The 60,948-nt window shown below is 36.0% G+C and overlaps 2 protein-coding genes and 1 pseudogene across 2 annotated transcripts; 2 read left to right on the plus strand and 1 right to left on the minus strand.

The window, feature by feature from the left end:
• The first annotated feature begins 26,711 nt into the window (after window positions 1-26,711).
• Window positions 26,712-27,650, plus strand: LOC131998644 (olfactory receptor 4K13-like). Its single transcript, XM_059371133.1, has one exon. The coding sequence runs from the start codon at window positions 26,712-26,714 to the stop codon at window positions 27,648-27,650; it is 939 nt and encodes a 312-aa protein (XP_059227116.1).
• A 13,955-nt stretch (window positions 27,651-41,605) lies between these two features.
• LOC132000359 (U4 spliceosomal RNA) lies at window positions 41,606-41,713 on the minus strand (annotated as a pseudogene).
• A 784-nt stretch (window positions 41,714-42,497) lies between these two features.
• LOC131998645 (olfactory receptor 4L1-like) lies at window positions 42,498-43,439 on the plus strand. The gene has a single exon (XM_059371134.1). The coding sequence runs from the start codon at window positions 42,501-42,503 to the stop codon at window positions 43,437-43,439; it is 939 nt and encodes a 312-aa protein (XP_059227117.1). The 5' UTR covers window positions 42,498-42,500.
• Window positions 43,440-60,948: the final 17,509 nt, after the last annotated feature.

Here is a 60,948-nt window from a genome sequence, read left to right on the forward strand (position 1 = left end):
TGCATGGTATTGAATGCATCTTTGTGCTGTAAAGATGTTCATAAATGTGATTATGATGGTGGTGGGTTCTACATTCATAGAATAATATTGATTTTTTTTGTCCTGGAAATGATAAATGCAGAAAATACAGCAAGGTTTCCAAAGACCCATATTTTGAAAGAGATTCTGGTAAGGAACTATTAATTAAACCTTAAATTATGTCTTAATTGTAAGTTTTTGTGTCCTGAGAAATGTATCTCCTCTTTCCTTCTTCATTCTTGCATGAAACCCTCAGAGCTCATGCTAGTATCAGTGATGGTTATCGCCCACTTTGTAAGAGTATAATCGTGTAATTATATATATGCCATATATTATTATATATATTAGCCAGTAACCATAACAACCATATATAATAACCATTATATATATAACCACATATATATAACCATATATATATACCACTAACTATATATTAACCTTATTATATATTAACCTTATTATATATATATATATATAAACCAATATATATATATATTAACCACATATATTAACCATATATATAACCATTATATGTATATTAACCATATAATATATGTACCAAGGATGCCCAGGTCCACAGAGAAATGGAACTGAACTTACTTCATTTTCAGTTTGTATTCACTCATTCACTTGTTGATGGCTATATAAAGGATTGCTGTTTGGACTATGCATTTTATTCCTCACAAGCTTCAAAATGACAAAATGGGGTGGCTTGAGGTAACTGTTTCATTTGGATAAGAGAAACACAGTTCTATCACTACAGTCATCTAAATTTATGCCATAATTTCCCCCATCACCCCATGCTTATAACACCAATGGTTTTACTGGTTTGTTCAAAAAAATTATTTTCATCATTAATGGTTTCTTGGTTATCTAGATTCTTATAAATCTCCTTCAGCAAACAAAATATAGTCTTCCTTTTGTGTCATTATTGCTTACCAGAGTGGAGAAAATACTTTTAGGGGAATGTGCCCCATGTGAATCTGGGGAATAGCCTTGCATCTCCTTATCCTGTACTCCCACCAATTCTCTGCAATTTATGTTCCCAATCATCAGAAATAGAAGAAGCATCATGATGCTGTGCACTCTGTTTCTCTGAGACACCCCTATGGGTACATTCATCCAACAGAGGATGTATTTTTTTCCCCATATACACATGTCCTCTAGCCAACTTCCTACTCTGAGAACCTGGGATTGATGTAAAGTGCTAAGTCTTATTTAACATATAAAGTTATTTCTTTCCGTGTCTAGGACGGTTATATCTCCTTTCAGCTTTAACCTTTTTTATTTTTTCTGTTGAACTGGTTTTATTTAAATTTTTTATATAAATTTTACAGAAACCTGATTGAAGTATGTCACTGTAAGTCCAGTAACAATTCTACAAAAATGCACATACGATGCCAGAGTTTCTTAAAAGCAACTAATACCATATTCTTGCCTTGAAAAAACATGCATTTATGTCAGCTGCCACACGTTGGCCAAAATCCATCTCCACAAGAAAAGACAGTCCATCACAGTAAGAAAACTAGTTGTGAACATAGGTTTAAAAAAAGAGGTTTTCTGGTTAATGTAAAAGAAGGGTCAGTACCTTTCTGGAGGAGCCCCTCAGCCCTGGGAGGAGTGTACTTTATGCCAGCTGGGAACACGTGGCCTCCTTGGCAGTCCTGGGAGGCCAGGTTAAATCCTAACCCTTTAAGGATTCATACTTTTGGAATTCTCATTTTCGAAACTGCATTCCAAGAGAAAAGGACAAACTTCAAATACACATGCAGTAGTTTATACACATTCTAGCATCTAGAATACTGTATGACTACTCAAACATCTATTGAAGGAGTGGATGAATGAATGGCATATATAATGAATATTCAGGATCTAGATTAAAAACAGTGTTAATGCAAAATCCATGTAAATTAGGATTTTGCATTAACACTGTTTTTAATTAGGAACTTTAGCCTATTTTTAATTGTCAAATTGAATGTAAGCAATTTTAAATAGAAACAGAATAACTGTTCTAAAAAAAATTGTTAGAAGAATTTTCCTTAATTTACTTTAGAAAAATATCAAAGTAGCTTATACTAATGGAAGAGAAAACATGCCACACATAGCAGAATGATAACTCTTAGCATTTTATTTCCTGGATAGCCTTTGAGAAAAGTAATATACACATTAGCACAGTATGTGTGTTCTGAGTGTGTGTGTGTGTGGGGGGGGTATTAGTATATATTTACATTTATATGTTTTTTATTAAGACAATAGTGTTCGATAGAATTTATTGAGAGGATAGTATTCACATGCATAGTTATTTTCCTTGGGTTTGTCAATATGTTAAAATTCTATTCCTATGAGTAGATGAAAATCTACAGCATTTTGCAACTATATAGAATTCAATTTTGTTGATAATGCACAATGTAAATGCCCATGAGTACAGTTTTCTTTAAGGAATTGAGTATTACTCATAAAACTTTGTTTTCATTCTATTACTGTCTTCTTTAAAAACCTGCAATTACATAACTCTATTATCAATCCCTAGTTCTCCAAGGCCTTCAAAATCAGCCTCTTACCACTCTAGATATCCAGCACTGTTTTCTAATAGTGCAAAAACACAATTTCTGTTTTAGTAGAAACAAATTCATGGCTTTCTGCATTCCCCTCCCATTTTTTCCTATCTCTACATGTTTTCTTCTTTTTAGTTAGATGAATTTCTCCATCCATATAACCATATTCTTAGGGACACCTTGAGACTTCTTTTCTATATAATAGAACTTTCCCTAGTACAAAACCCATAACAATTTCCACTGTACTACGGTCTATCTCATGTGCTCATTTACATAATCTCCAGGTATACTGTGTACAGTAGGTATTAATATTCTGAAATTGAAGTAACACTAGAACAAGAGCTAGGCAAATCTGTTCTTATGTGAGTTCCTCATTTCTGCTTTTGTGATTCTTCTTTCCCCAGATCATTTTTAAGCTCCTTGAAAATAGACAAATTACTCATATTCTCCACAATACATGCTATAAAGGCTATCAATAGAAATGTTGATGAAGTGAGTAAAAACAGACATATATTTAACAAGAAAAACTTAAAACTTATGTCTCATTAATCAGCCCATTTTGTTGAGATTCTCAACGAGTGACCCTTTGCTTATTTGGGTAGTCTGAACAATATATTTCCCTTTCTTTCAATGTGTTAGCCTCACACAATTTGTCCAATTTCATATGATCTAATCATGAACTCAGAGCTTCAAAAATATTGTTGCTATTATTGGATTCTGCTCAACTTCTAGAAATCTTAAATATGTAAAAGTACTTAACTTGTAGGCTCACACACACTCTCCTTTCATCACTATTTATAATTTTAAAATATTGAAACCCTCTAAATAGCTAAGTTATTCAGTCCCTATGTTAAAGACCTGCTATGCATCATTATGCAATACACTGAGGATATTTATGTGCTAATTTTAATTAAGTAAAAGGAAAGGTTAATTGATCTATGTAGAACGTTTTAAGTGATATATATTAATGAGGCTGGAAAATGTTCAGAAGTATTATTAAATGGAAATAATCCAATTTTGAAATTATTTACAAAGACTGATTAGACCTTAAAAAAAAAAAAAAAAGAAATGGTGAAAGTATGCAAAGTAAGAAAAAAGAAAAAAGAAGGAACTTTCAAGAGAACACACTGAAGTAATTAAGATTGAATTGCACTTTTTTTCTACTTCTATCTTTTAATTTTCATTAGTGTCTATTACTTTAATAATGAAAAGAGAAATGCTCACAGAATAATGGAGCTAAATACTAGTAGACCTACTACGAGACTGAACAAAATTTATTCAAAAGAAAACAGATTGATTTAAAAAAACAAAAATGACAGTGATGGGGACATGTCAAAGGAGTCAACTGAAAGAGCTCCCAAGAACCAAAAGCCGGAACTATTTGAGTGACCAAATTAATAAAGTAGTATTGGATTATAACTCAGAGTGTAAAATAAAAATTCATGAATCTACACTGGTATAAATAAATAATTCAACAAATAAATAAGTAGAGAAGATAAAATTTACCCATGCATTAAAATTTCAAATAATTTATGTAAATGTTTCATGTTCAAAGAGGTAAAGCATAGCACCCCATTCCTTAAGTGGTCAGTGTACATAACGACTTCCTTCCAAAGAGGACAGGATGAGAAGCAAGGGAAAAGGTAACTTGAGAGTAAAGAAACCTGAAAGACTGCCTCACCCAGGTAATAAAAGTCAACATTAGCAACAGTGATTAGTCGCACTGACATTATGTATCCATGATAGGATAAAATGGCACTTACTTCGGTGGACTTCCTCCCCCAAATCTATAACCCCAGTATAATCATTAGGAAACGTAAGACACATTCCAATGCAGCAGCATCCTGTAAGACACCCAACCAATAATAGTCAAAACCTTCATGGGCATCAAAAATGAAGACAGTCTGGGAAATTGTCACAGCCAAGAGGTACCTAAGGATACATGAAGAGTAAATCCAATGTGGTATCCTGGATAGGATTCTGAGAGAGAAAATGGACATCAGATAAAAACTAAAAAAAATCTGAATAAAGTGTGGACTTTAGTTAATAATAATGTATAAATATCAATTCATTAGTTCTAACAAATACACCACAATAGAGGAAAATGGATGCAAGGTATATGGGAACTCAATGTAACTATGTATGAAATTTTCCTGTAAATCTAAAAATAAAGTTTACTAATAACAACAGAAAAGTAAAAAAAAAAAAAAAAAAAAAAAAAAAAACAACAACAACAAAAATCCCACAACTTTTTGGAATAATGCACTAATGATATAAAACTATGGAATAGATAGTTTTATTGAAAGTCAAAGAATTTTTCTATTTTTTTTTGTTTTGCTTCTCTTTTGAGAGTTTAACATGCACTAATCTATAATTTTCCTTTAAAACACATTTCCTTTAAAACACATCTTTTTTTAAAAGATTTTATTTCTTTATTTGAGAGAGAGTGCAAGAGAGAGAGCATGAATGGGGGAGGGGTAAAAGGAGGGGAATAAATAGTCTCTCTGATGAACAAGGAGCAAGAAAGAAAAGAGAAAAAGTTTGTTTTCGAAGCAAATATTTGGGTTATCTGACCAGCATCATCCTTTCCCACAGAAACAAAGTTCCTTAGCTTTCTCCTCACTGTAAACAATTTTCTGGCTATTCTAAAATGGCTGAGGAGAAAAATATATAAACTCTGACATCAACATTTTAATTCTAATGCATAGACTCACATGCAATTAAACTGAGCATTAGAAGTAGAAATTTATTTTTTTCAACATTTCCTTAGCAATTCGGGATCTCTTCTGATTCCATACAAATTTTTAGGATTATTTGCTCCAGCTCCTGGAAAAATACCAGTGGAATTTTGATCAGAATGGCATTAAAAGTATAGATTGCTCTAGGCAGTAGAGACATTTTAGCAATGTTTACTCTTCCAATCCAAGAGAATGTAATGGTCTCCCATATTTTTGTATCTTCTTCAATTTCTTTCATCATCACTAGCCATCATGGAGATTCAAATTAAAACCACATTGAGATACCACCTTACACCACTTAGAATGGCCAAAATTAGCAAGACAGGAAACGTGTGTTGGAGAGGATGTGGAGAAAGGGGAACTCTCTTACACTGTTGGTGGGAATGCAAGTTGGTGCAGCCACTTTGAAGAACAATGTGGAAATTCCTCGAGAAATTAAAAATAGAGCTTCCCTATGACCCTGCAATTACACTCCTGGGTATTTACCCAAAGATACAGATGTAGTGAAAAGAAGGGCCACCTGTATCCTAATGTTTATAGCAGCAATGGCCACGGTCACCAAACTGTGGAAAGAACCAAGATGCCCTTCAATGGACGAATGGATAAGGAGGATGTGGTCCATATACACTATGGAGTATTATGCCTCCATCAGAAAGGATGAATACCCAACTTTTGTAGCAACATGGACGGGACTGGAAGAGATTATGCTGAGTGAAATAAGTCAAGCAGAGAGTCAATTATCATATGGTTTCACTTATTTGTGGAGCATAACAAATAGCATGGAGGGCAAGGGGAGATGGAGAGGAGAAGGGAGTTGGGGGAAATTGGAAAGGGAGGTGAATCATGAGAGACTATGGACTCTGTAAAACAATCTGAAGGGTTTGAAGTGGCGGGGGGTGGGAGGTTGGGGGAAGCAGGTGGTGGGTATTAGAGAGGACACGGATTGCATGGAGCACTGGGTGTGGTGCAAAAACAATGAATACTGTTATGCTGAAAATAAATAAATAAAAAAAAGAAGTAGAAATTTATTCATAGGCAATCATATGGAACAAATTATGAAGAGAAAAGACACACTGTTATTAATCTACTAGTTGCCTGACCTACAGAGAGCAGTCTGTCCAACTACTTGAGAATATAGGAGTGATTTATTCTATTATAATGTACTTTTTAAAAAAAAAGAACTTGTAACCTTAAAACAGAAGAACCTGAAATAAAAGCAATTATTTCTTAAGTCAGATTTGCTAAAAATCATGTTCTTGTCCACATAATACTAGTCAACTTAGCTGACCTTTATTTGTCTGCTTGTTGACCACAATGGGATAAACTGAAGTATTAGATCTGGTAGGTTTATAAGCACAAGGAACAACACATTTCTTTGAAAACAAATGCAAAATTTCATTCAGCCACTTACTTCCTGAGGAGGCACTGTTTGTCATGAATTGCAAATGCTCTCAAATGTTTATGGGTAATGATATTGACATCATGAAGTTTGACATGGAAACTCTTTACCAGATGGAAAATAAAATCACTTGAAGTATATCAAAGTATACTCAATTATTTAATTTGCCCTGCATTGTCACACTTATGAGAATACACTGTGTCTGTATGATAACTAGAATGATAAGGCCTTCTAGCACTCTCTAATGTCGTCATAGTGTTCAGTTCCTAAAGGACTTTCAACATTTGATTCTACCTATGAACAAAGAAATTAAAAGCCCATATCTAGAAACGGTTCTATATTGTTTTGATGTATGTTAAATCCTCCCCTATGACTTACCGGTTTTACAGTGTTTCAGTGTTTCAGAACATTACTTGAGTCAGGCACATTGAAACCTGGAGAGCTGCTCTTTCCAAAAATAATGGTATATCCTTAAAATAATGACAGATATGAATATTTTACTTAAAAAAGAGCCATGTAGGGTGCCTAGGTGGCTCAGTGGGTTAAGCCTTTGCTTTTGATTCAGGTCATGATCTCAGGGTCCTGGGATGGAGCTCCACATCAGGCTCTCTGCTCATCAGAGAACCTGGGTCCCCCTCTCTCTCTGCCTGCCTCTCTGCCTACTTGTGATCTGTCAAATAAATAAATAAAATGTTAAAAAAAGAGTCATATGTATTGAGAGAGTGGTGATAAAGAAATGTATTTTGAGACCTAACAAAACCCAACTGATGATTAAATACCAATGGGAATTATTAAAGATGTCATACTGTTTTCCATGAGTTACAAGAAAGAAAACTTTTTCTGGCATTGCATACTTACCAAAATTTTTATGTTTTATCAAGGAAATATAAAACCACTATCAGGTTGGGAGTGTTTTAATATGAAAACTTACTTAAAGAATATTAAAAAAGATCAATCATAAACATATACCTACCACTTACTGTATACTAACTTTAGGCCTGGCACTGTTGTAAACATAACTGGAGCTATCAAAACAGAAGATATAAAGATAGAAAGCTGAGGGAATTGTAGTCCCACCATTTCCTTAATCCCATGCCCAGTTCCAGGAAATATTTCCTGTAGAGTATCCCCTTTTTTCTCTTCCATATCCAATTAAAAAATACATTTATCCAATACAACCAGCTAGATCTTCATGCCTCTCCACTCTAGTCTGAAGTAACTTTGAACTGCCTGCTTCCATTTTCAGTGAGACCACTGCTCCAAGAGTAATAGGACAAGTGATATGTAGTGCCTGGGTGACTCAGTCAGTTGAGGGCCGACTCTTGATTTTGCCTCTTGCCTCTGGCTCTGGTAATGGTCTTGGGTAGTGGGATTGATCTCTGCTGACCAGCTCCACACTCAGAGCAGATGTCGGCTTCAGGTTCTTTCTCTGCCCTCCCCCAACTTCTCTCTCTCTCTCTCTCTCTCTCTCTAAATAGATAAGTAAAATCTTAAAAAATAAAAAATAAATGTGATACAGCCTTGTAATCCAATGTTTGTTCAATTCTTTTTGTAGATTAGTAACAGTCAAGTGCCTTTCTTGATCAGAGGAATTTCTCCCCACAAAACACACTGATAGACTCTCCAATATTATAAAACTTTTATTTTGTTCATGGTGGCTTCTTCTGTAAGGCTATTATGGAACCATGTATCACAGTCCTTAACTCAAGGAATGAGTGGGTGAGCACTGGCATGCTCTGTCCCAGGGAACCCCGAGGGGGCATCACAAATTGAGAGCATAGCTCCTGGCTGGGTTTGCCAAAACTTGCCAAACAAATCCAGATAAACTCATGGCAAAAGAAGCCAGTAACTGGAGACAAGGATTTGGAAAAGAGGGAAAAATTTAGTTCTGGTACCTATAGCTGGGTGAGGTGGCTCAAGCCTTACAAAAGACCTCTCTGCTGGCAAGACGGACACCTAGAGTTTTCTAGGAGAGGTTTAGGAAACTACCTGCAAGACAGCAGGCAAGGAGCACATGATCACAGGTGGGGATTGGTATGTGTTTTTAGTCCCTGATCATGTCCAGCGAAGGGGACTTGTGGGTGGTGGTTTTCTAGGCATTCCATTGCTATGAGATAGGGCTTTTTTTATCTAGAGGTTGGGTGTTTCAGTCATAAGAGATAACTGCTGGGATCTAGAGTTGAGCAAGTAGGCTTGCTAACAAGAGGATTAGCAAATCCTAGAGCTGAATTGGTGTCAGTTCCATTGAATTCCCATTTTTAGATCATTGGGACTTGTGGAAGGAGTCCAGTATGATCCATTTTTTGTTTCTGTGCAGATAAATCTGCCTTCAGATTTCCAGAGAAATCTTGTCTTCAGGGAAATCTGCCTAAAATTGTCAGTTGACAGCCTTCCTATGAACACTGAGTTAAGTCCACAGTGTTAATGGCTTTGCTGGGTGAGACAGAAGTAGGTCCACTTTTTCTCTGCTTGGATGTTTCCATGCCATTTTATTTCATCTCCAATAGTTGGCTCAGGAATCCCTAAAGCATCTGACAAAAATCTTAGCATTCCAATCTCCTGCCTCAGTACCATGTCTTTCTTGGGTGGTTTCTACATGACTTGTTTTAATATTTCTCTAAGTTCCCATAAATGTGCTCATGACTGAATGCTTGAAATGAGAGTGGTTTTAGTTTCTAATTACCTATGGCCAATTTACTTACCCATACAGCAAGATTCCCTGGCTTAAGTGACTATCAACAACTAAAGGTATCATTGAGCCATGAGCCTAATTACTTCTGCAATACAAAGTGAGGGGCATTTGACAGAATCCATCATGCTGATCTCCCCTTATCATCTTCATCAGAGTTTGACTGTCTTCAGGATTTACTGTGGCTGATTTATGAAGAACAACAGCCTTCATTATGGAAACTATGTCAATAACCAAAGAGCATGTTTTGATTTGATCAGGAAAGGGACAAATAGTTTAAACCTGGAATATGTCCACATTAGTAGCCATTAGACATATATGGTTATTTTAGCAAACTACTTTTTCTTTCTTCTTTTGTTCGTTCCCTCCTCCTCTCCTCCCTTTCTTCCTTCTTCTTCTCCTTCCTTTCTCCTTCTTTGATTCTGTTATTCTGTCATTCCAGTCCCACTTCTTTTTCTTGGTTCTTCTAGACTTTATATTATGCAATTTTAAATTCACATTCTAGTACCTTTAAATAATATTATACCGTTTCACCTATACTGAACTTCTCTATCCTCTAACCTCCTTTGTACCATATTGCCGTGTCATACTTCTATTTGCACATATTATAATTGTGGTAGTCATTAAGCTTCGTTTAACATTTGTGATGGCCATGAAATATTTAATCTGTTGTTCACTCAAAAATGTCTTTTTTTCACCTTTAAGTTTGAGAAGATAATTTTGGTATAGAATTCTACTTTGAAGTTTTTTTTTTCTCTCTTTTCACATTTTAAAAACAGTGGGCATAGTTTCTGAAACTAGAGTTGTCAATATCTTGTTCTTCTGTATATATCTTTTTCTCCTCTGACAGATATTAATATTTTATAAATTGCTCAATTTCAGCATTTATTGTATGTCTTGAGGGGATTTTTTTCATGAAGCATTCAAACCTAATTTCGTTCTGTGATTATTAAATATTTTTTTCTTTTAAAACGTTAAAAAAAAACAAGTATATAATCTTGAACAGATAAATGGATACTCTGATGGTAATTACTATCACAAATTTGCACAAGCTCAAATGAGTTTTTATCTGAAGGCCTTGATATATTGTTTATGATAAAAGTTTTATGGGGTTTATGACAAATATTTTTATTTACCTATTGTAATGAAGAAAGTGAAGCATAGAAAAGACTTAAAATTGCTAGCATGTCCTTTACCATGTCCTACAAATACATGGATTTATCAGTCTCTTACTGATAGAATTACAGTTAAATAGAAAGAAGAAAAAGATGTCGTGCTTTCCTACTATAGTTTCTTGTAATTACTTTTTAACTTGTAAGGAGAAAAATTAAAATTTCATGAAATTATTAAAAAATTTTAAAAATAAAACATTGGAATGTTTCAGTCATTGTCAATGCCTCAAGGTAGTGCAATAAGAGATAACTCCTGGGTTCTAGAGTTGAGCAAGAAGGCTTGCTAATGAGAATTAGCAAATCCGAGTGACGAATAGGTGTCAGTTCCATTGAATTCCCATTTTTAGACCAATGGGGCTTCTGGAGGAAGTCCAGTATAATCCATTTGCTGCTTCTGTGCAGGACCTTGTATTCAGAGAAATCCACTTTATATTATCATCAGATGATTTCTCCCTGTGGACACTGAGTTAAGTACTCAGTGTTCAGACTAAAGGCTTTGGAGAAGTAAGGGAGAACTATGTCCTCTTTTTCTCTGCTTGGATGTTTCCATGTCATTTTATTTCATTACCCCCAATAGCTGGCTCAGGAATCCCTAAAGCATCTGACAAAAATCTTAGCATTCCAATCCCTTGCCATAGTACCACATCTGTTTTGTGTGGTTTCTACATTTGTCTTAATCTTCCTCTAATTCCCATAAAGGTGTTCATGACTGAATGCTTGAAATGTGAATGGTTTTAGTTTCCAATTACCTACACCCAATTTACTTACCTGAAATTTACTCTATTTAAATTTACTTTACTTAAATGATCACATTCTAGTACCTTTAATAATATTATACCATCTCACATATAACATACTGAACTTCTTTACCCTCTTATCCCTGTACTATATTGTCATGTCATACATTTATTTGAATATATTATAAATGTAGTAAATTATCATTACAGCTTCATTGAACATTTCTGATGGCCATGAAAAAATCTTTTATTTGTGCAAAATGTTCTTCTTTCACCTTTAAGTTCATGAATATGAACTTAAGATTTCTACTTTGAGAGGGTTTTTTTTTTTTCATATTGTAAAGATAGTTTCTGGAAAAGAAGTATAGAATTGTTAATTTCTTGTTCTTCTATATATAATGTATTTTTTTCCTTTAACAAATTTTAAGACCTTATAAATTGCTCATTTTCAGCATTTATTGTGTGTCTTGATTTTCTTTCTTTTTTCCTGACACACCCAAACCAAATTTTGCTCTGTGAATTTGCACTTTCCATCAGAATTATTTTTAAACATTATTTTTCAAATGTTTTTGTTCTGTCACCTTTGAATCTAGTACCACATGCATTGGATCATTTGATTTTTTTTAAGATCATTTGATTTTTAAAAATTTATTAATTTTTTAAATTTTTTAAAAAACATATAATGTATTTTTATCCCCAGGGGTACAGGTCTGTGAATTGCGAAGTTTACATACGTCACAGCACTCACCATAGATCATTTGATATTTTTATAGGTCACTGAAATTCTGTTAATTTTTTCCACAATTTTTTTGGCTTTTGCTTTAGCTTTAGCTTAAATGATTTCTGTTTTCTATCTAGGGATTTTTGTTGTTGATATTCTTTTGTCTTTGCAATGGAATCTCTCAATTTCTATATTTTAAAATTCCATTTGACTTGTATTTTTTCTAAGAACCTGTTTTACACTTTTTTTAATGTTTGTGGTACATTCTTTTTTTTAAATTTTTTATAAACATATAATATATTCTTATCCCCAGGGGTATAGGTCTCTGAGTCACCAGGTTTACACACTTCACAGCACTCACCAAAGCACATACCTCCCCAATGTCCATAACCCCACCCCCCTTCTCCCAGCCCCACTCCCCCCAGCAAACCTCACTTTGTTTTGTGAGATTAAGAGTCACTTAGGGTTTGTCTCCCTCCCAATCCCATCTTGTTTCATTTATTCTTCTCATACCCCCTTAAGCCCCCATGTTGCATAGTTGTCTTTCTCCGCTTGACTTATTGACTTATTTCGCTAAGCATGATATGCTCTAGTTCCATCAATGTTGTCGCAAATGGCAAGATTTCATTTCTTTTGATGGCTGCATAGTATTCCATTGTGTATATACACCACTTCTTCTTGATCCATTCATCTGTTGATGGACATCTAGGTTCTTTCCATAGTTTGGCTACTGTGGACATTGCTGCTATAAACATTTGGGTGCATGTGCCCCTTCGGATCACTACCTTTGTATCTTTAGGGTAAATACCGAGTAGTGCAATTGCTGGGTCATAGGGCAGTTCTATTTTCAACACTTTGAGGAACCCCCATGCTGTTTTCCAGAGTGGTTGCACCAGCTTGCCTTCACACCAACAGTGTAGGAGGGTTCCCCTTTCTCCACATCCTCACCAGCATCTGTCATTTCCTGACTAGTTAATTTCAGCCACTCTGACTGGTGTGAGGTGATATCTCATTGTGGTTTTGATTTGTATTTACCTGATGCCCAATGATGTGGAGCACTTTTTCATGTGTCTGTTGGTCATTTGAATGTCTTCTTTGCAGAAATGTCTGTTCATGTCCTCTGCCCATTTCTTGATTGGATTATTTGTTCTTTGGGTTATGAGTTTGCTAAGTTCTTTATAGATTTTGGACACCAGCCCTTTATCTGATATGTCGTTTGCAAATATCTTCTCCCATTCTGTCAGTTGTCTTTTGGTTTTGTTAACTATTTCCTTCGCTGTGCAAAAGCTTTTGATCTTGATGAAATCCCAATAGTTCATTTTTGCCCTTGATTCCCTTGCCTTTGGCAAAGTTCCTAGGAAAATATTGCTTTGGCTGAGGTCAAAGAGGTTGCTGCCTCAAGGATTTTGATGGATTCCTTTCTCACATTGAGGTCATTCATCCATTTTGAGTCTACTTTCATGTGTGGTGAAAGGAAATGGTCCAATTTCATTTTTCTGCATGGGGCTGTCCAATTCTCCCAAAACCATTTATTGAAGAGGCTGTCTTTTTTCCATTGGACATTCTTTCCTGCTTTGTCAAAGATTAGTTGACCATAGAGTTGAGGGCCTATTTCTGGGCTTTCTATTCTGTTCCATTGATCTATGTGTCTGTTTTTGTGTCAGTACCATGCTGTCTTGATGATGACAGCTTTGTAATAGAGTTGAAGTCGGGAATTGTGATGCCACCAACTTTGGCTTCCTTTTTCAATATTCCTTTGGATATTCGAGGTCTTTTCTGGCTCCATATAAATTTCAAGATTATTTCTTCATTTCTTGAAAAAGATGGATGGTACTTTGATAGGAATTGCATTAAATGTGTAGATTGCTTTAGGTGGTATAGATATTTTCACAATATTTATGCTTCCAATCCAGGAGCATGGAACATTTTTCCATTTCTTTGTCTTCCTCAATTTCTTTCATGAGTACTTTATAGTTTTCTGAGTGTAGATTCTTAGCCTCTTTGATTAGGTTTATTCCTAGGTATCTTATGGTTTTGGGTGCAATTGTAAACGGGATTGACTCCTTAATTTCTCTTTCTTCTGTCTTGTTGTTGGTGCACATAAATGCAACTGATTTCTGTGCATTGATTTTATATCCTGACACTTTACTGAATTCCTGTACAAGTTCTAGCAGTTTTGGAGTGGAGTCGTTTGGGTTTTCCAAATATAGTATCATATCATCTGCGAAGAGTGATAGTTTGACTTCTTCTTTGACAATTTGGATGCCTTTAATTTCCTTTTGCTGTCTGATTGCTGAGGTTAGGACTTCTAGTATTATGTTGAATAGCAGTGGTGATAATGGACATCCCTGCCGTGTTCCTGACCTTAGTGGAAAAGCTTTCAGGTTTTCTCCATTGAGAATGATATTTGTGGTTGCTTTTTCATAGATGTCTTTGATAATATTGAGGTATGTGCTTTCTATTCCTACACTTTGAAGAGTTTTGACCAGGAAGGGATGCTGTACTTTGTCAAATGCTTTTTCAGCATCTATTGAGAGTATCCTATGGTTCTTGTTCTTTCTTTTATTGATGTGTCGTATCACATTGATTGATTTGCGGATGTTGAACCAACCTTGCAGCCCTGGAATAAATCCCACTTGGTTGTGTTGAATAATCCTTTTAATGTATTGTTGAATCCTATTGGCTAGTATTTTGGTGAGAATTTTCGCATCTGTGTTCATCAAGGATATTGGTCTATAGCTCTCTTTATTGATGGGATCCTTGTCTGGTTTTGGGATCAAGGTGATGCTGGCCTCATAAAATGAGTTTGGAAGTTTTCCTTCCATTTCTATTTTTTGGAACAGTTTCAGGGGAATAGGAATTAGTTCTTCTTTAAATGTTTGGTAGAATTCCCCTGGGAAGCTGTCTGGCCCTGGGCTTTTGCTTGTTTGGAGATTTTTAATGACTCTTTCAGTCTCCTTACTGGTCATGGGTCTGTTCAGGCTTTCTATTTCTTCCTGGTTCAGTTGTGGTAGTTTATAGGTTTCTAGGAATGCATCCATTTCTTCCAGATTGTCAAATTTTTTGGTGTAGAGTTGCTCATAGTATGTTCTTATAATTGTTTGTATTTCTTTGGTGTTAGTTGTGATCTCTCCTCTTTCATTCATGATTTTATTTATTTTGGTCCTTTCTCTTTTCTTTTTGATAAGTCTGCCCAGGGGGTTATCAATTATATTAATTCTTTCAAAGAACCAGCTCCTAGTTTCATTGATTTGTTCTATTGTTTTTTTTTTTTTTTTTTTGGTTTCTATTTCATTGATTTCTGCTCTGATCTTTATGATTTCTCTTCTCCTGTTGGGTTTAGGGTTTCGTTCTTGTTCTTTCTCCAGCTCCTTTAGGTGTAGGGTTATGTTGTGTATCTGAGACCTTTCTTGTTTCTTGAGAAAGGCTATATATTTTCCTCTCAGGACTGCCTTTGTTGTGTCCCACAGATTTTGAACCTTTGTGCTTTTATTATCATTGTTTCCATGATTTTTAAAAATTCTTCATTAATTTCCTGGTTGACCAATTCATTCTTTAGAAGAATGCTGTTTAGTCTCCATGTATTTGGGTTCTTTCCAAATTTCCTCTTTTGACTGAGTTCTAGCTTCAGAGCATTGTGTTCTGAAAATACGCAGGGAATGATCCCAATCTTTTGTTATCGGTGAGTCTTGATTTAGGACCGAGTATGTGATCTATTCTGGAGAATGTTCCATGTGCACTAGAGAAGAATGTGTATTCTGTTGCTTTGGGATGAAATGTTCTGAATATATCCATGATGTCCATCTGGTCCAGTGTGTCATTTAAGGCCTTTATTTCCTTGTTGATCTTTTGCTTGGATGATCTGTCCATTTCAGTGAGGGGAGTGTTAAAGTCCCCTACTATTATTATATTATCGTTCATGTGTTTCTTTGATTTTGTTATTAATTGGTTTATATAATTGGGTGCTCCCACGTTGGGGGCATAGACATTTAAAATTGTTAGATCTTCTTGTTAGACAGACCCTTTGAGTATGATATAGTGTCTTCCCCATCTCTTATTATAGTCTTTGGCTTAAAATCGAATTGATCTGATATAAGGATTGCCACTCCTACTTTCTTCTGATTTCCGTTAGCATGGTAAATTCTACTCCACCCCCTCACTTTAAATGTGGAGGTGTCTTCGGGCTTAAAATGTGTTTCTTGGAGGCAACATATAGATGGGTTTTGTTTTTTTATCCATTCTGATACCCTGTGTCTTTTTATTGGGGCATTTAGCCCATTAACATTCATGGTAACTATTGAGAGATATGAATTTAGTGCCATTGTATTGCCTGTAAGGTGACTGTTATTGTATATTGTCTCTGTTCCTTTCTAATCTAGCACTTGCAGGCTCTCTCTTTGCTTGGAGACCCCTTTCAATATTTCCTGTAGAGCTGGTTTGTTGTTTGCAAATTCTTTCAGGTTTTGTTTGTCCTGGAAGCTTTAAATCTCTCCCTCTATTTTCAATGATAGCCTAGCTGGATATAGTATTCTTGGCTGCTTTGTTTTTCTCATTTAGTGCTCTGAATATATCATGCCAGCTCTTTCTGGCCTTCCAGGTCTCTGTGGAGAAGTCTGCTGCCAATCTAATATTTTTTACCATTGTATGTTACAGACTTCTTTTCCAAGGCTGCTTTCAGGATTTTCTCTTTGTCACTAAGACTTGTAAATTTTACTATTAGGTGACGGGGTGTGGGCCTATTCTTATTGATTTTGAGTGGCATTCTCTGCACCTCCTGAATTTTGATGCTTGTTCCCTTTGCCATATTGGGGAAATTCTCCCCAATAATTCTCTCCAGTATACCTTCTGCTCCCCTCTCTCTTCTTCTTCTGGAATCCCAATTATTCTAATGTTGTTTCATCTTATGGTGTCACTTATCTCTCAAATTCTCCCCGTGGTCCAGTAGTTGTTTGTCCCTCTTTTGCTCAGCTTCTTTATTCTCTGTCATTTGGTCTTCTATATCGCTAATTCTTTCTTCTGCCTCATTGATCCTAGAAGTGAGAGCCTCCATTTTTCATTGCACCTCATTAATAGCTTTTTAAATTTCAACTTGGTTAGATTTTAGTTCTTTTATTTCTCCAGAAAGGGCTTTTATATCTCCAGAGACGGTTTCTCTAATATCTCCCATGCCTTTTTTGAGCCCGGCTAGAACCTTGAGAATCGTCATTCTGAACTCTAGATCTGACATATTATTAATGTCTGTATTGATTAAGTCTCTAGCCTTCGGTACTGCCTCTTGTTCTTTTTTTTTTTGGTGAATTTTTCCACCTTGTCATTTTTTCCAGATAAGCATATATGAAGGAGCAAGTAAAATACTATAAAGCTGGCAACAACCCCAGGAAAATATGCTTTAACCAAATCAGAAGAGATCCCAAATCATGAGGGGGGAGAAAGGGGATAAAAAGAGGTTCACAAAGAAAGAAAGAAAAATGAAAAAAAAAAAAAAAGAAAGAAAAGAATTTAAAAATGATAACAAATAAAGAAAAGTATAAAAAGAAAAAAATATATATATATTAGATAAACTAGTTTAAAACATTAAAAAAGAAAATGATCAAAGTTAAAAAAAATTTAGCATAAGAAGAGAAAAAAATGAAAAAGAAAATAAAATTAAATAAACTGCAAGACTAAAGAATCATAGGGAGAAAGCCATGAGTTCCGTGCTTTGCTTTCTCCTCCTCTGTAATTCTGCTTCTCTCCTTGTATTGAAACTGCAGTCCTTGGTAGGTGAACTTGGTCTTGGCACGATTTCTTGTTGATCTTCTGGGGGACGGGCCTGTTATAGTGATTCTCAAGTGTCTTTGCCCCAGGCAGAATTGCACAGCCCTTACCAGGGACCTGACTGAGTAACCCGCTCGGGTTTGTTTCAGGAGCTTTTGTTCCCTCAGTGCTTTCCGTAGAGTTCGGGAGGACCGGAATACAAATGGCGGCCTCCTGGTCTCCGGCCCGGAGAAGCCGAGAGCCCAGGGCCCCACTCCTCAGTGCGCCCTCAGAGAACAGCACCCAGTAATTCCCATCTGCCTGACCTCTGGCCATGCTCCAAGCTCATCGAGCCTGTGACCGGTTCAAGGTAACCCCGAGCTGTGAGCTCACTGTCAGCTCTGTCTCTGTAGCCAGCTTCCCCCTTCTAATACCTGTAAGCTCTGCAACACTCAGACACCCCTGAACCTTCTGTGACCCTGCGGGACCTGAGGCCATGCTGACCCCACGTGGGCTTCATGGGCTTCACCCTGGTTTAGCCTCTGGAGCGATGTCCCTCAGTGGAACATACTTTTAAATGTCCCAATTTTGTGCTTCGTTGCTCCGCCGCTTGCTGGGAGCTGGCCTCTCCCCCTGGGGTCTATCTTCCCATCGCTTTGGATTCATTTCTCTGTCAGTCCTACCTTTCAGGATGTCATCGTTTTTCTGTTTCTAGAATTGCTGTTCTTCTTCTCTTAGATCTGCCGATGGATTTGTAGGTGTTTACAATCTTTAGATAAGCTATCTAGCTGATCTCCTGCTAGCTGAAGTAGTCTCAGCCTGCTACTTCTCCGCCATCTTGACTCCTCCCCATTTGACTTTTTTAATGTCTTTTATTTTTTCTGTCATGTTTATGTTTTCCTATAATTTCCTGATTATTTAATAAAACCTGTTTTTAGAACAGACACATAGACCAGTCAACAGAGTAGAGAGCCCAGATATGGACCCTCAACTCTATGGTCAAATAATCTTTGATAAAACAGGAAAAACTATACAGCGGAAAAAAGGCAGACTCTTCAAAAAATTGCGCTAGGAAAACTGTACAGCTATATGTAGAAGAATGAAATCGACCATTCTCTTACATCATACACAAAGATAAACTCAAAATGGATAAAAGACCTCAACATGAGACAGGAATCCATCAGAATCCCAGAGAACATAGGCAGTAATCTCTTCGATATCAGCCACAGCAACTTCTTTCAAGATATGTCTCCAAAGACAAAGGAAACAAAAGTGAAGATGAACTTTTGGGACATCATCAAGATCAAAAGATTCTGCACAGCAAAGGAAACAGTCAAGAAAATAAAGAGGCAACCCACGGAATGGAAGAAGATATTTGCAAATGATAGTACAGGCAAAAGGTTGATATCCAGGATCAGTAAAGAACTCCTGAAACTCAACACACACAAAACAGACAATCATGTCAAAAAATGGGCAGAAGATATCAACAGACAGTTCTCCAATGAAGACATACAAATGGCTACCACAGACATGAAAAAATGTTCATCATCACTAGCCATCAGGGAGATTCAAATTCAAATCACATTGAGATACCACCTTACACCACTTTGAATGGCCAAAATTAGTGATACAGGAAACAACATGTATTGGAGAGGATGTGGAGAAAGGGGAACCCTCTTCCACTGTTGGTGGGAATGCAAGTTGGTGCAGCCACTTTGGAGAACAGTGTGGAGATTTCTTAAGAAACTAAAAATAGAGCTTCCCTATGACCCTGCAATTGCACACTGGGTATTTACCCCAAGGATACAGATGTAGTGAAAAGAAGGGCCACCTGTACCCCAATGTTTATAGGAGCAATGGCCAGGGTCGCCAAACTGTGAAAAGAATCAAGATTTCCTTCAATGGACGAATGGATAAGGAAAATGTGGTCCATATACACTATGGAGTATTATGCCTCCATCAGCAAGGATGAATACCTAACTTTTGTAGCAACATGGATGGGACTGGAAGAGATTATGCTGAGTGAAATAAGTCAAGCAGAGAGAGTCACTTATCATATGGTTTCACTTATTTGTGGAGCATAACAAATAGCATGTAGGACAAGTGGAGTTAGAGAGGAGAAGGGAGTTGAGGGAAATTGGAAGGGGAGGTGAACCATGAGAGACTATGGACTCTGAAAAACAATCTGAGAGTTTTGAAGAGGTGGGAGGTGGGAGGTTGATGGAACCAGGTCATGGGTATTAGAGAGCACATGGATTGCTTGGAACACTGGGTGTGGTGCAATAACAATGAATATTGTTACGCTGAAAAGAAATAAAAAGAAAAAAAAGCTATATTGTCTCTAGAGTGGGAATAGTTATGTTCATGGAGCTAAGTAAAGCTAAAATCCTAAAGTATGCTTACAGTCATAAAAAAATGTATAAAATGCTAAAGTCAACTGGGTAATAGTGGCAAATACATTTGCATTTTAGGAAGTTGATGAAAAATTGGAAGTAGTTTCATTGGAAAAGAAATGGGAATCAGTGGTACTGAATTAACTGAGAATATTTTTTTGTTTCTTCAAACCATGTACCCAATCCCATGAGATCACTTAATCCCTTTGTCCCACATCTTTTGCACTGCCCTCAGATGTCAATTCTAAAAAATAAAATAAAATACATGAAAAAAAAGCAAAAAAAAAAACCCTGTTTTTGGAATCTTTAAAATTCTGTCATCTTAGTATTTTTGAATACGGTTTTCTTGGTTATTTTTTTCTCTTGGATATCTTAATTCTTCTTGCAATATTTATTAAATATTTTATATTTAAAATTTTATATTAAAATTTCACGTTTAATATTTATATATTTATGTTTGTACTTATTATTACTCAAATGGAATATATCAGTGCTTCTCAACTGAGGGGGATTTGGTAATATCTAAGGATATTTTGGGGTGTTCCATATGGGGACAACTATTGGCATGTAATGGATAGAGGCCAGGAATGCACCTAAATATCATAGAGTGCTCAAGGCAGTCTCCCACAAAAGAGAATCACTGAGCCTAAAATGTCAATAATGACAAGACTGAGAAACCCTACCATACATTATGAATATTACATTATTGCATTTTTTGGTATATTTCCAAAATAAGAACATTGTTGGGAATACATATTTGAAATGTCTTCTCTGGTATGTCAACTTTTCTTTTTTTAAAGTTTTTATTTAAATTCCAGTTAGTTGATATACAGTGTAATATTAGTTTCAGGCATACAATGTAGTGACTCAACACTTCCATACAATACCTATTGCTTTTCACAGCAAGTGCACTCCTTCATCCCCAGCCTCTAATTCACCCATTCCCCCACCCACCTCTCCTCTGGTGACTATCAGTTTGTTCTCTAGAATTAAGAGTATTTCTCGGTTTGCCCCTCTCTCTTTGCAAGTACTCATATGCTTTGGACACAAAGGGGTAAGTAGATACTTCACAACTGGAAATATTCAAAAAGTAAATAACCATATGAAAAGATATCTTACATCATGAAATATCAGGAAATAATAATTAAGTCACAATGAAGATTCCAATATATCTTAAAAAATTGCTAAAATTAAAAAGGCTTCATAATACCAAAATCTTGTAAGTATGTAGAACAACCTGAACTCTACACCACAAGAGGGAGTGTAAAGAAGTACAGCCACATTTCAACTCTCTGGCACTTTTTAAAAGACATGCCTACCCCATGATCTAGTAATTCTACTCCACAATATATCTAAGACAAATGTGTGATTATGCCCATAGGAAATATACAAGAATGACTATAACAGTTCTGGAAATAATACATAAACCCCATTAATGAATATGTTATTTTCTTTAGTGTCTGAGCTACAAATATATGAAGTAATCAATGGGTGAAGTAATCAATTCAGAGATGACAAAAAAAAAAAAAAACACGTAGTTTTAGATATTGCTGACCAAGCTGTTCACTGAAATAATAGCATTATTAGATAAAGTAGTTGGTTGTATAGGCCATAGACCATTTGTTGACATCATAACCATAGGCAGTCCAATGTGAGAAAGAAGAAACTAGTCAGCTATTGCTTAACAAGAAAGAGATCAAATAACAGCAAATTGCTTTCATTTTAACCATGAAGTATTCTGGCACAATGCAGTATCAACAAAGCTTACAAATCCAAAAGGAACTAATTATAGAAGAAAATTAGAAAGGTATTAGAGAGATGTGACCCTTAGGAACCAGTTATTTCCATTAAATGGTACTCTTCTCTTCACCTTTATTCAGATGATAAGATTAATGAAAGAGATTTTTGTGACCATCAAAGTTTTATAACAAGTTTTCTGTTTATCTCATGTTTCTAAATTCTTCTTACTCTGGGCTTTGGAAAATTCAAAGTTATCCACACTTTAAAGAGACACTCTGTTTCTATGTCTGCATCTGCTCACAGAAACATAGTTATATTGTTTGGTTGATAATGCATTCTTTCTGTCTCTCTTTTTTTAATGTTCAATTAGCCAATGTATAGTACAGCATTAGTTTTTAATGTAGTGTTCAACAATTCATTAGTTGCACACAACACCCAGGACTTATCACCGCACGTGCCCTCCTTAGTACCCATCACCCAGTTTCCCATCCTCCCTAACGCCCTTCCTTCTGTAATCCTAAATTTGTTTCTGGGAATTCAGAGTCTCTCATGGTTTACCTCTCTCTCTGATTTCTTCCCATTCGGTTTTCTGTCTCTTCTTTATGGGGAAAATCTACACACTAATGAGAGATTCTGAATAATCTAGCTTGCCAAATGTATGACTTTTAATTGCTGAGGGAATTCATTTATAAGATGCAAGATTTTCCCAGGGTCATTAATTGACAAATCCGTCATGTTGTTTCTGTGGTTTCAAAATAAAAGGGAGTTCTCCTTCATTAGAATGGGGACACACAAAAGGAACATGGAAGAAGTGGGGATATGTGAAAAACTCCTGAGTCTCAATGACTTTCAGTTACAACTCCTAAAGCAAGAATAAGGTATGGAGAAGAAAAGTTAGAGATTTTTCTATGTTTCCATTTCATTAAATAAATTATTTGCTTAAAAAATTTCAAATTTCAAATGTAGAACACGTTTAATACATAATATTTGTGATAAATCAAGAAATATAGAAAAATATATACCAGATACGTAATTATACATCCAAAATACAACACTAAAACACTTTGATGTATGTGACCTCAACGTATATTTTTACTGAAATTAAACTCTCTTTTTCATATATTCAACCATTGTTTATATATTTTCTTAAACATTTGGCATTTTAGCTTGGCTTATTTTTATAAAGGTCTCTTGAAATTTTCCATATCAATGTATAAGAATTTGATATTAAGGACATATATATATTTGGCTACTTTTCTCCAGTTCAGCTTTTGCCTCTTAGAATTTTGAGTATGTTTTTGAGAGCTTGCTCATCTTCACTGAATAAAATCTAAAAAAACCTTAACTTCTGCGGTTTCTGCCTTTGTCATGATCCTAAGCCAATATATAAAATATAACAAAGCATGATATTCACTTATTTATTTCTATTATTTATTGTTTGAACTATTATTTGTATACTTAAGTATTTAAATTCATTTTTATTAACCACTGTGTAGCTCACCAGCCTATTTATTCCCAAGTAACTGCAACTTTATCCTAAACAGTATTTTTAATATAGGACTCTTTTACTAAAAAGTCTTGGGTGTTTTACATCTGTTTATTTTTCTATCTATTCTTAGTAAGGAAAAGTATCATTTCATTACTCTATCTATGTAACACATTTTAAAATCAGAAGATTTGTCTCTCTCATTGTTGTTTTCAAGAATTGTCCTGGAAATTCTCAGAGGACACTTTTGGAAAGGCTGGTGGGAAAAGGGGACAGAAGACATCTTGCCTTTTTTGGTGAGTTGCTTTGTCACAAGTGGATATATGACACAGAATGTATTTCCAGTCCTGGCTGTCTATAATAGATTGCCAAATCCATACTATCACCTTTAGTGCTGCTGCAACTCTAAATGTAGAGCCAGCATAGCCTGTTACTATCCCAAGCTGCAAGTTATTTACAGATTATTTTGCAAGTTCTTTACAGCTATATGTAACATAAATGACTTTCTGATTTGAAATCCCTAGCTAAATATCAACTACATTTTGGGGAGCATTGATTATTTATCTAGGATATAATTCAACTTCATTAAATTTTACAGAACCTGACTTATAAAAATTAGACTCTGCATTAACACTAAAATCTAATAGACCAGAGGTAAGCACTCTTGATACTTCAATGAATCTATATTTCTCTGAGATTTCTCTGGAATTTGTATATGGGTGCATAATTTTTCATAAAATGTGATAATAATCTATTTAAAATATTTAATATAATGACATTTTAAAATTTAATAACATATCTTACACATTTTTCCATATAAGCACATATAGATTTCCATTTTAAATCATTCTATTAATGACAGGCTTTGGAGGAGATTTCCAAATATTACTTATTAAAGCTAATAGTACAATAAGTATTTGGCCATTTCCCTGTGAAAACTTATACTATAAATCACAGAATTGAGGGTTCTTTTTAAAAATGTTGCAAAGTGAAATCAAAATATAATGGCATGCCACAATTTTTTGTTTCTCATGTTGTTAATTTTAGCCATTCTGGCAGGTGTGAGGAGATATCTCATTGTAGTTTTGATATGTATTTCCCTAAAGATGAGTGATGTGGAGAAAATTGAAATTGGCTACATTTCTACCTACCTACATTGTTGGTAGGAATGCAAGCTGGTGCAGCCACTGTGGAAAATGGTATGGAAGATCCTCAAAAGGTTAAAGATAGACCTACGATAGGATCCAGTGATTGTACTACAAGGTATTTACCCAAAGGATACAAAAATTTGAATTCAAGGGTGTACATGCACCCCAATGTTTATACCAGCATTATCAACATAAACCAATTATGGAGAGCCCAAATGTCCACTGACTGATGAAGAGATAAAGAGGAAATGGTGTATGTATGCAATGAAATATTACGCAGCCCTCAAAAAGAATGAAATATTGCCATTTGCAATGACATCGAGGGAGTTAGTATTATGCAAAGTAAAAAAAAAAAGTGCACTTTCTTTTTTTTAATTGGAGTATCCTTGAAACATGACAGTATATTAGTTTCAGGTATTCAACACAGTGATTCCACAAATCTATATGTCATACTCTGCTCAGCTCAAGTGTAGCTACCATCTTTCACCATTCAACCCTATTACAATACCATTGACTATAGGCCCTGAATTTTACTTTTTGTTCTCCCATGTCTTATTCATTCCAAAACTGGAATCCTGTGTCTCTCACCTTTACCCATTTTGCTCATCCTCCCACCCCTATCCCTTCTGGCAACCATTAGTGTGTTCTTTTATATGTGGAATCTAAAAAACAAATCAAAACAACAACAAATCAAATGAATAAAGAAACAAAAAGCAGAATCCAACCTACAAATACAGAAAACAAACTGATCGTTGCACCATTTTTAGAATAGCAATTCTTCAGTAAAAATAATTTCTTTCTCAGAATTTTGTTATGATAAGATATCATATATTCATTTTTACAAGCCACACCCAAAATAATAAGATGTTAAGTGAAATACACTATTCCAGTAGTTTTTGTTTTATTTAAATCTGTGAAGCAAAATGATGAAAATACAAATATTTATTTACTCTAAATAATGGTATGAATATCTCAGTTATTTTATTATTATACTTTTCCAAATTCTTACATTTCAAAATATTTTAAAACTATATTATATCTATTTCTATGAATGAAGTCTTCAGATATAAACTCTTTTGTGTTTTTTTTTTCCAATTCTTCATTTTTTTCAGATATCACTTTTTTTTAAGTCTCAAAAAATTTGTTTTGCTACTACTATCTCTTCGTGGATATCTGTCTTATCTTCCTCGATACTTTACTTCAAAATTTCTGGCTGGCATCACTCATGCTTAAATGGATGTCATTCCACATGGGTCTGCCTTAGTCATCTAGAAGTGCATGGATCTGTTCCCTACAGATCCTCCTTTGTTTATCAGAACTTTACAATCATACTCTCTTACAAATAATATGGATGCTATACCATATCCATTAGGATCCATTCTTGACAAAGAATGTAACTTAAGCGAGGCAGTAGGAAGCTAGTGGCAAGCATCCATTTATGCTATATCTGAGCACTGTACCTTCCTATCTACTAACTTCATATAGGCTTAGAGGTAAAGTCAGAGCCCATGGGAGAAGACCCAGACATCTGAGTCTTTTATCCACCTTATGGAAAAAGAAAATGAGAAGCCACTTCAATTTGGCCAACCCTAGATTCAACTGTCCAAAATTCAGTGTTTATTATGACTGCTCATCTGATTTTCAGCAGCCACTACAGAATTGACTCTGAGACTTGCCATATTTTATATTCCATCTACTTTCATTTTTCTTGATCCTATTTTTCAGTTAGAAAATCACTTTGGCATCATCTTCACTGATAGGCAGAAATAGATTTCAAAATGGAAGGGTCCTCCTCTTCTTTGCCCATGGATGACCAACAAATCTATACCTTATCCTTGAAAAAGGTGGCGAAGAACTTCTAAATTATTTCACCAACTCAGATACTCACTCTTCTCAAGATTAGTGCAAATATGAGCTAAGTAATGCCAACTATAATTTTCTTCAAATGTCTGAGTTTATGGCAGAAATTCCTCATAAGCTTTGCTAAGACATTCTGTCTATTCTTTTTTTCTTAAATTTTGGATTCAATGTTGTTCAAAACTTTTGATTCTTTTTGCACATTTCAGTGGATTTTAGGGAGCAAAGTTAAGTGTATATATATTTCATCTCTCAACTTTAATTCACTGATTTTAATCTATTTTGATTTTGTTTTAGGTAACATATGCCAACAGCCGAACAAATGGAGAAACAAAATCACTCCATGGTGTCTGAGTTTATTTTGTTGGGCCTCGTAGAGTTTCGTGAGTTACAGATTTGCTTTTTCTTGTTTTTTTCCATTATCTACATAGCCATTGTATTAGGCAACCTCATCATTATCTTTGTGGTAAAACTGGATCCTCACTTACACTCTCCCATGTACTTCTTACTGGCCAACCTCTCCTTCATTGATATGTCCCTGGCCTCCTTTGCTACTCCTAAAATGATCTGTGACCTAATTAGTGAATATAAGGCTATCTCCTATGAAGGCTGCATGGCCCAGATGTTCTTCCTTCACCTTTTAGGTGGAAGTGAGATGATGTTGCTTGTAGCCATGGCAATTGATAGATTCATTGCCATTTGCAAACCCCTCCATTACAAAACTATCATGAGCCACCGTGTTTGCATAGGACTTGCACTTCTGTCCTGGACCACTGGTTTTGTGCACACTATGAGCCAAATGGTGTTCACAGTGACTTTACCATTCTGTGGCCCCAATGTTGTGGATAGTTTTTTTTGTGATCTGCCTCAGGTCATCAGACTTGCTTGTACTGACACTTATATCTTGGAATTATTAGTCATTGCATTTAGTGGACTACTTTCTTTGTTCTGTTTCATCTTTCTGTTCATCTCCTATAGCATCATTCTGATTACTGTCCGGCATCGCTCCTCCAACAGGTCTTCCAAGGCTTTATCTACTCTTTCAGCCCACATTACAGTGGTGGTACTGTTCTTTGGTCCTTGCATCTTTATCTATATATGGCCGTTCAACAGGGTGTCCATAGATAAGATCCTTTCTGTGTTTTACACAATTTTCACTCCCCTTTTAAATCCAATCATCTACACATTCAGGAATAAAGACATGAGGAAAGCAATAAGAAAAATAAAGACCAAACAAGTGAGTTCCGGATCAACCTTTTAACTGAAACATTACAATCATCAAAGTCATTATCATCATTGTTGTCATTACCATCATCATCCAAAGATAGGAGGTATTTAATTTTGTATCAACCATAAGTCACATTTTTGGGAAATGGTAATCCTTCCCTACACAAGTATATATTTGCAATAAAATATCCTGAATCATGCATCCAAATACAAAACTATTCAATATAATCCTATTCTTATATGTTGTAATTTTCAGTTTTTTATAAAATAAATGAGATTCTAAATAAGTATTTATTGAGTTCTTATCATGGGTTAGGCACTTTGCATGTGTTTTCTCTTAACTTTACAGCAATGAAAATAGAGCACATTATTAATATATTCTCAGTAGAAAACTGAGAATTCTTTCATTTAATGAACTTGCTACTGTAAGTACTAGACTGGGAATCAGATCCTCCCTCTAACTTCAAATTCTATACTTTTATAATAGATTGATTTTATATTAAAAATTTAATAACATTCATAACTTTGTGTCCCATCCCCTCTTTTACATGCTTTCAATAAATAACTCTTTCCAACAAGAAAATAAATTGACCTGAACATCAAAGTCACCAGCCATTTCAGTCTCTTTATATCTCTGATTTCATAGAACTTATTAAGCCAACTCAGAAGACTAATTCCAATTATCAAGGTATACTAGCATTAGTGTTACTCAGTGAGGTAGGAAAATCATGTATGAAATTCAAGTGATTCTCTGTGGTGCCTCATAATATTTGCATATCAAGTAATAAAAGCAAATGAAAATGTTTTCCACAGTGGCTTCATCAATTTACATTCCCAAAAACAGTGCAGAGGGATAACATTAATGGTGACTAGGGGTGACTACATGCACTGAGTAATGTATAGAACTGCTGAATCAATATATTGTACATATGAAACTAATATAATATGTTTATTGTATTTCAATAAAAAAGTAAATGAGAAGGGCATGAGCAAATAAAATTTTAAATTTAATTCACTCCACCAAGTAAATAATCCTCATTATTGGAGATATTAGATGAAGACAAAAGAAGAAAGCAATTGGAAGTAAAAGAAAATAACAAAGGACAACTGAGTCTCAGGACCCATTAGTAGGAAAATGATGATTACAGTAACTAAAATATGTTCCTCCTGAGTTGTGTATTATAACAATTGTGTATTTATTGTATTTATTAAATTCCTTTTTTAAAATTTTTCCTCGCCAAGATGTTGGTGATTAATTTTACCATTTAGTCTCTAGGTTACAGAATATTCCTGTGAGATTATGACTAAACTAGAGGAGATCCCAACACTCCATTGAGATGGATATAGTAAGTTATGAGAATATTTAGCTTTATTATTGGAGAAAAATGGGATAATGTCTTAATTTGTATGTAGGATAAGTGAATCTTTAGGTTGAAGTAACTGTCATTGATTGGAAGTTTAAATAAAAGTGGAATGATGTGCATGGATGCTGAGCAACCAAATGGAAAGATGATTCTGGATGTTTTTCTTTTGACTATCAGCCCCTTATTAGCTCTTCTATAGTCCTCTCTGTATAGGAGATAGCTATAAGCCTGAAAATTACACTTCCTGAACTCCCTTGCAAACTTATTTCTATCAGGTTCTATCAGTGAGAGACATTAATATGATATTGGAGGGCAAGAAAAAGGAAGCTTTACATTCCTTTGCTTTGGGATCAGGTAGCAGTAGTTTGGGCAGCTGTGGACTTCAGAATTATTTTGGGGGACTCAACAGCATCAGAAAGTGAAGGATCCAAATTTCAACAAGTGCATGAGCTCTTATCTTCTTACTCAGTAATAGGATAAAGGTTTTAGCATCACTAATGATGACACTGATCTGGCAACATTTATGGGTTCTGGGTAATGTCTTTTGCTCACCCAGCCTTCAAGGTAGAAGTTTTTTATACTTACCCTCAGTAATATCATTTTCTCCTTTCTGTTCCTCATTTCTTAGCTGTAAATTTTTATTTTCAACTTTTTACTGAACCATTCCCTGGTTATCTTGAAGACATTTCAAGCCCAACATGTAAAAACTAAGTAAGTTACCTAACTTCCTAAACCTGTTATTTTTCCTGCACTCCCTATTTGAATTAATAAGATCTTGATCAGATTAATGGTCCGATCTAGAAGCCAAAATTTACTATTACATATATACTATCCTATTACATATATACTGGTGCAGTTAATGGTGCTGTAATTCTTCTGAGACTCTATTCACTTTTTCTCATTTTCTGTTTTACAACTGTTCTTAAGATTGTATAATTGCTGGGGTTACGGACATTGGGGAGTGTATGTGCTATGGGTGAGTGCTGTGAAGTGTGTAAACCTGGCGATTCACAGACTTGTACCCCAGAGGATAAAAATATATTATATGTTTATAAAAAAATAAAAAACAAAAAATTAAAAAAAAACTTTCAAAAAAAAAAAAAGATTGCATAATTGCTACAGATGTATCTTCAAGTTCCCTGGTTTGTCCTTCTGACTGCTCATATCAAATGGTGAGCTCCTCTAGTGACTTCTACCTTTGAGTGAATTATTGTACTTTTCAACTTCAGAATCTCCACTTTAAATGTTTTCTTTTTTATTTTTTTTTAAAGATTTTATTTATTTATTTGACAGACAGAGATCACAAGTAGGCAGAGAGGCCGGCAGAAAGAGAGAGAGGAGGAAGCAGGCTCTCCGCGGAGCGGACAGCCCGATGCGGGGCTTGATCCCAGGACCTTGGGATCATGACCTGAGCCGAAGGCAGAGGCTTTAACCCACTGAGCCACCCAGGCGCCCCAGAATCTCCACTTTAAAAAAACAATAATTTCTACCTGTTTTGATACCCTCTACTTTGTGAGATATTGTCATCCTTCCTCTACTTCTCTGGACATGCTTTCCTTTAGTTCTCAGGATATATTTATAATAGTTACTCTGAAGTTTGTTTTTCTGCTAAGTGCACATTGGAATCCCCACAAAAGCAGTTTCTGATAAGCTTTTATTTCATGTAGTGGACATAATTGTGTGCTTCTTCATATGTCTGATCAGTTTTGGTTAAAACTGGACATTTTTGGGGGCATCTGGGTGGCTCAGTGGGTTAAAGCCTCTGCCTTCAGCTTGGGTCATAGTCTCAGGGTCCTGGGATCTGGCTCCACATCAGGCTCTCTGCTCAGCAGGGAGCCTGCTTCCCTCTCTCTGCCTGCCTCTCTGCCTACTTGTGATCTTTTTGTCAAAATAAATAAATGAAATTAAAAAAAAACTGGACATTATTTAATTTATTTTTAAAGTGTTTTATTTATTTTTGAGAGAGGGACAGAAAGAGAGAAAATGCATGAGCTGGGGGAGCAGCAGAGGGAAAGGGAAAAGCAAACTCCCCACTGAGCAGGGTGCTCAATCCCAGAACTCTGGAATCATGACCTCAGCTGAAGACAGATGCTTAACTGACTAAGCCACCCAGGCACCCCAAAACTAGACATTTTTAATAATGTATGTAGCAACTCTGATTACTGATCCCTCTCCTCTCCAATATTGATATTAGTGGAATTGTTTGATTGGTTGCCTTTTAGTTCCTTGGCTGAATCAACTCTGAAGCGTATTGTCCCTGCAGTGTGTATCCTATGATGTCTCTGCTCAGATTTTTTCCTTGTGTTTAAGGTTTTATTTTTTATTATTTAATTTAATTTATTTTCAGTTTTCCAAAATTCATTGTTTATGCATCACATCCAGTGCTCCATGTTTTTAATCACCAGCTTAGTTACCTTTGGGACATCATAAACCACTTACTGTTTGGTGGTTTTGCTTAAGTCTCCTAGGCCAGGTAGAATTTTACCCTTAACTAGCAGACATGTTGTGTGGCTTAGAGGCAACTATCACAGTTTAGAGTTTACATTTTTGCCCATTTATTGAGGGACTAATAGCTGGATGCTCTGACTCTAGTGTTTCCTGAGAGATGCACAGACTTCAGCACTCACGCTGTCTTCCTGACTAACAGGAGTTTGTGTGACTTTTTTTTTTTTTTTTTTTAAGGTTGGCTTCCTAGAAGTTGCTCTTGGTTTGGTGTTGCTCATTTTTCAGAGATAAAGCTTAGATAGAGCTATGGAGTTTTTCATCCTTATGGTATGCCTGTCCTTCTGTGCAGAGCCTGAATACCATTTCACAGGAGTTGAGGGCAGGGACACAGCCCATTTCTCCCTAAGTGACATCCTCCTGTGTTAGTGGGCACTAGGGAAGCAAAAGTCTTGGTCATCTCAACTTTCCCCTTCTGACATGCACTTCAATTCTAAGCTGGAGGAAAGGGATGCTAAGGGGGGGGGGGTCTTGGTGTTCTTAGCCTGCTATGTATAGAATACAGTTGTTGTTATTTATTGCTGTGTTTAAAAAAAAAACATTTTAAAATGATTGCTATTTTTATATTTCATTTATTTTTTTAATGATTTTATTTATTTATTTATTTGAGAGAGAGAAACTGCACATGAGAAGAGGGGAGGGGCAGAGGGAGAGAGAGAAGCAGACTCCTGGCTAAGCAGGGAGCCTAATGTGGGAATGGATCCCAGGATCCTTGGATCATGACCTGAGCCAAAGGCAGACATTTAACCAACTGAGCCCCCAGGTCCCCTGTGCTAAGATTATTTAGTATGAGAACCACCCTCTTACAAATTTTTAAGTGCAGGATGTAGTACTGTTACCTTTAGGGGCACTGTTTTATAGCAGAAATTCCAGAATTTGATCTTGCATAGCTGAAACTATATACTCATTGAACAGCAACTCCCCATTTACTCCTCTGTCTAGGCTCTGGCCACTACCATATTACTTTCTGTTTCCATGAGTTTGACTGCTTTAAATACCTTATATAGGTGGAATCTCTGTTACATAAATAGATGTGGAATGGAGAAAGATAACCTCACTGTTTCCTTGGTACTCACCTGTAGTACAACCTCTTCAACACTTAAGTCCTTACCATTCCAGGGTAAAACCTAAGAACAAAATGCTAGCCTGATTTGTGCAGAGAGAGAATCCCTATTTTCTTCACCATACCTGCACAGCAGGGTAACCAGAGTACAGCAGAAATGAGCTTCTACAATATGGAGCTCTGAAAGGAGACATGGGGTCGGGGGAGGCTTAAATGCTAGACTACTATTCTTAAGATTTAGTAGATTTTCTTAAAGGACCACTTCTCTATTTTCTATATGGTTTGGCCAATTTCTAAAGACTGTACTTTTTCTTTCTCTGAAAGATTCACGAATGAAGTGTTTGTTTTGTTGGGAGAGAAAGTACACTAGGCTCATCACTCTGCCAGTCCAAAAGTTCCTACCTTATCTGATTCTGATATAGAGCATCTGCAAACAGTATTATGGAACTCACCACTTACTCTGTTCAATGTGTCATCATTTCTGTACAATCTGTTAACAAATTTTCATGATTCTACCAGATTATTTATTTATTTATTTTTTAAAGATTTTATTTATTTATTTGACAGACAGAGATCACAAGCAGGGAGCCTGCTTCCCCCTCTCTTTCTGCCAGAGAGAGAGGGGAAAGTAGGCTCCCCACTGAGCAGAGAGCCCTATGCAGGGGCTTGATCCAAACCCTGGGATCATGACCTAAGCCAAAGGCTTAGGTTTTAACCCACTGAGCCACTCAGGTGCCCCTCTACCAGGTAATTTAATCAGATCCTCTTCTCCATTACCCTCCAAGGCCTTAGGTCACACTTTCATCATTTTTTATGTAGATTATTAAAATAACACAGTAATTACTTCACAGCACTACTACCATCAGCCTGTGAAAACTCAATTCTTTCAGTCTACCATTTCAAGTACTCCCCACTAATTATAGAATATATTCTAAACTACTTAGATATTTAAGACCCTTCAAAGTTCTTATTCTAACCTAACTTTCTGTCCCCATCAAAAACTCTCCCTTCTTTGGGGACTCTGAGAAACAAACTGGGGGTTTTAGAGGGAAGGGGGGTGGGAGGATGGGTGAGCCTGGTGGTGGGTATTAAGGAGGGCATCTATTGCTTGGAGCACTGGGTGCGGTACATAAGCAATGCGTCTTGGAACACTGAAAAAATAAAAAAAAAATAATAAAAAAAAAACTCTCCCGTCTTCATCACCCAAGTTACCACGTACTACAAACATACGAGCTATTTTCTCTTCATTCAATAAGTTAGAATATTCTATGCTTCCATACCTCCCTACATATAATTATTTCTGCCTAGAATTTTCTTCCTGATTCTCTGTGCAGCCAATCAATGCCTACCATTAAAGACAAAGTTGCCTTTTTGAGGAAAAATAGCCTCTTTTAGAAGAAATTTTCAATTTAGGGTCAGTATTGAATAATAAGATTCTGAGATCCTTTAGGACAGGCTCCTGACATACATTATGGGCCCAAGAAAGTTTGAGACTTGCTGAGTTCAGTACCTATTACAAAGCCTCACTCTAGCCACTTGAGAACTAGTTGTAAAGCGTTTCCTTATATCTTAGAGCAATATCTGCACTATAAGAACTTACACAACTTTAATTTTAAAGTTAAAAAATCAAAATTTTGTTTCCAGAATTTTCTTTAGTGGAAATCAAAGGACAGTATATTTAACACTAGAGAGTAGAAGGATATTAGAGAACAGAAAGCAAGTTCACTCAATAAATTGGCCAAAAGTAAGAAATTAAATGAAGAGTGAATGCTAAATGCAATCCTTATCACCAGAGGATATGCAGTGATGCATTTGGGAATATTGAACATTTGAGGACAAGAAAGGAATACTTGATGAAACACAGAATTTTACCCTCACCAGTAATAGAGGGTGAATATTCATTCAAGAAGTAAAGAACTGCAATTGTGGGAAGTACAGACCAGGAGGGGTATTGATTGGGTCAATATCCATTGTTGAACCAAAAGAGAAGATTTAATTAAACAGTCATTACAATTTATTTAAACCCACCATCCCAAAGGAGGATGAATACATTTTAAGCTGTTTCTAGCCAATTTATCAAATATACAGAAAAAATGTGAACATTTATTTATATGTCTCAACTTGAAAAGATAAGTAAGCTTCATTAATATTTAATATTCAGATTATTTTTGGTACTCAAAATTAGTCTGTATAATACCTGGTCACATTACTTATGATATTTAAGTTGGTCTGTCTGAAAAAGTATGAGTGAACCAAAAGACAGAGAGATTTAGAGCGGTTCACTTTGCAGTTATTTGCTTTGAACACATTGCTATATATTACAGCTTAGGTGTGCCAAAATTGGGAGAAGGGAAAACTGAAGGATTATGTTATTTTATTTGAATTTGATTTGTTCTCCAAAACTTTATAAGAAGCTTAATTAGATTTGTGTTAATAAGCTTTGCATTGAAGATAATTCTAGTTATAAAAACTCACATAAATGATTATAAAATGATGGGGTTGACAATTTTACGCATAATATGAACCTGTCAGCTTAAGCACAAAGTAAAAGAACAAAAAGTCGTGAGAACTGACAATAAGCTGGCTAAAAACATTCCAAATTATTGACAAACATTATTTTACAATATGAATTTACTTTCATTATTATTAACAATGAACCTGATAATCTATACTGTACCTTGATATATTAACTAGTGATCATAAGCAAAACATTTAAAAAGTAAATATAAAATTCATAAAGCTCTATACATTTTTTGCAGTATTAATATTCACCAGCTAATAAATTAAGGGTTTCAATTTTTTACTGAACATATTCTTAAATGTTTCTTACTAATAGCAAAAGGATAAAAGCCACATTCTACTGAGAAAATAATTCTGTTTTCAGCCACTGTAAAAATGACTTACACAAGCAGTAAGACAATAAATAAAATGCATTTCTTATCAGCAACAATATCAAGAACACAGAAAATATTCTAATGTTTTCATTCATTTCACAGAAAACATTCTAATGATTTCAAATTAAATGATTTGTGGTAGAATCAGATTTGTCTTATGAGAAGGAGTTTTGCATTATACAAAAGTATGGATGATTTTAACATCTATATCTAATCATCTGTCATCAACTGTAATGACTCCTATGATAAACATGATGTCTTGACAAAAACCACATTAAGCCATAGGTTAAGTGGTGAATTTGACTGGAATTAAATAAGAACTTGCATATAAGTGACAGCAATATCAACCAATTCGAAAGTTATTCACAAAAACCTTTGTTGACAAGTTACTGAAACAAACATTGAAGCCTGTGTACAAAGTACACCAAGATCATCAATTATGATTAATTTTATATGAAACCATTTTGTGTCATATAGATATTCTTCAAAAACCACATAATTATTGAATTAAAATAAGCATAAAACAGTTGTATCATCAATGTATCATTTCAAATTTTAAATTACTTAGCATAATTTATTTAACTGTCTTTTAAATTTTCTACTTCCTGAATATATGTAAGTTGTATATAATATATGCTGTCAATTAATTTATAGCATATAGAGTTCTACTTTTATGTTTAGGATGTTATGTTCAGCCTGGAAATTATTTATAATAATAATTAATAACTATAATAATTATTATTATAATTAATAATTTAAAAATTACCAAACGTAGTCAGAAGCAAGGTAAGAGGATAGCTTAAAGTAATACGATGGAAAACAATCACCCATTAATTCAAAGATGTCTAGAATTCCTATAGTACAATCAGTGAACACTCTCCCACCCAGTGTGATCAAGCCAATGTCCAGAGAGAACCGCAGCACGTTGCAGGGCCAGAAATTAAGAGTAAACTTCTCTCCTGGTCATGCTAGGGCAATAGCCTCAGTGCCCTAACAACTCCCACTGAAATATGGATTCCCAGAGCCCCAACACATCTGCGTCCAAAGTGATTCACATCCTCATGAAAGAAGTAGAAGATAGTATATATATTCATATACACAGTATCACAGACAGTGAAAAGCTGATTTATAATTTTTATTATCCCCTCGAACATACTGTTCTTCATATTGTATCTTTAGAACAGGTAAGTGGAAACATCATAGAGAACTAATTTATTAGAGGTTTAATATAATGAACATGGTATTTTAATTAATTTTGTGTTGGCTGGGAGGAATACGTTGTGGCTTTTGAGATATCAAATTCTCTCTCACTGGGAGATCACATTACTATTTCACAGTAACATACAGCCAGGAATTTTTATACAGATTTAAATATATGTTCTCGGGGCACCTGGGTGGCTCAGTGGGTTAAAGCCTCTGCATTTGGCTCAGGTCATGATCCCAGGGTCCTGGGATCGAGCCCCACATCGGGCTCTCTGCTCAGCAGGGAACTTGCTTCCCTTCCTCTCTCTCTGCCTGCCTTTCTGCCTACTTGTGATCTCTGTCAAATAAATAAATACAAAAAATCTTAAAAAAAAAATATATGCTCTCAACATGATATTGACATGATACTGACAAGTAAAACTTGTCAGTAGATGGTTAGTAATTAAAAATGATGACAAAAGTTAAGAAAAGCAAATTGTGAGCAACCTATTAACTCAGGCTACATTGAAAACAATGTAATAGCTAAAAACTCAATTTTTTCTTTTACTCATTTCAGGTGCTGACAGGACATGTAAATAAGCACATCATAATGAGAGCTAAAGAAGGAGTAGCCAAGGGAGAATTAATGACCAGAACTAGATAGCTAGAAAATTATCTGTATAAAACTGACAATTACACCACAAATACAAATGAAAATCTTAAAGAAATAAATAGGGAGAAGTCCTGGGGTGCTTGGATGGCTAAGTCAGTTAAGCATTCAACTCTTGATTTCAGCTCAGGATCTCCAGGTTGTGAGACTGAGCCCCACATTAAGCTCCACACTGGGCTCTGTGCTACATGGGAGTCTGCTTTGGATTCTACCACCTCTCCCTACCCCTGGCTCTCTCTCTCTCATCAATCAATCAATCAATCAATCAATATTTTTTTTTTTAAAAGGGAGAAGTCCCTACAACATGTTCATATTCAAGGGAATGAACGAAAGTGTGAATAATTCAGGCATCTCAATTATGAGTACTTAAAATAGTATGGAAAATAGTAACAAACTTCTTTAACAAAAACGACAAGCTTCCAAATACATAAGATAATCAAAAATATAAATCATAGAGGGGACATTAAAAAATTTAAATTGGGGCACCTGGGTAGCTCAGTCAGTTAAGCATCTGCCTTTGGCTCAGGTCTGATCCTGGGGTCCTGGGATTGTGCTCTGTGGGGGGCCTTACTTCTTCTCTTTCTGCCTCCCACTCCCCCTGCTTGTGCTCACTCTCTCTGTCAAATAAATCAATAAAATCTTAAAAAAATAAATTTAAACCTAAATTGGATCAGATATGCAGTATGTCGACTATCTCATAGTGAAATATATTTGAGTAAAAGCAGCCGGATAGTACTAGAAAACTGTTTAAAACAATGAAACTAACATATTAACAATAATTTTAACTTAATAAAACAAAAAGTAGTAGTTTGAGTTTCATTGAATATAATTAATATACTCTGAAATTTGCCAACTTTAAATATACATTTCAATGATTATTATATTCACATAATTATGCATCCATCACCACAATCTTACTATTAATCATTTCATCACCACAGAAAGATAACTCTGCCCACTTACACTTACTCCCTAGCTCAAGGTTACTCTAATGCACATTCTGCTTCTATAGTTTTGTGTTCACCAGATATTTCACATAAATAAAATCATACATGTGGCCTATGAGTCTTGCTTATTTTACTTAGTATAATGTTTTTGACATCCTTCAGTACTTTACCATAAGTATGCATAAATTTTGAGAAACATGAAATAAGTCAAAATTGAAATTTTTCTTTTTTCTTTTTTTTTTAAGATTTTATTTATTTATTTGACAGACAGAGATCACAAATAGGCAGAGAGGCAGGCAGAGAGAGAGGAGGAAGCAGGCTCCCCACTGAGCAGAAAGCCTGATGCAGGGCTCGATCCCAGGACCCTGGGACCATGACCTGAGCCAAAGGCAGAGGCCTGAACCCACTGAGCCACCCAGGTGCCCCAATTTTTCTTTTTTCTTAAAGTCTTAAAGTGCTGACAATGAAAGAGAAAGTATTTACTCAATTATATATCTTTAATGTTTTTATTCAAATACCAGTTAGTTAACATACAGTGTAATATAAGTCTCAGCAATTCAACACTTCCACACAACATCAGGTACTCATTAAGACAAGTGCAATCCTTAATCCTCATCACCAATTTAACCCAACTCCACCCCACTCCCCTCTTGTAACCCTCAGTTTGCTATAGTTAAGTGACTCACTTGTTTTTAGATTAAGTAACATATATTATATACATGTAAGGAAGAGCAGAAATGCTCATATTCAACTAAATAAAACAAGTCTTGGCTTGTTCCTTTCTTAATGGGGATTTATATGGAGAATTCTCTGGATTGTAATCTTGGATTTAGATGATGATTCAGATTCAGTGCATGCCATCTTTCTGTACCTAGTCAGAGTATTACACATATACCATCTCACCTACTACCACATTTCTTTAGGGTGGTCCTACATCTAAGATATGGGAAATTTATTTAATTATGTGGACCTACACTTTTCATTTGTTAAATAAGATGTAAAGAAACTATCTAACATATAATTATTTGTCCTTCAATTTCCTCAAAAGCACATCATAAATGGAATAAAAGTAATTATAATAAAATGTGCAATTGCTTATTGAAGAGGAAGACAATTTTCTTCACTAATAGAATTTCTGTCTAAACTATATTATTTCTTTCCTTTCATTTATATTGCTTTTGTTCACTCATAATATAAGAACAGGTATATTAAGTGGAGAACTAAAGAAACAGTTTTAGAAACTTGCTTGGGAAAGGAAGGAGAGGAATAAGAGAAACAAATGTTGGGAAAGCTATTGACATAAATGAATGCCAGCTTTCCCTCTAAATTAAAATGAAAAGGCAAAATAAAGCTGTAATGTAGGATTTATTAATACTAATTGCATTATGCTTAACTGTATTTATTTCATATCCAGGTTTTTCTGTTGTCTTTATATCATGGGGCATGAAATTCTATGTAGCAAATGTATTCATCCCAAAATTATAGTTGGCATATTCAATTCATCTAAGAATCATCAAGACTTGCATTTCTCCAAAGTGCATGAAATCATTACAATTACTTTCACAAAGGTCTCCAAAGCAAAATTCCTGCTCACTCACCTGATAATCATGAAACACAGACCTTTGAAAAGGGTGTGCTTGGTGGCTGTCCTCTGTGTGCTCTTCCAGACCCACTGTCATCATTCAATATCTACTCTCTCTACTCCTGGACATTTATTGACAAGAATATCACTTTCATCTTAATTTTCATTAATTGCATTATCCAATTCTTAAAATTCTTAAAAAGTATCTAAGATAGGAATGTAATTGAAGGAATTAAGGCTGGATAATGGTGGTAGGACATTTTGATAAGGGCCTGAGTAGAAATAAAGACAAGGAGAAAGATACAGGTTATTGGATAAAAGAGAACTTCCTATGCACTTTCTTATTTGCATTCAGTCACTTTTCTAAATATATCACTCCTCCTACTCATAGTTTTAATATTTTCTGCCTATAAATCCTCACATATGCTCTAAGACTTCTCCCTTTTGTTTACTGACCATGAGGATTATGTTTATTTTTTAAGTGTTTTGAAGACAATAACAAGTGAGCCTGAAGCTGTAGCTGAAAGTGTCACTTGGAATTGGTCTCCATTCTTTTAAAATTCTTACTGTGTGTCACATACAACATGTACTCACTTAAATATTTTTATTTGGTTTATTCCTACTTTTTGTCTGATAATTATGTATCTCTAGATTGTCTCTTGAAGCAGGGCAGTGATTTATTCTGTATAAGAAAATACAGTGTAAGGGCACCTGGGTGGCTCAGTGGGTTAAAGCCTCTGCCTTTGACTTGGGTCATGATCCCAGGGTCCTAGGATCAAGCCCAGCATCAGGCTCTCTGCTCAGCCTGGATGGAGCCTGCTTCCCCTCTCTCTCTCTGTCTGCTTATGATCTCTGTCAAATAAATAAATAAAATCTTAAAAAAAAAAAGAAAGAAAATACAGTGTAATTAACTGTAACATAGAAGGATTCCAATATACCTGTTGAAGCATATTTCCTAAGGAATTCACATGGAACATATGAATTCAATCAATACTTGATAACTTGACCATAAATATATATTTATTTAATTTTGGAGGCAATATGTTTATTAATATGGACCCTATTCATGATCAGACTGACCAGGCTTGAATAACAGTTTTGACCCTTGTTAGCTGTGTTCCTGTGTCATTAAAGACTTCTATAATATAGTTTCCTTATATGCAAAATGAGGATAATAATATTCCCCTCTCATGATCGTTATCAGCATTGAATGCATTAATGTATGTGAAACACTTAGGACAGAATTCAACACACAGTAATCACTTAATAGTTATTGATCCTTTAATCACTCTAGATCCTATGAACAATGTCTAAAAAACCAAGTAAAGACTCTTTAGTATAATATGTTAAAACCAAAGTAAAATTTATATTAGGGTTGTATCATTTAATTATTTACTTCATTATTATTTATTTACACACAATGCATACATTCCTCACTGTAAACAATAGTAATACAGGAATTGAGAAAGGAAGTTCATAAAGATCTAAAGATGAGTCGATTTTTGTGACATTCTCAGTACACTATACAACAGGAACTAAAAAGCAAATTATTTTTAATGAAGTAAAAGACTTTCTTCCTTGGACAAATTGGCCTCTATGTTGTGTGTGTGTGTATGTATGTGTATGCACATGTACATTTTCTTTATTTTAGAAATTATTGAATGATCAATAAATGACTTCAGTAGCATAAGACAATTCTATTTCCTAATCTTCCAAATTCTATATTCCTTAAATATTGTTGTAACATGATCTCAAAAGGTGATAGCAATTGTGATAATAGGAGGCAAATATCTATTTACCTAATTTTTCTAAGTGAGCAAATTAGTTTTCAATTAGCAATAATCGCGCCTCGGATAAACCTCATTGGCTACGATACTGCCACTGCGCAAAGCTTAAGAGCAAATTAGTGATAGTCAAGGTCAATTGATAAAAGAAATCATTTGATTGAATAAAACAATAGAAAAGCAAACCTCTACTCCATCAGTACTTTTTAATTGCTGCATATCTATAAGAATATTGTTTCAAAGTGATGTGATCCATAAAATAATTTCAAATTACAGATGGTGATGCTGAGATGAAATTATATATCATATGGTTGCACTTAATTGTGGAGCATAAGGAATAACATGGAGGACATTAGGAGAAGGAAAGGAAAAGTGAATTGGGGGAAATTGAAGGAGTAGACAAATGATGAGAGGCTGTGGACTCTGGGAAACAAACTGAGGATTTTGGAAGGGAGGTGGGTGGGCGATGACTAAGCCTGGTGGTGGTATTAAGGAGAGAATATATTGTATGGAGCACTGAGTGTGGTGCAAAAATAAAATTATTAAAAGTAAAAATAAATAAAATAAAATCCTTGACATTTATACAAAAAAGCAGGAAATTTAAAAAAGGTAAAAATATAAAATTATATATTCTCACATCACCAACTACTATCAAGTAGAAATAGGTAAACATCAGTGTTAATTGTGGCTTTATTTTTTCTCATTCTTTTTTTTTTTCTTTTCCCTTAATTGGAGCCTAACACAGGGATTAAACTCACGACCTTGAGATCAAGACCTGAACTGCAATCAAGACCTGAGGTGAAATCAAGAGCCAGACACTTAACAAGCAGAGCCACCCAGGCACCCTTTATTTTCTTTGTATAAAAGAACTTCTGGAACCTTTTTGAATCAAGTAAATGGATCTTAAAAATGGATCTGTAGTGACTGAGTTTATTTTACTAGGATTTTCTGGACAATGGGAACTTCAGATTTTCTTCTTTGCAACATTTTCCTTAATCTACAGTGCTACTGTGTTGGGAAATATTCTCATTATGGTCATAGTGACAATTAGTTCCAACCTTCATTCTCCCATGTATTTCCTCCTTGGAAACCTCTCTTTTCTGGATATGTGCCTCTCCACTGTCACAACACCGAGAATGATCACAGACTTACTCAATGAACACAAGACCATCTCCATATGGGGCTGCATGACCCAGATGTTCTTTATGCACTTATTTGGGGGTGCTGAGGCAACTCTTTTGATAGCCATGGCCTTTGACAGATATGTAGCCATATGCAAACCCCTGCACTACAGGACAATCATGAACCAGAGACTGCTGAGTGGATTTGTAATATTTTCATGGACAATTGGGTTTGTACACACCATGAGCCAGATGGTACTAACAGTAAACTTGCCTTTCTGTGGCCCCAATGTCATAGACAATATATTTTGTGACCTTCCCCTTGTGATTAAGCTTGCTTGTACAGACACATACACCCTGGAATTCTTTGTCATTGCTGACAGTGGGCTGCTCTCATTCATCTGTTTCATCCTCCTCCTTGTCTCCTACACTGTCATCCTGATCACTGTACAACAAAGATCATCCGGAGGGCTCTCCAAGGCTCTGTCCACACTGTCTGCACACATCATTGTGGTCACTCTGTTCTTTGGACCTTGTATCTTTATCTATGCCTGGCCATTCAACAGTTTTGCAGGCAATAAAGTCCTTGCTGTATTTTACACTGTTATCACACCCTTACTGAATCCTATTATTTATACCCTGAGAAATCAGAAAATGCAAGGGGCCATGAGAAAATTACAGTTCCAACATGTTATCTCTACACAGAACTTCTAGATTTGAGTACTATATAATTAACAAAACATTCAAATACTGTGCTAACAGAAGTTGAACAGGTTGTATATAGTATACACTTTCACTCTTTGAGTGACCAGTGCAGAAACATAACCTGTGCAGAATATTATAAAATATTTTAATTCACATTTACTGCTGCTAAAATACATAATGACAATGACTCACCTACAGTAAAATAGACTTTTGAAATCACTAAGCACTTTCTGATAGATATTCAATATATATTTGTTAGTGAAGAAATAAATATTTAAAAATATGGCGAATACTAATAGGGATAATTTTAATAGATATGAAGTGTTAATGACATTCATAAATTTATACTATCTTTAAATGGGGTACCAGTACAAACCATAAGTGAAATAATCTGAACAACAAATGAGAAAGATATGATTTTAATCTCTTGATCCAATGAGACAAAAAAGTAATAATAAATAATTAAATTTGACAGTAGAGTGAATATAAAATGATAAAGAGAATATTAAGATACCAGAGTGAAAGAATCAATGCAAGAACAATTTCAGTAGAACTAAAAAGGTAGTCTTGAAACCAAAAGCTCCAAGAAATAACGTTAATATGTATAGTTGCCTTTCAAACCTCAATAAATAAAAGTAGAAGCATATTTCTTGATTTTAGGTACTATATCATGTAACTTTTTCTTTCCAAGTGCTTTACATGAACTACCCTTAAATTTGCCTCTGGTAAATTTATAATCCTTATTTTAATTATCAATTGAATCTGATTTGGTTGTGAGTGTTGAGGAAGAAGCAGTGCATGCAAAATTGGGAATCCCATATGTATTGATGATAATATTAAGTATTCTTTCCTAATTCAAGACACCAAAGTTTCTTGTTTCCTCTAGGCAACAGCTTTCTAACTTAAGCACTGTATAAGTTCTTTCCTCCATTGAATGCATTCTCTACCAGCACCCAGAGTCGTGTCATTAAAATGCAATTCTCAATGTTTCCTTCCTGGCTAAAACTATTTTGTGGCATTAAGACACAGGTTCATATCCTTCATTGGCTGTCAAAACCTATCCTGCCTCTGGAATTGATCTCTAATATACTTTTTCTTTCATAATGTTACATCACAGTGACTTTCTTTCAAATTCTCTAAGTGCCAGGTGTCTTAATTTAGAACTATTTCCAGGCTGTTTCATTCACATAGAATGAACTTCCTCCACTTCTACACCTAGCTAACTTCCTCCTAGAGTATAGAACCCAGAAAAAATACCACATTAAAAAAAATATTTTTAAAAGTTTTATTTATTTATTTATTTATTTATCTATCTATTTATTTATTTATTTATTTTAGGGGGTGAGGGGCAGAGGGAGAAGACCCAGAATCCCAGGCAGACTCCCTGCTGAGCATAAGGTCCAATGCAGGGCTCAATTCCCTCACCCTGAGATCATGACCTGAGCCAAATCGAGAGTTGGAAGCTTAATGACAGAGCCACCCACATACCCCAAAACCAATTAAGTATTTTAAAGAAGATAAATAAATCACATTTGAGGTCCAGTATGAAGCTTCAGCTCTATTCCAGAATGGTAAACCAGCAATGAACCAGTGGCCACTGTAAGAACATCTACAGAATACTCTTGTCTAGAGATCCTACAAATTTGGGAAGTACTGTCATTTGGGCTTTGTGCCCTAACTGGGATGGATATTACCTGGAGGCTATGCTCAGTGCACAGTTTCTGAGAAATTAAAGAGAGAGAGAGAGAGAGAGAGTATTAGAAGAAAGCCTATCTAGGAGAAGCAGACAGCGAGAAAAAACTGTTATCCAAATTGGATTCAGAATGTAGATGAAAATAAATGGGTCCTTCACAAAGGTTGGGCTTGTCATAATATTCTTTGTATATTCCCACACACCAGTGTGAGAATTTTCTTTTAACTTGTTACTTAAAGATATACACTCAGGTATTTGGCAAAAGTAAACACAAATACTTGGTGAAAAAAAAATGTTACTTGAAAACAAGTTACACTGAACTCTCAGAGAAAGGTTTAAAAAAAAAAAGCAGTGTACTGCTATTACACAGGGATATTTTTAAAATTTTTTCATTGTGGATAAGAACAAACTTAATTGTAGAACTATGAAGTATTATTAAATTCAAAATAACATACAGATTCAGGACCTAAAATAGATGAGAGAAGAAAACTTCTGGAATGGTATAAAGTAGCAGGCAAGCTTGAATCCTGGGGACATGGCTGGAGTAGAAGGACTGATAAGCAGGGTAGCCTAGGGGAAATATGTATCAGAAAACATCCTCACATCTCTTCCTGTACTGGTACTGCTGCCTCCAACTTAGCCACTAAATCTGCCAGTGAAACACCAAACTTACCACACAACTCACCTGCCTCCTCTGTTACCTCTTTAAATGTTTTTGGATTTCTTCTCTCCCTCTCTTTTTTCCAAGCTATTGATTTCTTCTGCTTTCAATATCAGCAATTTATGATTAAGGAAAAAAGACTGTAAGTCACAGGTTGTGTTATACTATCAAGACCTCTAAGGCTTGCCTAAAATATTGAAATCTCATTGTTTCCTAGTTATCCCTTCTTTGCTAACCTAAATATAAGAGATACACTGTTTACTATTACATCATGTAAAATGGAGATAGTTTATTTTTAAAATTGAGATACTGTTATTTTTTTAAAATTTCAAACTAAAATAACTCATTTTATTAAAGTTTAATAAATGAAAAAAGGTAAAGAAGAAAAAAAATCATAGAGAAAGGTTTTTTTTTTTTTTTCATTATTAGGATTTAGAAAGGTGTAACCTATATAGTTTCTAGTGGGTAGCAATCTAACTGGTCACTCATGCATTGCTTCAGAAACACTGAAGGATGGAAAAGAGAAGGGCCTCGCATATCATAGTAACTTGTTTGGGGAAGTGTCTTCAGAATAAATATGGAATATGGAAAATGTATAAATTTCCTTAAAGATATGGCTCAAGAATATTGTAGACAAAACGTTGACGGCACCAGATGATTATTTTAATCCTGTGTGTGATAAAATACAGGAAGACAGAGAGATCCTAAGAAGAAATTCTTATATAAGTTTTCAAAAGATTTTACAGAAAATATGGAAGTCCTAGGACAGTCTCTCCCACTGGCAAAAACAAACAGAAAAAAAACTTCATGAAATAAATAACTTCAGAATAAGGAATAAATCAATGACGTGGCTCTAAGTCCATTTGATAAGCCTTCAGAAACACCAGAGACAGTGCCTAGTAGAATCTTGGCTGGAAAATAGAATCTCCAAGAATCTTGCAGGTTTTTTCCACATTAGCTAAGAACACTTAAAGCAGAAAAACATCTGTCTCAGAAAGAATTATAGATGTGGCTTTTGGAGCATGAAGCATACACAAAAATTATTTCTTAGATATGCACAAGGCTTTTAAGAGAAAAATTCTGGCAAAGCAAAAGCTACGTTGGACTAAAAAGGACAGAGAGTGCACAATAGAGTCCTCTCAGCAAAAGGTTTTAAAAAACACTACAAAGAAGATGACATCCAAGTAGCAAACATTTGACAAGTTTCTTGCTACCATTCCTCATCAAAGATATGTAGATCAAAACTACAAGTAGATGTTACTACATGCTAACTTGAACTGCTAAGTTCAGAAGACTAAAAATATAAATTGTTGTGAAGATAAAAAACGTGTTTCTCTCATATCTTGACAGTAGGGGTGTAAAATGTTATAGTCACTATAGAAAGCAGGGTCTTTTCTCAAGCATTAAAAATATCCTGACCCTATGTTCCAGCAACCCAACTCATATAAATAGGACCACAGAATATGTATCATTTATATTATTTTCAAAAACATACAAAACTAACCCATGTTGATAAAAATAAGAATAGTGTAATGCTGGCTTCATAGAAAGAGTCAGGAAGTTTTCCTTCTGCTTCAATTTTTTGAAACAGCTTCAGGAGAATAGGTGTTATTTATTCTTTGAAAGAAGTTTGGTAGAATTCCCCAGGGAATCCATCAGGTCCTGGGATCTTGTTTTTTGGGAGGTTTTTAATCACCACTTCAATCTCGTTACTAGATATCGATCTATTCAGGTTGTCAATTTTTTCCTGGTTCAATTTTGGGAGTTTATAATTTTCCAGGAATGCATCCATTTCATCTAGGTTGCTTAGCTTATTGGCATATAACTGTTGATAATAACTTCTGATGATTGTTTCTACTTCCTTGGTGTTCGTAGCGATCTCTCCCTTTTCATTCATAATTTTATGTATTTGAGCTTTCTCTCTTCTCTTTTGGATTAGTGTGGCCAATGGTTTATCGATCTTATTGATTCTTTCAAAAATTCAGCTTCTAGTTTCATTGGTACATTCTACTGTATCTCTGGTTTCTACCTCATTGATCTCAGGTCTAATCTTGATGATTTCCCTTCTTATGTGTGGAGTTGGTTTGATTTGTTGTTGATTCTCCAGTTCTTTAAAGTGTAAAGACAGAGCACCTGGGTGGCTCAGTGGGTTAAGCTGCTGCCTTCGGCTCAGGTCATGATCTCAGGGTCCTGGGATCGAGTCCCACATCGGGCTCTCTGCTCAGCAGGGAGCCTGCTTCCTCCTCTCTCTCTGCCTGCCTCTCTGCCTACTTGTGATCTCTCTCTGTCAAATAAATAAATAAAATCTTTAAAAAAAATAAATAAAGTGTAAAGACAGCTGGTGTATTCTGGATTTTACAATTTTTTTTTTTAAGATTTTATTTATTTATTTGACAGAGAGAAATCACAAGTAGATGGAGAGGCAGGCAGAGAGAGAGAGAGAGGGAAGCAGGCTCCCTGCCGAGCAGAGAGCCCGATGCGGGACTCGATCCCAGGATTCTGAGATCATGACCTGAGCCGAAGGCAGCGGCTTAACCCACTGAGCCACCCAGGCGCCCCAAGGATTTTACAGTTTTTTTGAGGGATGCTTGGATAGCTATGTATTACCCTCTTAGGACCGCCTTTGCTGTATCTCATAGGTTTTGGATCAAAGTATCTTCATTCTCATTGGTTTCCATGAATTGTTTCAGTTCTTCTTTGATCTCCTTGTTGATCCAAGCATTCTTAAGCAAGGTGGTCTTTAGCTTCCAGATGTTTGATTTCCTTCTGAACTTTTCCTTGTGATTGAGCTCCAGATTCAAAGCATTGTGATCTGAGAATGTGCAGGGAATAATCTCAGTCTTTTGGTATCAGTTGAGTCCTGATTTGTGACCCAGTATGTGGTCTATTCTGGAGAAGGTTCACTTCTCCAGAAGTGAGAAGAATGAGTATTCTCTTGTTTTAGGGTGGAATGTTCTGTATATATCTATGAGGTCCATCTGGTCCAATGTGTCATTCAATGCTCTTGTTTCTTTATTGATTTTCTGCTTTGATGATCTGTCTATTTCTCAGAGAGGCGTGTTAAGATCTCCTACGATTAGTGTATTCATATCAATATGACTCTTTATCTTGATTAACAGTTTTCTTATGTAATGGGCTGCTCCCATATTGGAGGCAAAGATATTTATAATTGTTAGATCATCTTGGTGGATAGTCCCTTTAAGAATGATGAAGTCTCCTTCTGTATCTCTGACTATAGTCTTTAGTTTAAAATCTAATTTGTCTGATATGAGAATCACTACCCCAGCCTTCTTTTGAGGCCCATTGGCATGAAAGATGCTTCTCCATCCCTTCACTTTCAGTCTGGGTGTATCTTTAGGTTCAAAATGGGTCTCTTGTAGACAACATATGGATGGGTCCTGTCGTTTTATCCAGTCTGCAACCTTGTGCCATTTTATGGGTGCATTTAGGCCATTCACATCGAGGGTGATTATTGAAAGACAGTCTCTTCAATAAATGGTGCTGGGAAAACTGGGCAGCTATATGTAGAAGAATGAAACTCGACCATTCTCTTACACCGTACACAAAGATAAACTCAAAATGGATAAAAGACCTCAATGTGAAACAAGAATCCATCAGAATCCTAGAGGAGAACATAGGCAGTAATCTCTTCGATATCAGCCACAGCAACTTCTTTCAAGATATGTCTCCAAAGGCAAAGGAAACAAAAGTGAAGATTAACTTTTGGGACTTCATAAAAATCAAAAGCTTCTGCACAGCAAAAGAAACAGTCAACAAAACAAAGAGGCAACCCAAAGAATGGGGGAAGATATTTGCAAATGACAGTACAGACAAAAGGTTGATATCCAGGATCTATAATGAACTCCTTAAACTCAACACACACAAAACAGACAATCATATCAAAAAATGGGCAGAATATATAGACGGACACTTCTCCAATGAAGACATACAAATGGTTATCAGACACATGACAAAATGTTCATCATCACTAGCCCTCAGGGAGATTCAAATTAAAACCACATTGAAATATCACCTTATACCAATTAGAATGGCCAAAATTAGCAAGACAGGAAACAACATGTGTTGGAGGGGATGTGGAGAAAGGGGAACCCTCTTCCACTGTTGGTGGGAATGCAAGTTGGTGTAGCCTCTTTGGAGAACAGTGTGGAGATTCCTCAAGAAATTAAAAAATAGAACTTCCCTATGACCCTGCCATTGCACTTCTGGGTATTTACCCCAAAGATACAGATGTCATGAAAAGAAGGGCCATCTGTCCCCCAATGTTTATAACAGCAATGGCCATGGTCACCTAACTGTGGAAAGAACGAAGATGCCCTTCAACGGACGAATGGATAAGGAAGATGTGGTCAATATACACTATGGAGTATTATGCCTCCATCAGAAAGGACGAATACCCAACTTTTGTAGCAACATGGACAGGACTGGAAGAGATTATACTGAGTGAAATAAGTCAAGCAGAGAGAGTCAATTATCATATGGTTTCACTTATTTGTGGAGCATAACAAATAGCATGGAGGACATGGGGTGGTAGAGAGGAGAAGGGAATTAGGGGAAATTGGAAGGGGAGGTGAACCATGAGAGACTATGAACTCTGAAAACCAATCTGAGGGTTTTGAAGGGGCAGTGGGTGGGAGGTTGGGGTACCAGGTGGTGGGTATTATAGAAGGCATGGATTGTATGGAGCACTGGGAGTGTTGCAAAAATAATGAATACTGTTATGCTGAAAATAAAAAATAAATATAAAAAATTTTTAAAAAATAAGAATAGTGGTTATTTTGTGGTATGTCATTGTCTGAAAAAGATCTAAAGGAACTTTCTTATGTGTTGTAAAGACTCTATCTCCCTTTGTCATAGTCAGAAGGTACATACATGCTCAAATACCCAACTAACTGTATACTGAAGGTTTGTTCATTTTATTGTATATAAGTTATTCACTCAGTAAATTACAGAAAAAGTTAGCATGTACATGCATGTACACACTTAATATTGACCCTCTACTTACATTTATGTTAATTTTTCCTTTATGTAGTCAAAAAATGACATATTCAGCTTTAATTGTTACATAATACATTGGGATAGCCTAAAAATTATAAACAACTTATATTTTCCTCATTAGGGAAAAATTCAAAGTTATAATTAATGAACTGAATAATGATGAGCAGGTATATAAAGAGTTAGGATACTCTTTAAGCTTCAACATGAAAAGTTCCCCAAGATATACTTTAAGTGAAAAGTAAGGCACAAGATATTACATGATATGTTTCAAATATATGTTCAAAAGAGGGAAAAAGAATGTACATAAATATTACTTACACAGTCACAATTTCAGAAACTTACACAAGGAATCGATCTTTTCTTCACTTGTTCCATGGGTTATTGTAACATGTAACATAGGTGACTGTGATGGGAAGATTTCTCATTGAACATATTTTTTTAATTTTAAAACCATGTGTATCGGGGCACCTGGGTGCCTCAGTGGATTAAGCGTCTGCCTTTGGCTCAGGTCATGATCCCAGGGTCCTGGGATCAAGCCCCACATCAGGCTCTCTGCTCATCAGGGATCCTGCTTCCCCCTCTCTCTCTGCCTACTTGTGATCTCTGTCTGTCAAATACATAAATGAAATCTTTAAAAAAAAAAATGTGTACCTATGCAGACATATTTTTCTTTTTTTCTTTTTTTTTAATTTGAGATTTGAATCTGTTTTATTACAGTCTTACAAAGACAGTTTCTACACTCTTTACACAGCATTCTCAGAGAATTTAGCATTTACTTTGACAGCAAAGCTGTGGAAAGAAAGGTTCTGACTGAGTGGTTATGGACGAGAAACCAAGTAAGAAGCTTGACTTTAAGGAATAATTTGTATCCTGTTAATTGTCCTATGGGTCTTAATGAAATGAGATAAACAATAATCCATTCTTAGTGGGCTAATGAGGCACAACATCTGAAAAGTTGGCATGTATATTGGAAGTTCCTTGATGATGAATGATGTCGAACATCTTTTCAAGTACCCGTTGGCCATCTGTATGTCTTCTTTGGAAAAATGTCTATTCAGAGCCTCTACTCATTGTAAAATCAGACTGTGTTTTGTTTTGTTTGGCTATTGAGTGGTATGAGATCTTCATGTATTTTAGATATCCACTCTACTCCAAGTCCTATTTCTTTTTTTTTTTAAGATTTTTATTTATTTATTTGACAAAGAGAGATCACAAGTAGGCAGAGAGGCAAGCAGAGAGAGAGAGAGAGAGGAGGAAGCAGACTCCCCGCTGAGCAGAGAGCCTGATGCGGGACTCGATCCCAGGACCCTGAGATCATGACCTGAGCCGAAGGCAGCGGCTTAACCCACTGAGCCACCCAGGCGCCCTTCCAAGTCCTATTTCTATGTTCCCTTTTCATTGACTGGCTCCACCATTCATTTGGACAGGCTAGTTTATCTCTCATCCTATCAACCACTGAATTTTGAAATTTTTACCTTCAAAACATCTTTTGAATTCTTCTGTCAGTTTCCACCATAGTCTGAACAACATTTTTTTTTTTTTTAATGTGGAATACTGCATTATTAGCCTTTAAAATGGCTTTCTTATATGCAATCTGACCTTCACCCTGGCAGAATAACCCTTTCAAATATGAATCTGTTGATACCACCACTTAGACAAGACACTTCAGAAATTCCCCTTTGCATTTAGGATAAAGACTATTTCTTTTTTTTCTTAATTTTTATGCAAACATATTTCTTATACAAATAATAAATGTATGTTTAAAACAACAGTTTTTTTCCTACTATTAAACTAATCTTGTCTGAGTCATTCCCATATTGCTAAATTGCAATGCTAGTCATGCTATTCACTTATCTAAATTCTTGAGTTATTTCTGATTCCTCTTTTCAGATACCATGTCTTTTGGCAACTCCAAATGACCCTACCTTAAAAATATGAGTAGAGTTCTCTTTATTTTTTTCTGTTACCTACTTCCTTCTTTCATCTTCCCCCAAGCTAAGTCCCCAAACTCTCCTGAGGATAGTACAGCAAAATCTTCAACCTGTTCTCCTTGCTTTTCAACTTGCGTCCTTCATATCTGTTCTCCGCAGTAGAGAGAGTGGCCTTGAGATTACAAAAGCCCTATTGTAATTACACAGGTAGAATGATGACTAAATGCTATATCCTGTGCAACTGCTGCCTACCTCTCAGACATGATCTTATACTTTCCTCCCTTTTGCCCATCATTTAGTCACCACTACAATCTCCTTTCCGTTTCTCAATGCACCAGCTTTTTTGCCTTCATGGTCTTTGTATTTGCTCTTCCCATTGCCTGTTATGCCCTTCTCTCAGACCTCCTCAGAGCTAGATTTAGCTAATTATTCAACTTAAATGTCACTTCCTCAAAAAAGAGTTTTCTAACATCTAACTAAAAGAACACCCTACTTGTCTGCATTTGTTCTCCAAAATATCACTCTCTTATATCCTTTCATTTCTGACATTTTTAAAATTTAAATTCAATTAGCCTGAATAATTAGATTTTTATGTAGTTTTCAATGATTTATTAGCTCTCTATAACACCCAATGTTCATCACAATATGTGCCTTCCTTAATACCCATCACTCAGTTACCCCATCCTCCCACCCACCTCCCTTTCCACAATCCTCAATGTGTTTTCCAGAGTCCAGAGTCTCTCATGGTTTGTCTCCCTCTCAGATTTCCTTCTATTCCTTCCCTTCCCCTATCATCTTCTGTGCTATTTCTTATATTCCACAATTTTTTTTTAAGCCTATCTTCTTTACTCTTTGACTGACTCCCTTCACTGGCATGTTAAATCCCTGACACCAAGGCCCTTGGATACCAGAACCACTGCTGAACAGCAGACCCGCCCATACAATAAGCCTTCCACATGATATATACTTAAAACATTTTTGTAAAAGAAAGCAATGCCTTTCCACAGTTTCTGATTGGGAAGTATCTGAGGACTCTGCGACATTTTCCCCAAGAATAGACATTGTGAGTGGAACCAGGATGACAATCTTGTCTTCTGAATTCTAGTCTTGTATTTTTGTCACTGCTGGATGCCTTGTGTAGTAAACTACTTCAGGTCATCTGAGATACAACTCTTAAAATGCATACATGGACACCCACACCCACACCCACCTTTTTTTCTTTTAATTAACATATACTGTATTATCTGTTTCAGGGGTATAGGTCTGTGAATCATCAGTCTTACACAATGCACAGCACTCCCCATAGCACATACCCTCCCCACTGTCCATCACCCCACAATCCCAACCCTCCTAGCCACTTCTATTCCAGCAACCCTCAGTTTGTTTCCTGAAATTGAAATTAAGAGTTTCTTATGGTTTGTCTCCTTCCCTTGTCCCATCTTGTTTCATTTTTTCCCTTCCTTCCTCCCACAACCCCTCACCTTGTCTCTCATACATGGACACACACACACATACACACACACACACACACACACACACACACACAACCCTTTCTTTTGATATTAAAAATTGCCAAAGATTAATAAGCTTTCTCAGCTGAGAGGAGAGGCCCACTGTAGATTAGTTAAGAGTGCCATATTACTTGTAATTACTTCTAAAGCATTGTGGTAAATTCTGAGAAGTGAGATCCTGGCAAGTCTGTAATTAGATGAAACCACAACAACAAAAAAAGAAAAACAAAAGACTTTGTATTTCCAAAGATCTCTCCTTTCTCCACCTTCTAGTTTCCTACTCCCCCACCCCCCCAGTTTTGGTATCTGCACATGCGGCTTTGTGGTATAGCATCTCTGTAGGCATGGATTTTCTGTCCCTTCATCTTTTCTCCCTGTTTTTTTTTTTTTTCTTCATATATGTCTTGTCACTTCTTTCCTTCTGCTCTTTTATCTTTTCCAATTATCTTATATTTCTAGCTTTCAAACCTTTCAAGAAATAAAATTATTTGTTTGCAGCACAAATTTAATAGGAAAAAACTGCAAACAATATTATCTCCAGCTCTTTATCTCTTTTGTCCACTTTCATCATCTCCCACTATACCTCTGGCTGAACTGGACATAAATCTGAATGGAAGTATACTTGACTGTGTATTGCATCTATTTTATAAAAGTTAAGTTTATTGATAATTTTAATGAGTCACATTTATTGCATCTTCTCTTTTAATGTATAACAAAGAAACTAAAATAAATGGATTTTTGTATGATTAAGTATTTTTTCTTTACTATTGGAATACAACCCGGATCCTCACCAGTGCAACTGGGGTGGTGTTGATTCCTGTGAGAAAACTCCAGGAGATGGAGGGTAAATGTCTTCCTGGGTCAAGGCCCAGAGTAAACATGGGAGGATCCCTGGAGTGTTTTCAGTCCTCCTTTAGATAAATCTGATAACTGTGAAGAGTCCATAACTTGCTCTTGTCATTTAAATCTAAGAGATATTGTCATTTAAAGCTAAGAGATCATCGTTGCAGTTCACTTGTCTCACTTGATTACCTGCATGCAAATCACATCTCACACATAGCCCACACCCTGCATATAAATCTACATCCTGTTTGTAATCAGATCTTGTGGAAGGTATGCAAGAAGAAGTGATTTAAGAGATAAAGGCGACTACTAATCATCAGTTGGTAGTCCCCCCAACACTTCAGCTCCAATCACCAGGATCCCGACCTTGAGAAGGTAACAACTGGTGCCCAAACAGGGACCTGAAATCTATGAACAGTCACGCAGTGATCCTGAGACCCTCCCAGAAGGAGTTAAGTGAGAATGATGGGGCAAAATCAAAGTGGACCCAGCCTTTTCTAGCATTAATACAACACCCTTTATCTTGGGTAGGCGCTTGAGTATCCAGACGTCAATGAAGAACTTGAATGTTATTTGCAAATATAATCCTTGGTTTCCTGATGAAGGAACATTGGAAGAGACAATTTGGGAGCACACATGCCATAATGTAGAAAAGGCTTATGGATAAGGTGAAAAAAATCCTGTGGAGTTTTGGGTTACATGAGCATTGGTAAAAGTGGTAACTTTAATTCTTAGAGGTGATGAAGTTCTAGAACCTAGGTGAGGTTCGGTGGGCGGAGGTCCAGAGCCGATGACCAAGAAAGAATTCTTGAGACATCTTTGGTGCAAAATGGTGGTTTATTAAAGCATGGGGACAGGACCTGTGGGCAGGAAGAGCTGCTGTCCTGTTATCCTGAGGAGTGGCTGATTATATACACAGGAGTTGGGTAGGTGAGAACAAAGGGGGTGATGTTAGTCTCTAAGGAATTTTGGAAGCAAGGTCTCCAAGACCTTGAGAGGCTAGCTATTGTTGGGAGAAATGTTATTTATTACTAGTAGTAAAAATCTTCTTGTGAGACCCTTTAGATGTATATCAGTGGGCCATATGCTTGGGAATGATTCTCAACACTATCTTGGAGATCTAGAGATAAAGTTTCACATTTCTCCTATCAAGTGTCCTTGTTACTGAGATTTAGGTTTAGAAGAAATTTAACTTTATTTAGGGCTTGAGGAACTGAGTTATTTGCTTCTGGAAATTGTGCTATTGATAAGGTAACTTCTTTGTTTGTAGATCTCTAGGACATTTGTAAACTACCTGTCTTGTAGGATTGTGATTTCTGCAAGTTAACTATTTGTTTCTCACTTATGGCAGTCAGGGGCGCCTGAGGAATGCCACACACATTACCGAGGGGAGCGGGTGGAGAGGGGGTGTCAGCTTTTGCTTTGTCCTCAGCCAGCCTCCTGTTCCCTCATAAGAGGGAAATGTAAGGAAGAGGGTCTTAAGGCTGAAACAGCCGCCTCTCTGCATACATATGAGTTAGATGATGAAACAACCCTAGAAATTCAAACCGAAAATAAAAAATTATTTTCTGGCAAAAAGGACAAATGCCATGTTTCTCCTTTGGCCATGGCACCTCTGATTTCCTCCAGGGATGAGGACAAGGAAATAGATAGCACAGATCTCTTTGGGGATAAGGGAAATGACACTGGGTTGGATGATAATTTAAGCATGTTACAATTAGAACCAATAAAAACTAAAAAACAAAATCCTATTTCTATACTGTCTTTCTATACCATCTTGCCCCCATGAGCTGCACTTAGTTTTCCCTGTAACTTTTCAGGCTAATGGGCCAAATACTTATGATGGGATGCCGATGGAGACTGTAAGAGAACTTAAAAAGGCATGTTCCATGTATGGGCCTACTTCTCCTTATTGTTATGAATATTTATCCAGTTGGGGCAATAATGCCTCCTGGATTCCCTATGATTTTCAACTAATAGCTAAAATGGTATTAACCTCTTCTGAATTTCTACAATGGAAGATGTGGCTTTTAGTGGAGGCACATGAAAAAGTCAGGAGTTTAGGACAGAGAGGAATGTAGCAGCTGTTACTTACAATATGCTCATGGGAACAGGAGCTTGGATGACTTCTAATCATCAAACTCATAACATCCCTCCTGCAGCCCTTCCCCATGTATATGATGTGGCCTTACAAGCCTGGCAAAAAATTAATTTGGTACCGATTATACTGCCAGTTATACAAAAAATACAAGGGACTAAAGAGCCATACATTGATTTTATTGGCAGGTTAAAAGAATCATTGGAAAAGCAGATAAGAGGAGAACAAATTCAGGAAATACTCTGAAGACAACTAACATATGATAATGCTAATGAAGATTGCCAGGCCCTGATTTGGCTTTTTAGAGAATCTGGCAGTGTCATGGATTATTAAAAGCTTGTCATAATGTAGAATCCTTTAAACATCAGGCCTGAGTAATAGCGTTAGAAACCATGGCTGTTCAAAAACAATTGCAGGCAAAATGTTTCAATTGTGAACAAACAGGACACATTAAAAAAAAAAAAAATGCCATCTCCCTCCCTGTCTGGTTACCCTCTCTTCTTCCAATCGCCTGAGTAAATCCAATGTTCAACACCCTAATGTTTGTCCCCACTGTCGATGAAGCAAACACTGGGCCAAGGAATTTAAGCCTAAACCGATAAAGATGGAAATCCTTTGGGGAACCCTCATCAGGAAAACTTCCTAAGGGGCCAACTCCAGGCCCCAGTAACTATTCAGTTTGTACCCAACAGCGACTCTCAGTAATGGACTTAGTCCCCACTACTCAGGGGAGCGCTTGTCTTGATAACCCTCTCCCTAAGGCTTGCTTTATATATCCATCTCAATGTCTTTATAAATTGTCAGCAAACCTATATGAACCTATACCCCCAAATATGGTTGGTCTCCTGCTTGGATGTAGTAGTTTAACTAAGAAGGGAGTTACGGTTCATACTGGAGTTACAGACTCCGATTATTATGGTGAGATTCAAATTACAGTTTCTGTCACTGTTCCTTGGACCTTTTCAGCCAGTGAAGGAGTCCCCCAACTTTTGTTACTCCCCTAAATTATGCCTATTCACTCTTCAAATTTTAGGGAAGGAGGATTTGGCAGAACTAATAAAAAGATTCATTTTTCTAAGAAACTGTTTGAAGGAAGTCAACCCCAAATGAAGTTTTCTATTAAGGGATGAAATTTGAAGGGCCTTTAGATTCTAAAGCAGATATCCCTATCATTTCTTGTCAATGTTGGCCACACCAACGGCCTACAATGTGTGCTGATTATGCCCTTGAGGGTCTTGGCTATGTAACTACTCAACAATTGAGACAAAGCAGCCAACCTCTGCCCTGTACAGGCCCGGAGGGATTACAAGTTCATATTCAACCTTTCATTGCCTCATACCTATTAATCTGTGGGGATGAGATTTATTACAACAATGGGATGCTGAAATTCACATACCTACATCCTCACTTGTAAAAATCATGATGAAAAACATGGGGTATATTCCTGGGAAAGGCTTAGGTAAAAACTTAAAGGAGTGCCTGAACTTGTAGATCTTAACCCTAATGATACTCGCACTGGACTGGGGTTTATATAGGGGCCGTTGGGGTTGATAAAGCCCCTTCATCAATTCTAATCACCTGGAAAAGTAATGAGCTATTTGGACCCCCCAATGGGCCCTCAAGTTAGAAAAACTGAAAGCTCTAAAAGGTTTAACTCAAGAACAATTGGAAAAGGGACATATTGAACCTTCTTTTTCTCCTTGGAATTCTCCAACTTTTGTCGTAAAGAAAAGGTCAGGAAAATGGAGATTATTAATAGATCTCTGTAATATTAATGCTGCAATGGTAACTATGGGTTCATTACAACCAGGACTTCCTGCTCCCTCTTTTATACCTACTACATGGCCTTTAGTAGTTCTGGATTTACAAGACTGCTTTTACACTATTCCTATCCACCCCTCAGACAAGAGTGTATTGTGTTTTCAATTCCAACAGTAAATCAACATGAACCTTTACAAAGATTTCAATGGAAAGTTCTCCCTCAAGGCATGACTAACTCTCCTAGGATGTGCCAGTATTTTGTAGGAAAGATTCTTGAGCCCATTCAACAATTATATCCACATGTTATATTCTTTGTTACATGGATGATATCTTACTAGCAGCCCCAACCCCAGAGGTCTTACTTCAATTGTTTTTAAATACACAACACTACCTGCAACAGGCTGGTCTTATAATAGGTCCCCCCAAAATACAATTTACTCCACCCTTCTCCTATTTAGGTCATATGACAGAATGTACCACTGTTCAACCCCTAAAGTTTTCCATTCATCAAGATACTTTAAGTACTCTAAATGGTTTTCAAAAATTATTAGAAGATATTAATTGGTTACTCCCAATGTTTGTTGGGTATTCCCACACATCAACTTACAAATCTATTTGCCATTTTTTTTTTCTATTTGCCGCTCTTGAAGAAGACCCTAACCTTGATAATTCTCGAAGCTTAACACTGTAGGCTGAACAGGAACTTCAGTTCCTTGAAGAACGCCTTCATCAAGTGTTCTTGCATCAATATGATCCTGCATTACCTTATTGTTACTTGTGTTACCTACTCCCCATTCACCTATGGGGTTATATAGCTCAATAAGACTCTGCTTTAGAATGGATCTACTTGAAATACAGATCTCGTGATACATGGCCAAACCAGATGTCTTCAAATATCAGGATACGACCCTCATGTTATCATTCTTCCTATCTCTATAAAACATTTTTCTTCCCTCTTTCCCTTGAATGATCATCCCCTTAATGCTTTAGCAGGATATTCTGGAACCATTGGAAACCATTACCCTGCAGGTAAATTATAGGATTTCTTAAAGAAGACATCATTTATAGTTTTTAATATCTGTAAAACTAGTCCAATTTCAGGTGCTCCTGTGTATTATATTGATAGCTTCTCGACTGGAAAAGGACCTGGACCTGGTTTAAGCCTCTCAATTCAAAGCAAGTATGCATCAGTGCAACAAACAGAAGTATTTGTTCTTACTGCTCTGTTAACTCCTATGTCTTCTGCACTTAACATCGTTTTTGATTCTGCTTATGTAGTTAGTCTCTTTCCCACCACTGAAACAGCTCAGATATCTACAACACAAAAAACCATGTTATACCTTCTCACAAAACTACAGTCCCTTGTACAATCACATTCCCATCCTCTCTATGTCACCCATATTAGGACTCATTTTCTCTCCCAGGACCCATGGTAGAAGGTGACCGTCAAGCAGATATCCCAACATGTCCTATTTTCACATCACCTGCTGATGGACACTCAGTTTTGCATGCTAATGCTAATTGACTGCACAGTCGATACCGCATTCCACTTTGAAAGCTGCATAATATTGTACAATCCTGTCCTATTTGTGCACCTTTGCACTGCCGCCCACATCCTTCAGGAGCCAATCCTCATGGCTCACAGGCCAATGAACTATGGCAAATGGAGGTAACTCATTTCGATCTCTTTCCTCGTCAACCTTATTTACATGTTGTTATTGATACATTTTCTAAATTTCTTGGAGCAGTTCCTCAGTCCTTCGAGTCCTTTATGGCCGTCCGCTCTACTCTATTGTAATGTTTTAGTGTTATGGGTGTCTCTACTTCCATAAAAACTGATAATGCACCAGCTTACACAAGCCACAAATTTACTGCCTTTTGTTCTGATTGGCAGGTTCATCATATTACAGGTATACCTTATAACCCACAAGGACAAGGTATAGTTGAACGAGTTCATCGTACACTAAAACTGCAATTATTAAAAAACAAAAAAGAGGAACCCCC

Source organism: Mustela nigripes, chromosome 13 (assembly GCF_022355385.1).
Source record: "Mustela nigripes isolate SB6536 chromosome 13, MUSNIG.SB6536, whole genome shotgun sequence".
In the NCBI taxonomy this organism is placed as follows: domain Eukaryota; kingdom Metazoa; phylum Chordata; class Mammalia; order Carnivora; family Mustelidae; genus Mustela; species Mustela nigripes.

What these genes read in the sequence shown, in the direction of transcription:
- LOC131998644 (XM_059371133.1), top strand. Translation starts at nt 26,712, where the DNA reads ATGGAGAAACAAAATCACTCCATGGTGTCTGAGTTTATTTTGTTGGGC.
- LOC131998645 (XM_059371134.1), top strand. Translation starts at nt 42,501, where the DNA reads ATGGATCTTAAAAATGGATCTGTAGTGACTGAGTTTATTTTACTAGGA.